General features: G+C 49.4%; 3 protein-coding genes and 1 pseudogene across 5 annotated transcripts; 2 read left to right on the forward strand and 2 right to left on the reverse strand.

The window, feature by feature from the left end:
• Positions 1-527: 527 nt before the first annotated feature.
• Positions 528-4,129, forward strand: LOC140403753 (ferritin, middle subunit-like). The gene is made up of 4 exons (XM_072491915.1): positions 528-695; positions 1,512-1,658; positions 2,794-2,919; positions 3,824-4,129. The coding sequence occupies exons 1-4, from the start codon at positions 594-596 to the stop codon at positions 3,977-3,979; spliced, it is 531 nt and encodes a 176-aa protein (XP_072348016.1). The 5' UTR covers positions 528-593; the 3' UTR covers positions 3,980-4,129.
• An 8,744-nt stretch (positions 4,130-12,873) lies between these two features.
• On the forward strand, positions 12,874-18,518 carry LOC140403754 (ferritin, middle subunit-like). The gene is made up of 4 exons (XM_072491916.1): positions 12,874-13,017; positions 14,050-14,196; positions 14,454-14,579; positions 18,275-18,518. The coding sequence occupies exons 1-4, from the start codon at positions 12,916-12,918 to the stop codon at positions 18,428-18,430; spliced, it is 531 nt and encodes a 176-aa protein (XP_072348017.1). The 5' UTR covers positions 12,874-12,915; the 3' UTR covers positions 18,431-18,518.
• An 8,054-nt stretch (positions 18,519-26,572) lies between these two features.
• On the reverse strand, positions 26,573-58,039 carry tmem150b (transmembrane protein 150B). Of its 3 annotated transcripts, none has more exons than XM_072491917.1 (7): positions 57,937-58,039; positions 44,209-44,283; positions 35,702-35,761; positions 32,272-32,339; positions 30,859-30,986; positions 29,820-29,997; positions 26,573-26,950 (listed from the first exon to the last, which is right to left on the reverse strand). In XM_072491917.1, exons 1-7 carry the CDS (start codon positions 57,984-57,986, stop codon positions 26,766-26,768), a joined length of 744 nt encoding a protein of 247 aa, XP_072348018.1. In that variant the 5' UTR covers positions 57,987-58,039; the 3' UTR covers positions 26,573-26,765. The 3 variants fall into 3 exon arrangements, with proteins under 3 accessions (XP_072348018.1, XP_072348019.1, XP_072348020.1); XM_072491918.1 differs by having other exon boundaries at positions 57,881-58,039; XM_072491919.1 differs by lacking the exon at positions 57,937-58,039 and adding an exon at positions 57,463-57,715.
• Positions 58,040-58,980: 941 nt separating this feature from the next.
• Positions 58,981-61,426, reverse strand: LOC140404133 (DNA-directed RNA polymerases I, II, and III subunit RPABC5 pseudogene; annotated as a pseudogene).
• Between the last annotated feature and the right edge of the window lie 9,213 nt (positions 61,427-70,639).

Raw genomic sequence — 70,639 nt, forward strand, 5'->3', positions numbered from 1 at the left:
TATCCTCAGATCTCCGTATTGGACATCCCACATCACATTGTTTCAGTCGCTGCAAAACGAGCTGGAAAATGTTTTCTTCAAATGATGTCTCAATTTTCCATAAAGCTCCAACACTGTCCTTCAAAAGTGGGAAATAAAGAGTCCCTCAGAGGAGCCAAAGAATGTAACTCTGTGCATCTGCACCAAGCTTGTCTTAATACCATCTCCCTAATGTCAAAGTAAGATTTTGGAGACTATTCTATTGTTATTTATAGGGAGAAATGCTTCCAGAGTGAGGGTCAAAGGTCAATTCTATTATGGCTGCGTTGTCTGTCAATGCAACCTCTGTAACATTCTGATTGGTTCCTGGGCCCCAAATCCTACCCTGTGCTGATTGAAATCCAATTGGGCAAGGCAACTCTTTGATTGGTCAACAAGAGTGCTTGGCTAGCATTGGTGATGTAATTTCCTGCTCAATAAAATTACTTTGTGGTCCTGGAGTATAAATGCAAGTGCTTTGGGTGTGAGCTTTTAAGTATTGTTGGTGTTTGGTCTATATTTGAGACTGTGTGTTTTGGTAAAAGAATTAGGGCAAAGAAATCAACACTCACAAAATGGATTCTCGGGTTTCTCAAAACTATCACCAGGATTGTGAAGCAGCTGTCAACAAGCAGATTAACGTGGAGCTCACTGCCTCCTACCTTTATCTTTCTCTGGTGAGTCTTGTCTCTCTATTTATAATCTGTTGTGGTGAAGTAAATTGTCCCTGTTTCAACCTAACTTGACTTGTTCCTGTTTCATTGAGTACTTTTTAACTGTCCTATTAGTTCATCCTAGTTTTTGTTAGTAATATTATAACGCCGTGGTGAGATGTACGGTGCTGGCTGTGGTAGACAATGCAGAAGTGCTATCAAAGAATGATACGATCTGGGAGAACGTGCAGACTCCGCACAGTGACCCAAGCCGGAATCGAACCTGGGACCCTGGAGCTGTGAAGCAGTTGTGCTATCTACAATGCTACTTATCTTGAGATTTATCTTGGAATAGTCAGTCTGAATGCAACTGGCATCCTTGTCCTTTTTCCCCCCTCCCCTTAACTGCTGCACCTGAGTCAGCATAGTTGGTGGGGAATGGAGTCGCCTGTTGGCCAGGCTGTCTAGGCTAAAGAAATTAGCTTTGGTTGCAATGGTTCAGCTTTTATTTACTCTCCTATCTAATGCCAGTTTTTATAAATCCCACCTGTTGATGCTAAATCAATACAAAATACTTGCGTTTTAAGCACAGTCTGATTTTTATTAGTCTCATTGATCAAAACTACACTTCCTTTGGTATTCTGCTGGTGTTGGCTGTTCCAGTTCTACCTGGCTAATTGTTACAATTGGTAACAGACATTGGGTTACAGACTATTCAATATGCCTGAGGGAGTGTTTTGAATAGTAGTGTGATTAGGAAGCTGGAGGAGGTGTTCAAACCTCAGGCTAGAATTGGGTTCCATGGTGTGGTTAATGAAATTTGGGTTGTTCCCTTTTCAGATGTCCTTCTTTGACCGGGACGATGTTGCCCTCCACAATGTCTCCCGGTTATTCAAACATCAGTCCCAGGAGAAGCAGGAATATGCGGAGAAGCTGATGAAATTCCAGAATCAACGTGGAGGCCGCATACTCCTACAGGATGTGAAGGTTGGACTGGGGAAGGGAGGAATGACTGCTTGATGATGTGGCTTCAATCACATTGACGGGATTTGAGTTTCTAGATCTCTGTCCAGAACAGAACAAAACCACTTCACATATTGCTGTGTTGGGGCTGAGCTGTAACAGAAATGCACCTTTTGTGTACAAGGGTTTTGAATTCTGTCCTGTAATCCTGCAAGAGTATTGGCATGTTCCTGAAGTCCTTCACTCTGAGGGTGTAAATTGTCATATGCGGACACACATAATGATATACAGACAAGCAGCTAATGGACACCGAGAACAGGACGTGGCCAATAAGCAGGCAGGACACTCCGGGGTGGGATCTGAGTATAAAAGACACGAGGCACTCACTCCTCTGTTCCACGGATGTACATCTAGAGAGTCGGTCAAGGGTGTTGTTACAATCTCACGCCCCCTCACACCCCCACCACGTGGCTAAGAGCTAGTCTGGTTCAGTCAGACCGAGTAACCACACTTGAGCTGGCAGCGAGTTGAACTCTGAGAGAACTGTGCTATTAGTTCAATAAACCTGATTGAACTAACTTCAAGGTCTGGAGTATCTTTTTGATCTATGCTGCATCCAGTTGCAGCCTGTGTTATACCAGTGTACCTAACATGACATAAATGATGTGATGCAAGAACCCTGAAATAACTGACTGATTTGTTATGTTGTAGGTGTAACATAAGCGGCTTCCTTGTGGTGCACTTTACAAAGGAAGTTTCAGACGTGGAAATGACTTCTAAGTTTATTAAACTATTTACACTTCTATTACTTGAGTTCAACACTACTGCTAATCCTACTATAGCTACCCAGACTGAATAACCAGTTGCTGCAATCCACATGATGGGCGTAATATTGAATCAACCCTGTGTCTCTACTCACTGACTGTCTCCACTGGAAAGAGGCAGGTCATGTGTGTGGTGTCCTTTATATGGGTTGGTGTAATGCCCCCCTGTGGTCATGTCACCTGTGTATCGTGAGTGTCCATTGGATGTGTCCTATCTAACTGATCTATTGGTTGAGTGTGTGTGATGTTTCTGGTGCTCCCTCTAATGTCTTGCTAGCCTACATGCATTTACATTGATGCTTATCACCACACTGACCTGTCTTTCTTCATTGTAGAAACCAGAGAGGGATGAGTGGGGCAACAGTCTCCAGGCAATGCAGGTTGCCCTGGATCTGGAGAAGAATGTGAACCAGAGTTTGCTGGATCTTCACCAACTCGCCACCACCCAGACTGACCCTCATGTAAGCTTAAGCTTCACTTCATTGTAATTCTGATCACTGCTGAACTTTGGTTGATCATTTGGGAGATGCCACTTGTCCTGAAGCCCCACATTCTTCTATTGTAACCATGGGGGGCCTGGATGTGAAGTGAGCAACATTCCAAACTGCATGTGGCTAAAAGCTGGAGAAATCTTTTTTGGTGGCTCTGGCTCCACTTTTAACACCCACTTGGATGTCAAAGCTTCGAGACTGAAGTCTGCTCAAGACATGGATTTAAAGATATCACAATCTGATCTTTGAGTGGATTGTAAAAGATCCCGAAGCACTATTTTGAAGAGCAGCAATTTCCAGGTCCATATGTGATCCTTGATCAACAGCAGTCATTATCACATTGTTGTCTAGTAGTGAGAGCTCACTTGTACATCACCTATATCACATCAAGGACTACAGTGCAGAAGTATTGGATTGAATGCAAGGTTTTAGGACGTGGCAACGAAGTCTCCTCTTTGCAACTTTTCCTGACCTGCTGAATATCCTAAACCAGTTAACGATCAGTGAAGCTTCAGCAAGAGGAGATTTGGGTGCATGTGGTATCATGCAGTCAACTCACTTCAGCCTCCCTACAAGTGGCATCGTGGTTAGCAGGGACCTGGGTTCGATTCCAACCTTTTGAAATTTGTCTAGTTTGCATGTCTGCCCCATGTCGGTGGTTTCCTCCCACAGTCCAAAGATGTGCGGTGCGGCCAAGATTAATCTTCCCTTAAAATGGTATTTCTGGGATAGGTTGGGGGAGTGGGCCTCAGTAGGTTGTTCCTTCAGTGGCTTGGTTGCTGCAGGCTGGATGGTCTGCTTCTGGATTCTGTATGCAGGAGTAAATTGAAATTGGCTCTTGTTTTGACTGTCTCCATGTTTCTTTCTCCTCCAGCTGTGTGACTTTCTGGAGACTCACTATTTGGACGAGCAGGTCAAGGTCATCAAGCGACTTGGCGACGACATCACCAACCTGAAGCGGCTGGGAGCTCCTGAGAATGGGATGGGAGAGTACCTGTTTGACAAGCTCTCGCTGGAGGACAGCAGTTAGTGTCACATCCAGGATTTAATTTGGAGATAACTTGGCTGCTGTGTGATGTGCGTTTCCAACTCCACCTGGACCATTTGGCTGTCTCCTGGAAGAATAAACTTGATGCAAAGAATTTTGCCCCACAAATTAATAAAAAAAATCTTTCGCTGATCTTGCCTATTGCTCTTTTTTTTTTTTTTTTTTTTTCCTTTGGAAATTGACACCTTAGGTGCTCACAGTAGCTTTTGTGGAGTAATTACCAACCTGGCTTCTCTAATTTCTTCCGAAGGATTGGGAGTTGGTACCTAGCACCTGTTCTGCCATTCGTGATTGTAACCCCAGCAGGTGTTCTTCCCCCCCCCCCCCCCCCCCACCAAACCTTTCATTCCCTTGCACCCAGTCTTAAAAATATTCAAGGGCTCTGCTTGATTGATTTATTGTCACATGTACCAGTGAAAAGTATTTTTCTGCAGCCAAGGAAATGTACGCAGTAGACAAAAGGAATAATCAGTACATCATCAAATAGTGATTGGTCCCAATCTGCGATAATCACCGGTTTGCCCTGGGGCGTAGGGATGGGGGGTTCTGAGTGGGGTGGGGACTGAGAGGATGGGGGGACTTGATTATAGAGGGGAGCTTTCCGAGTATGAGGGGGCTGGAGGAGAAGTTTGCAGTGGTAAGGGGAAACTAATTTAGATATCTGCAGGTGCTGAACTTTCTGCGCAGACAGGTAGCGACCTTCCCTCCTGCCGCTAAGGGGGATTCAGGACTGGGTAATTTCCAGAGGGTGGGTGGGGGAGGGGAGCATCGCTGACATTTATAAGGAACTTATGGGATCAGAGTAGCTGAAGAGCAAGTGAGGAGAGATAGAGGATTGCCTTTGGGCGGATGTGAGGAGAGAGAGGATCACCTTTGGGCGGACGTGTTGAGTAGAGTCAACGCGACCACATGTGCCAGGCTCAGCCTGACTCAATTCCAGGTCGTTCACTGGGCCCACATGGCCGTGGCCCGGATGAGCAGGTTCTTTGGTGTGGAAGACCGGTGTGTGGGAGGATCAGCGAACCATGTCCACATGTTCTGGGCATATCGAAAGCTTAGGGGATTTTGGCAGGGGTTTGCCAAAGGTATTAAAAACAAGCGTGGCATTGAATCCAGAGGTGGCGATTTTCGGGGTGTCGCAAGATCCGGGAATCCAGGAGGAGAAAGAGGCAGACAGTCTGGCCTTTGCTTCCCTGGTAGCCCGGAGACGGATACTACTGGCATGGAGGGTCTCAAAGCCCCTGAAGTCGGAGACCTGGCTATCGGACATGGCTAGCTTTGTGTTCATCAAGTGAAAATCAAGTTCGCCCTGAGAGGGTCACTGTTGGGGTTCGCCCGGAGGTGGCAACCATTCATCGATTTCTTCGTGGAAAATTGATTGTCAGCAGAGAGAGGGGGGGGGGGGGGTGAGGGGGTTAGGTTAGCGTAGATTAGGGGGTTAATTAATGGTGGGACCTGTTGGGGAGGGAGGTGGTATTTGCACTATGTTTGTAGTCTCATGTACATTGCTTAAATTGTTGCTGTTACAATGCCAAAAAGTACCTCAATAAAATGTTTTTTTTTTTAAATAGTGATTGGTTGCAGTGCGGAACAAGGGCCAAACAAAGCAAATGCAAGAGCAGCATAGGGCGACGTGAATAGTGTTCTTGCAGGTGTCATGAGATTGTCACTTTAAGAAATGTTTGTCTGCTCATGTTACTGCAGTGATGTCAGAGTGTGGGTGGAGCTGAGCTCTGGCTCTGCTTTTTAGTTTCACTTTGAGAAAAGCTTGGGGGTGTCTGGTTTCTTTGGGTTTCGTTTCAGTGTTGGAGCTGCAGGCAGCCAGAGAAAGTGTAATGTTGTTCTCTCTGCCATGAAAAGGACTATCTCTTGATCATTTGGTGAATTCAGAGTAATAACTGTTCTCAGTAGTGAATTGAAACCTGATGTGCTTCTGTTAAAAGGTTTTTTTAATGCCTTATGGATGTTAAAGGAAAGCTTAAGGATTGCTTAGTGTTGTAGTCTTTGGGGGTTGTATTTTAATTAATGGTTGCTAAGATGTTCACAATGTTTTAAAAAGGTCAACTTGAGTTCATAGAATAAGCATTGTTTTGCTTTAAAAAATACTTTTCCATTTCTGCTGTACCACACCTGTAGAGTGGGCCGTGTGCTCCCCATACCACAATCTAGTAAAAGCCGTGGGTCAGGTGACCTCCATGATACACTTTGGGGTTCTCTAAACCCTGGCCCATAACACCGGGAACAGATCAGTCTGAGGGAGAGTCGTTGAGGAGTCTTGTAGCTGTGGGGAAGAAGCTGTTCCTATGTCTGGATGTGCGGGTCTTCAGACTGCTGTATCTTCTGCCTGATGGAAGGGTCTGGAAGAAGGCAAAGCCTGGGTGGGAGGGGTCTCTGGAGGCGTGTTCAAGACTCGTGCCCCTCGTGGGGGGGGAGGGGATGGATGGATGACACCACCCATGTCCTGTGTTAACCTGTCTTCTTTGTGTTCCATACTTGTACTGTTTTTTTTCCACGTTTCGTATCAAATGGCTGGGGTGCTGAAGGGGAGGTACAACAGGAGTTAATTTTCAATGGGGAAGTCCACGTGAATCCTGATTCCATGATTCCCGTACCACTCACTGCGCCGAGGTCCCAGGTTCGATCCCGGCTCTGGGTCACGGTCCGTGTGGAGTTTGCACATTCTCCCCGAGTCTGCGTGGGTTTCGCCCCCACAATCCAAAGATGTGCGGGGTAGGTGGATTGGCCATGCTAAATTGCCCCTTAATTGGAAAAAATGAATTGGGTACTCTAAATTTTTTTTTTAAAATTATTCCCGTACCAGCCTCCCCGAACAGGCGCTGGAATGTGGCGACGAGGGGCTTTTCACTGTAACTTCATTTGAAGCCTACTTGTGACAATAAACGATTTTCATTTCATTTGGGGCAGAGTGTGATGTCACCCTGCCAGGAATAAACCCATAGCCAGTTCCCCAGTAGAACCATGATTTTCAAAGTGGTTGTGGCACTCATTCCGTGGTCAACCAAATCCATACTCCACTCCCCGTTTTCCCCTCATTGGCAGGAATGGATTGGTGAGCCATCTTTATGGTACTATTTTTCTGGACACACTGGGCCAGCCACCTCCCGAGCTGAGGGGTAATCAGCCCAAGGTTTCACAACAGCAATGTTCTGGGAACTGAGCGCAAAACCTTTTTCCTTCTAATTGATAATCCACCGAATTAGCATTTATTTCAATGTCACAAATTGTCAAAGAGAACAGGAGAATGGTGGCCTGGACATGACACTGCAACATTATGTAGCCACCTGGGTTGGCCACTTTCCGACCTAAAATGGAGAACCGCAAAGGCTGAAGGGAAATTCAGCCAACACAGGCAAAGACTAGAAAGTGCAGAAATCATGTATATTGAAACCTGCAAAACAACCAGACAGCACTGAAACCAGCGGCCATCTGCATAGTAATGCAGCAGCCATCTACATAGTAATGTGCGATTCCCAGGCACAATGGCAACTGTGAAGGTGAATAAAGCCAAGCCAGACTCCTCGGCGCCAGCAGGAGCCAAGACAAAGGAAGGCCAACGGACACTTAGGGACCGCCCAACAATCAGGGAACAACTCCAGTATTGGAGAAATCGATCCAAGTGATCGGAAAGTAGTCCAATCACTTGGAACCAGGTACGGGGTCCGCCCCAAAGGGCAGGAAGCCCCTGAGGACTCGAAAGTAAAGCCCCCAAGTTCAAATCGATCCTTCTTTGGCAGGGTCACTCAGCAACTTGAACCAACCCTTGACAGTGACCTGCCTCGCTGCCGCCCACCAAGTAAGTCTCAAGTCAACGCTCGCTACGAGATAGGTGCTCCCAGCTACCAGTCCATACCAGCTTTTGAATCCTGCAGACTCAGGACCTGAACGAAAGGCCATTTGTTCCCCTGACCTGGTGGGCCAGTCCGAAGCTAAGAATAGGCCTTTTAGTGATAGGAATAGCCTAGAAAGTAGAGTTTATGCATGAGTAGTGATTTACTGTGTATAATAAATGTGCTTTGATTTGAATCTTACTAATTGGTGTGTTGAGTTATTGATCATTACTTGAACTTGAACCTCATGGCGGTATCATAAAGATACCTGGTGACTCTAGAGCAAAGGTTAAAGAAACAGAGCAAATTACGATTTAAGAGCCAACCAAAAGTTAGCAACAATTATTGGGTAAAACATTTATGCGGGGGATGTGAGACTCGATGACAAAGTCAGCAGTTATTGCCTTTGAGAAGTTTGTGTGTTGAACTGCTGCTGCCTCGAAGCGCTGTATCCCAGCAGGCAAACGGTAGAGTCCCAGGATTTCTACCCAGTGATGATGAAGGAGCGGCAATTTCTGTCAAGTCAGGATGATGTGTGACTCTGAGGGGAGGGCCGGAGGCGGTGGTGTTCCCACGCACCTGCTTCCTTTTTCCTTATAGGTGGTTTGGGCAGTACGGTAGCACAGTGGTTAGCACAATTGCTCCACAGCTCCAGGGTCCCAGGTTCGATTCCTGGCTTGGGTCTGTGCGGAGTTTGCACGTTCTCCCCGTGTGTGCGTGGGTTTCCTCCGGGTGCTCCGGTTTCCGCCCACAGTCCAAAGATGTGCAGGTTAGGTGGATTGGCCTCGCTAAATTGCCCATAGTGTCCAAAATTGCCCTTAGTGTTGGGTGGGGTTACTGGGTTATGGGAATAGGGTGGAGGTGTGGGCTTGAGTAGGATGCTCTTTCAAAGAGACGGTGCCGACCCGATGGGCCGAATGGCCTCCTTCTGCACTGTAAATTCTATGATTCTATGGAATATGTGCTTGTGCTTGGTGGAATTCATGAGTTAGGAAGGGCTATCGGAAATGCCTCTATGAGTTGCTGCAGTGCATCCTGTAGATGAGTCTTGGTGAAGGGAGTGGAACTTTACGCCACTTGACATGCTGTTTTGTCCCCAAGTTAATCCATTAATTTTGAACAACTTCATGCATTCAATAAAGTAGCAGACAGAGGAACAGATTATTATCGTGTGATATTGCACTGCATGCTTTTTGTATATTTGATTGTGGGTTATAAGTGTCAATAGTTGCCCTACCTTTATTGCCCATTCCCAATTACACTTGAGAAGGTGGGGGGTAGCCACCTTTCTGAACCACTGCACAACATCTGGTGGGGGAAGAACCAGGGTGCTGTGGGAGAGGGTGTTCCAGGGCTTTGACTGAGTGATGATATTGTTTAAAGTCATGAAGCTGGGAGACTTAATAATAATAATAATCTTTATTGTCACAAGTAGACTTACATTAACGCTACAATGAAGTTACTGTGAAAAGCCCCTAGTCGACACACTCTGGCGCCTGTTCGGGTACACCGAGGGAGAATTCAGAATGTCCAATTCACCCAACAAGCACGTCTTTTGGGACTTGTGGGAGGAAAGCGAAGCACCCGGAGGAAACCCACGCAGACACGGGGATAACGTGCCGACTCCGCACAGACAGTGACCCAAGCCGGGAATCAAACCCGGGCCCCTGCCGCTTTGAAGGAACAGTGCTCACCACTGTGCTTTCTTCAATGGGAACTTGCAGACTGTGTTGTTCTTGAGCATCTACTGTCCCTTGCCCTCCGAGATAATGGAGGTTATGGGTTTGGAAAGTGCTATTAAAGGATGCTCAGCGTGTTACTGCAGTGCATCTTGTAGATGATGCTCCATCTGGAACTGTAGACTTAATTACCTGCAAAGACTCGCATTCAAAGTATCGTATTGCATCTTTGACTTTGTCTATATATGTGTTTCTGGAACCCACCTCTTCATTCACCTGAGGAAGGAGCAGTGCTCCGAAAGCTAGTGATTCGAAACAAACCTGTGGGACTTTAATCTGGTGTTGTAAGACTTCTTACTATCTTGTAGATGGTACACCTGGCTGCCACTGTGTGACAGGGTTATAGGGAGTGAATGTTTCACATTTTGGATGGGGTGCTTGGATGCACTGACAACAATTGAGTTAGAACGAAGAGACGTTTATTCATTAGCTTAGCAGCTACTTTGTACTTGTACTCTGCCGGGATGGGGAGGGGAGGGGGGGAACTCCCACCATCCCGACACATAGCCTCGCTCCCAACCATGTCATCATGTGACCACTCGGTCTGCCATGCTGATCAAGTCAGCTTCTCCGTCCTGGATGGTGTCCGGTTTCTTGTGTGCCGCACTCATCCAAGCGATTGAAGGGTATTCCATCACTCTCCATGATTTCAGCCTTGTAGACGGTGGACAGACTTTGGGGAGTCAGGAGGTGAGTTACCCACCACAGAAATCATAAACTCCGAGCTGCTCTACTACCCACACTGGTCCTGTTACGGCTCTGGTGAAACATCCAAATTCATAAGTGAATCCAATAAGGTGGGGCTAAACTGTAACTTAGCATTTGAAGCAACTACTGAACAAAAGTAACTCACTTCCACCAAACTATATGTCAAGGAGATGAAGAGATTACAGACCTATATAGATCGGCTAGGAGGATGGGCCAAAGTTTGGCAGATGCAGTTTAAATAAGTATGAGGTTATCTATTTTGGCCAAAAATATAGAAAGGCAAATTGTTATCTAAATGGAAGGCAGATTCAAGATGCACCTGGGCAGAGGGATCTGGGTGAATTGCAGAAAGTCAGAATGCAGGTACAGCCTGTAATTAAAAAGGCAAATGGAATTCTAGCTTTTATTGCAAAAGGACTGGAGTATAAAAGTTGAGAATTGTTGTTGCAATTGTATAGGGTGTTGGTGAGACCACATCTGGAGTATTGTGTCCAGTTTTGGTCTCCATTGGAGGCAGTTCAGGGGAGGTTCTCCACATTGATTCCGGGAATGAAAGGATTGACGTATGAGGAGAGATTAAACAGTTTGGGTTTATACTCGCTGGTTTTGCATTACAAGAGGAGATCTGACCGAGGTATAAAAATACTAAGAGGGATTGATAAAGTAAATGTAGACCAAATGTTCCCCCTTGTAGGCAATCTGGATTGAGAGGTGACAGATATAGGTTGAGGGGGGCGGTAGATTTAGAACTGAGGTGAGGAGGAACTACTTTTCGCAGAAGAGGGTGAATTTGTGGAACTCGCTGTGCCCATAGTGCGGTGGAATCTGAGTCATTAAATGGTCTCAAGAAGCAGATAGATATATTTCTCATTTTTATAAAACGGGGTTGAAGAGATATGGGGAACGGGCAGGGAGGTGGATTTGAGATGAGGAAGTGATCAGCCACGGCGGGGTAGGCTCGAACGGCTGAAATGCCTACCTCTGCTCCCAATTCCTATATACACCCAAGTCTTTGATCATACCTTTTAATTGAGTGGGAATCTTCAATTCTCCAGTTCCTCGTTATCACGTGACATAACGTGACATAACATCTGGGCTGAGGGACAGTTCCTGTGCTGTACACTCACTGCAATTATATCTAAACAGTAGCAGAAAATATCTCATCGGAAATGTTCTTCATAGAATTCCTACAGTGCAGAAGGAGACCATTCGGCCCAACCGAGTCTGCATAGACCCTCTGAAAGGTTACCCAACCTAGGCCCGCTCCCCCCGCTTTAACCTCATAACTCCACCTAGCTGCACATCTTTGGACACTAAGGGCAATTTAGCACGGCCAATCCACCAGACCTGCACATCTTTAGACTGTGGGACGAAACCGCAGCACCCGGAGGAAACCCACGCAGACACGGGGAGAACGTGCAAACTCCACACAGTCACCCAAGGCCGAAAATGAACCCAGGTACCTGGTGCTGTGAGCAGCACTAACCGCCGTGCCTCCCGTGACAGTAGATAGTTGTCCATTAGAGCAATAGAACACTGAATATAGAGATAATACAATGGTGAGCAAGCGACATGCTTCCAGCAACTGATTCTGGGGGGGAATTAAATCTGGAGGCCTGAAGCCTGAGGCCTACCATACAGCGGAGGTGCTCTGCAGCACGTTACAGCATTATTTCTCAAACCGGGCTTCCTGCAACCCAGGGAATCCTCAATGTGATCACAAGAGGTTCAGAAAGGGTTCACACATTCATCATTTGTCAACCTATCATCAGATCCCCAAATTGGATGACCCACATCACATTGTTGCAGTTGCTGAAAACCAGCAGAAAAATGTTTTCTTCAAATGATGTCTCAAGTTTCCAATAGGCTCCAACGTTGATCTTCAAAAGTTAGAAATAAAGAGTCCCTCCGGGGAACCACCGAATGTAGCTTTGCGAGTCTGCGCCAAGCTTACCTTAATGCCGCTGCTCAGTTTCAAAATATTGTTCAGAGTACACTTTTACTGTCATAGAATCCCTACAGTGCAGAATGAGGCCATTCAGCCCATTGAGTCTTCACCGACCCTCCGAAAGAGGACTCTACCTCGGCCCACTCCCTCACCCTATCCATACAATCGCGCGTATTGATCATGGACATTCCAGCTAACCTGCACATCTTTGATCTGTTTGAGGAACCCAGAGGAAACCCATGCAGACACGGAGAGAACATTCAAACCGCACCCAGAGAATCACCCAAGGCCGGAATCGAACCGGGTCCCCGGCGCTGTGAGGCAGCAGTGCTGACCAGTTTGAGATGGAGACATTTTCAGAGTTGGCACTTGTGAAGAGGGTCAAAGGTACAACAGTAATTTCACCGTAATTGATTGTCAATCAATGGAACCTCTCCTTTAACATTCTGATTGGTTCCTGGCTCCCAAATCCTCTCCTGTGCCAATTGGAATCTAATTGGACAAGGCAACTGTTTGATTGATTAACAAGAGTGCTTGGCCATCATTGACAATGTCATTTCCTGCTTAATACAATGAGGCTGTGATCCTGGGGTATAAATCCAAGTCCTAGGGCTGTGAGGTTTTTGGTACCATTGGTATTCGTTGTAAATTTGTGAAACGGAGCCCATAGTCAGGATGGCTTCCCAAGTGTCTCAAAACTATCACCAGGATTGTGAAGCAGCTGTCAACAAGCAGATTAACATGGAGCTCACTGCCTCCTACCTTTATCTTTCTTTGGTAAGTCTTGTCAGTTTAAAATAAAATCTATTGTAAAGTAAACCCGTTTTCCCCTAGTTTGAGTTTTGTTGCTGTCCTAACTACATATCAGATCAATCTAGTTTTGGTATTAATACTCCCAAGAGTGTGATATGATGTCCAGTATTGGTTGGTGTACTCAGTGTGTCTATACACCCAAGCAAAAGTGTACCTGGAGGTGATTGCTCTGAGCTGGGTCCTTCTACCATGGACTCTGGTATTGGATTTGGTACCTAAATATAGTGTTGATGTACTTTTTTTTTGTATCTGCTTAACACCTGCTTATTAGAATCACATGTAAACTAGTTACAGTAGTCACATTATCCCTAGTCACCATTCCAACTCCATTAGAGAGTCAAACACTTGGGAGTAACTAGTATCGGTAGTATCTACATTAGCAGATTCCAAATGTTAACCCCTTACACTGTTATTCTCAGTATGTGACTTGCTGTCCATCACAATAATTACCACAACTGTCTAATTTCAAAAGGCCAGACTGGATCAGGGCAGTCACTTTCTTTGATGAATCGGTTTGTGATTTTTGATAATTTGACAAGCTTTTTATGCTCCCTTTTTTTTCCCTCCCTGATAGCTAGCTTTACGTCCAGATGTTTTCATACTGCTTGAGACTCTAGCACGGTTATGGACCTAGTGACAATTTATTTAATCCTTCATTGCCTAATTGAAACATACTTTTTTAAATTCCCAATTTCATGAGGTGTTATATTGCTGATTTCTCTTGGGGCCAGTTGTCACATTGGCTTAGTATCTACAAGTTTGACTTTTGTGCTGAAATTGGAGTCTTCACTCTCTTACCAAACCTGCACTATTCTGCTGACCTTGGACGATTCATTGGTCCCCTATCTGTCTGATCTTCCCAATTGGAAACCAAGCACGTTGTGTTATGAACTGTTCAATATACCAAAGTAACTTTGTATTGAATGGTTAGTTTGCTGGAAGAGGACTAGAATTGGGGTCAGTGGTGTATTAATGGACTTTGCATTGTTCTTCCAGATGTCTTTCTTTGACCAGGACGATGTTGCTCTCCACAATTTCTCCCAGTTCTTCAAACATCAGTCCCAGGAGAAGCAGGAGCACGCGGAGAACCTGATGAAATTCCAGAATCGACGTGGAGGCCGCATCCTCCTACAGGATGTGAAGGTTGGAATTGAGGGTGGGGTTCATTACCAGAGGGGAAATGTTTATTGACCTAGAGTGTCTGATCATCTCCCTGACACAGTTGAGATGTTGAGCTATTCTGTCATGGTGTGGGAGGGCTGTGCTGTCTAGAGGCACAACTCCAAACACCTTTTGTACGTTAGTCCTGTAACCCTGCACAACGCAAGGAAAGTGACATGAGGGTGAAAACTATGTAATTACCCACACCCTGAAATAACACTTGTCTTTCTCTATTGTAGAAACCAGAGAGGGATGAGTGGGGCAACAGTCTCCAGGCAATGCAGGTTGCCCTGGATCTGGAGAAGAATGTGAACCAGAGTTTGCTGGATCTTCACCAACTTGCCACCACCCAGACGGACCCTCATGTAAGCTTCACTTCATCGTAATTCTGATCACTGGTAGACCTTGTATTGTTTCATTGCCTTTTGACAGGATCAACCAATTGGAGACCCTCCACATTTGCTATGAGCCTGGATGTGAAGTGAACAATATATATTTAATGTAATGGGCAAAAATCTAGATAAAGCCAGAACCTAAATTTCAACATTGCCCTTTTTCCACTGTTGCCCTCATTGCCCTGGTCAATATCTAATTCTTGACCAATAATCTGTCATTTATCACATTGTTACCTGGGGAGTGAGAGCTTGCTGAGCACATTGCTGCTCCATTGACATCCAGTATGTGATTGGTTGCGAGGTGTTTTGTGTGATGACTGTAGAAATTGTTACATTGCAGTAATTTTTTAAACCCTAGATTTAAGACCTACAGACAGTGGGCGAGATTCTCCGACCCCCCCCCCCGGGCCGGGTCGGAGAATCGCCGGGGGCTGGCGTGAATCCCGCCCCCGCCGGTTGCCGAAGTATCTGGCACCGGATAGTCGGCGAGGGCGGGAATCGTGCCGGTTGGCGGGCCCCACCGCGCGTTTCTCCGGCCCAGATGGGCCGAGGTCCTGCCGCTAAAATGCCTGTCCTGCCAGCGTAGATTAAACCACCTACCTTACCGGCGGGACAAGGCGGCGCGGGCTCTGGGGTCCTGGGGGGGGCGCAGGGGCGATCTGGCCCCGGGGGGTGCCCCCACGGTGGCCTGGCCCGCGATCGGGGCCCACAGATCCGCGGGCGGGCCTGTGCCGTGGGGCCACTCTTTCTTCCGCCTTCGCCACGGTCTTCACTATGGCGGAGGCGGAAGTGACTCCCTCCACTGCGCATGCGCGGGATTGCCATCAGCGGCCGCTAACACTCCCGCGCATGCGCCGCCCGGAGATGTCATTTCTGCGCCAGCTGGCGGGGCACCAAAGGCCTTCTCCGCCAGCTGGCGGAAATTCATCCGGCGCCGACCTAGCCCCTTGAGGTTGGGGCTCAGCCCCCAAAGATGCGGAGCAGTCCGCACCTTTGGGGCGGCGCGATGCCCGACTGATTTGCGCCGTTTTGGGCGCCAGTCGGCAGACATCGCGCCGTTTCCGGAGAATTTTGCCCCTCATGTCTGCTAAAAGTTGTTAAGGATTCATATTATTATTTGTTTACAAATAGATGGCTAATGGACATTTTTTTATTCTGGAGAACCCTGGGATGTGGATAATTTGAGGGACGGTGGTTAGTCACGGGACATCTTAGTGGGAGGAAACTGAAGTAAGGGAGCCAGCTCTGTGCAATTTGCAATAGTCTGACCAGACCGGGCTCCACAAAAGGTTCTCTGCACAGGAAGCCAGTAAACCTCAACTAGTGGTCTTTGGGTTGAATGGATTGAATTTGTTTATTGTCACGTGTAATGAGGTACAGTATTTTTTCGGTGAGCAGCTCAAACACCTCATTTAGTACATAAAAATAAAAGATGCCCTATTATGCAACACCAGGTTCTCCAACCGGAAACCATGGCTCAATCGCGAGATTGACTCCCTACTGAAGGACCGATCTGAGGCGTTCAAGGCAGACGACCCTGACCTATACAAGAAATCCAGGTACGACCTCCACAAAGCCATCTGAGATGCCAAGAGAATATCAAACCAAGCTAGAGTCACAGACAGACTCTCGGCAGTTGTGGCAAGGACTAAACAACATAACTGGCTACAAAGCGAAGCAGAACAGTATCTCTGGCAGCAGCGCACCCCTCCCCGATGAACTCTATGCTGGTTCAAGCAGGTAACCAACAATCCGCTGGAGAGTGCCCCAGCAGCCCATAATTCACCCATACCCACCATCACAGCTTCCGAAGTCCGATTGGCCTTCCTGAAAGGGAAGGCGACGGGCCCAGGCGGGATCCCTGGTCGTGCACTCAAAGCCTGCGTGGACCAGCTGGCAGAGGTATTCGCGGACATCTTTAACCTGTCCCTACTCCACTCCGAGGTCTCCTCCTGCTTCAAGAAGACCATCATACCGGTACCAAAGAAGAACCAGGCAACGTGCCTCTGACTACCGACCAGTGGCCCTGACTTCAGTCGTAATGACTTGCTTGAGGTGAAGCGCATCACCTCCTTACGCTCCGAATGCCTTGCTCCACTGCAATTTGCATACCGTTGCAACCGGTCCACATCAGACACCCTTTCCCTGGCCCTACACATCCCTAGAGCATCTCAAACAAGGACTCCTATTTATTGACTACAGCTCCGCCTTCAACACCATAATCCCAGCCAAGCTCCTATCAAAGCTCCAAAACCTAGGACTTGGCTCCCCACTCTGCAACTGGATCCTCTGTTTTCTGACCAACAGACCGCAATCAGTAAGAATGAACAACAACTCCTCCACACTACTCCTCAACACCGGCGCCCCGCAAGGCTGCATACTTAGCCCCTACTCTACTCCCTGTACACACACGTCTGCATGGCAAAACTTGGTTCCAACTCATCTACAGGTTTGCTGATGATACGACCATAGTGGGCCGGATCTCGAATAACGATGAGTCCGAATACAGGAGGGAGATGAGAACCTAGTGGAGTGGTGTAGCGACAACAATCTCTCCCTCAATGCCAGCAAAACTAAAGAGCTGGTCATTGACTTCAGGAAGCAAAGTACTGTACACGCCCCTGTCAGCATCAACGGGGCCGAGGTGGAGATGGTTAGCAGTTTCAAATTCCTAGGGGTGCACATCTCCCAAAATCTGTCCTGGTCCACCCACATCGACGCTACCACCAAGAAAGCACAACAGCGCCTATACTTCCTCACTAAACTAAGGAAATTCGGCATGTCCACATTGGCCCTTACCAACTTTTACAGATGCACCATAGAAAGCATCCTATCGGGCTGCATTACAGCCTGGTAGAGTCAAAGTTGTGAAAACCGCCCAGTCCATCACACAAACCTGCCTCCCATCCATTGACTCCATCTACACCTCCTGCTGCCTGGGGAAAGCGGGCAGCATAATCAAAGATCCCTCCCACCTGGCTTACTCACTCTTCCAACTTCTTCCATCGGGCAGGAGATACAGAAGTCTGAGAACACGCACGAACAGACTCAAACAGCTTCTTCCCCACTGTCACCAGACTCCTAAATGACCCTCTTATGGACTGACCTCATTAACACTACACCCTGTATGCTTCTTCCGATGCCAGTGCTTATGTAGTTACATTGTATATGTTGTGTTGCCCTATTATGTATTTTCTTTTATTCCCTTTTCTTCTCCTGTACTTAATGATCTGTTGAGCACTGTACCTCTGTACAAGTGACAATAAACAAATCCAATCCTAGAAGGGTTAGTTATGAAGATTAGTACAGTCATAAGAGATGTAAAAAGAGGATCTGTTTGGGAGAGCACTCCGTTGCCACACTCCAGTGTCATCTTGAACTACATTGATTTGTTTAAAGTTGCAAGTATGAGTTTTCTAAAACAATTACTATGCTAATTAATTCAGTGTTTTTATTTTTTAAAAAAATTTAAAAAATGACCAATAGGAATCTTCCAAGTATTCTTGCTCAGTTTTGCAAATTGTTGGTTTCTGGGATCCTAACATTTGGGGCATGAAATCGAGCATCTTTCCTGACCTGCAGAATATCTCAAACTGATTTAATATTGCTGATGCGGTGTGGCATCCAACTTCCTATTTTTGACTCAATATTTCTTTCTCTTCCAGCTGTGTGACTTTCTGGAGACTCACTATTTGGACGAGCAGGTCAAGGCCATCAAGCGACTTGGCGACTACATCACCAACCTGAAGCGGCTGGGAGCTCCTGAGAATGGGATGGGAGAGTACCTGTTTGACAAGCTCTCGCTGGAGGACAGCAGTTAGTGTCACATCCAGGATTGATTTGTAGATGAGTTGGCTGCTGTGATGTGCATTTCCAACTGAGGAATTAAATTCAACATCATTCTCACAACGAATACTTGCTGGGTTTTTTGAGCTAATGGTAGCTTGGAAGTCCAATTAGTTAATGCCTACTGCCTGGCTTCATTGGGTCCAGAGTCAATGTTGCAGGCTCCCAGTGCAACTCTGTCCTGCCTGTAGACCATAAAGTCCCAATCCCAGATGACAACGGACTGGTTTAAATTGAGGATCACCATACTTCAGGAGAGGGCCAACGTTGAGAAGGTGGGCCTTTATGAATATCACCTCTGGCTCTTTCCTGCTGAGGCAGGAAAACCAGGAATGGCGATAGTGGTGTCAGGTTGTTGCTTGACTAGGCTATGAGACCGCTTTCCTAACTTTGTCACAAGCCCCCAGATGTTAGTAGGAAGGACTTTGAAGGGTTGACTGGGCTTGGGTTGCCATTTCTGGTGCCTAGATCAATGCCAGGTGGTCCATCTAGTTTCATTCCTTGTGTTGTCGGAGCAGTGAATACAACGGAATGGTTTGCTAAGGAATTTAGTCCACCACATTAGGCCAGACCAGGTAAGCATGGCAGGTTTCCTTCCCTGAAGGACATTTTAGTGAAGTAGATCGTAGTCATCATTGGACTTTTAATGCCAGAGTTTAAATTGCACCTGTTGTGGGATTCAAACTCTAGTCCCCAGATCATTACGCTGGGTCTCTAGATTACTCATTTCTTGTCCAGTGACAATACACTATGCCACTGCCTCTATATAACTGTCTCAAAGTTAAATGTTTTTATTATTGCTTAAACATTTATTTTAAAATCATCTGGACATCTTTCTCTGGATTTTAAACTAATCCTGAATTTATAACAACTGCACTCATTTTTGCAATTTGGTAAGTTTCCCTTAACTTGGCATATACCATCAGACATATCCTCATGCTTCCAACTACATCATACCCACTCCAGTTGAGAAGATTAAGGAATGAGGGTTGCGAGTGTACCCAGTTTACCACATAAAATCCATGTTTCAGGTGTGGCCTTTCACCCGATTGGTGATTAGCATTGTGAAGGGTTCCAAAGTTGACAATTGCAATTCTACTTTTCCTTTAAGGTAAATCCAGAATGAAGGGTTCCATGTCTAAAATTAACCCACTTTTCAAAACCTTTTTTAGGTGTTCTATTTGCACAGGTTGCCATCCTCTTGCGTTTAGTCATTTTCTGTATGTTGCAAATAACTTGCAATATTCTCCAGTTAATTAAAATAAATGGGCTACTGACCAGAATCTAGACCCGAGAGATCCTCCAACTTTCTCCATTAACAATAATTGAGTCTGTAGTGGTGCAAAATTTATTTGGGTGGGATTCTCTGTCCCACTGCACCCGTTTTCCAATGTGGTGCACCTCCACCTGCAACAGGATCCTCCTTCCTGACAGCTGGCCAATCCCATTGTGAGAACCCACACGCTGTTGGAAAATCTGTGGATGTGAGTGTTGTCAGGTAAGGGGACTATCCAGCTCATTATCTCTTTCCCTCGCGCGCACCCAACCCCCAGGCCTACATGGACCATTACTCTCATCTCCTGAAGCCCTAACTCGATTGGGGCCCAACCCACCACTAGCACCAGAACCTTCCCCACCCAAGGCTCAATATGGCCACTCTCACCAGAAGTCTCGACCCCAACCTGAACTCTCTCTCCGACTCCAACTAAATCCTACCCATTTAATCCTACCTGGTTTACGGCAGCTTGTGACTTGTACTGTGTGAAGGTGGGTGTGTCTTACTTGTGTTTGGCTCGACGTCTCTTCGATGCTAAGCCCTGGGGGCTGTTGCCCAGATCTCATCTGCCTGAGTCGGAAAGGGAGGTAAGATTGGAACAACTGGATTTTCAGAGAATCCCTACAGTGCTGAAGGAGGCCATCGAGACTGCACCAACCCTCCTGAAAGAGTACCCCCGCCTAACCTGCACATCATCGGATACCACTAAAGGGCAATTTAGCATAGCCAATCCATCTAACCGGCACAGGAGGAAACTGGAGCACTCCGAAATGCCACGCAGACACTGGGAGAACTGGATAAGAGCTTTCAAACCAGGTTGGCAATCCGATGTCAATTACCCATCCATTGGAAGCTACTTTAAAAAAGCATTTTTTAAAATCTAAATGAGTACCCAATTCATTTTTTCCAATTAAGGGGCAGTTTAGCGTGACCAATCCACTTATCCTGCATTTATCTTTTGGGTTGTGGGGGCGAAACCCACACAAACGCGGAGAGAATGTGCAAACTCCACACGGACAGTGACCCAGAGCTGGGATCGAACCTGGGACCTTGGCACCTTGAGGCAACCATGCTAACCACTTGCATCACCGTGTTGCCCTAAAAAAGCAATTTTATTAATGGTAGTATTACAGATTACATGCTGTGCCATGGTGAACGGTGGGCTCACCAACTCTCCAGGATTTTCTCTTGGACCAAATGCAGGCAGTAAATCCCGGTCAATTTATGTTTTTAAAAATACATTTTTCTTTGAAAGCTTTCATTTAGTTACAAAAACTATTGGAGATGTGGGCGAGATCCTTGGAAGAATCTATTGGCTTTCCAATTGGTGTGGGGAATGGGAGGACTAGATGGATGGTCACTTCAGATGTGGGGGACTGGGGACAGTCCGAGGTGAAAGGTCATGCAATGAATCCTCCCAGAACTTGCCAGTAAGTTTGACAACTTGTTTTGTCGGTTTATTCCAGAGGATGATTGGTGTGTCACCCTGTGCTCGTGAGGTGGGTTAGGACTTTTCAAACCTTTGACTTGGGGGGTGGGGGGGATTTTATTTTGTGGCATAATCATTTCTTCCCCGAGATGCTGTAAAGATGTAGGTGCCATGGGCTACTGCAATGGTGTTGGGTTGGTAAGTGTGAATGATTTTAACCTTGGCAATGACATCCCAACCACAGTCTTGCTACTGGAGATGGCTGAAGATGAAGACTATGCTCTCCCTTCCCCGGTGTGATCCTGTCGAGCACAGCCTGCTATCAGATTGGTTGTCCCAATGCTGCAATAGAAGAGGGACTTGGGGAATTGTTAGAGTGGGAAGGGGCCCCAGTGAAGAGGAGTTGGGAGGGAAGCTGGAAACTGAACTATGGGGAAAAAGCCTTAAAAGGGTAAATTCATCCTCGTCCTGTGCTGGGCTCCGCTTGGTTCAGTTCAAGGTAGTCCACAGGGCCCACGTAACGGTAGTCCGGATGAGTAGGTTCTTCAAGGAGGTGGAGGACGGTGTGGGGGTAGCCTCATGTTTTGGGCATGTCTGAAACTGAGGGGATTCTGGCAGGGATTTGCGGACGTTATGTCAGAAGTCCTGGAAGGTAGGGTAACTCAGAGTCCAGAATCAGCAATATTTGGGGTATCGGAAGATCCTGGGGCAAAGGGGGGGGGGGGGAGGAGGTGGCCCGGAGACGGATCTTGCTGAGATGGAGGGACTCTGAGCCCCCGAAATCAGGAGTGTGGGTCAGCGATTTATGGTAGAGTTTTTCTCAGTCTGGAGAAAATCAAAGTTTGCTTTAAGAGGATCAATACAGGGATTTGCCTGGAGTTGGCAGCCGTTCATCGATTTCTTGAACAAAAACTGAATGTCAGCAGTAGAGGAGAGGGGGGGAGGGAGAGAGAAAGAGGAAAATAGGAGGCATGGTTGTGGTGATATACATCACTAAGTACACAAAGGGTTAATGTACATACACTACACCTAGCTAGACACCAGAGGGAACACCAGAGACATGACACACAGGCAGTCAACCAATAGGTCAGTAACATAGGACACGACCAATGGGCATTCACGATACACACAGAGGTGACACTACCACAGGAGGGCATTACACCAACCCATATAAAAGGACACCACACACCTGCTCAGTCTCTTTCCAGTGGAGACTCTCAGTGAGTACAGACACAGGGTTGATTGAACATCACTCCCACCACGTGGATTGTAGTAGACTGGTTAGTCAGTTTGAGTAGCTATCGCAGGATTAACAGTAGCGTCGCATCCAAGTAGGAGAATTGTTAATAGTTGAATAAACGTGGTTAATAGTTGAATAAACGTGTTGAAGCTATCTCCAAGTCTGAACCTTCCTTTGTCTGAGTGCACATCAAGGAAGCCGCTTGTGCTACAACAAGAGCGTAACAAAACAATGGTAATGTTAAATAAGGACAGGGAATTTAGTATACAGGTAATTGGGGATAGGGCGGGAGAAGTGGCGTATGTGGTCTATTGTTTGTTGTTATTTTAGGGGGTATTTTGTGCGTCGACCCGCGCGGTTGTTTTAGAAATGTCTATGTTAAATTGTGAAAACTACAAATGCTTCAATAAAATATTTCTTTAAAAACAGAAGAGGGACTTGGATGCCTTTGTGTGTGAATCACAAGAACATTAGCTTGAAGTACAGAAAGTAATTAAGAAGGTAAATGGAATGCTAGCCTTTGTAAGGGGGGGATGGAGTTTAGAGGGCACCGTTTTAAAACGAGGGGTCGCCTTTACGGGATAGAGATGAAGAGAAATGTTTTCTCTGGGAGGGTTGAGAGAGTTTGAAACTCTACCTCAGGAGGAAGCGGAATCGCTGAATATTTGTAAGGCCGAGATAGATAGATTCTTGGTAGGCGAGGGAATGAAAGTTGTCGGGGATAAATGTGGAATTTGAAACACAAACTGGTCAGCTGTGGTCTTGTCGAATGGCAGACAGGCTCTAAGGCTGAATCCTTTCAATCGAATGCTCGTGTGATCATCTCTCAACAGAAGATGGGACCGAACTTGAAGAGAATAAAAATAAATGTAGGATTGTGCTGAAAGAGCCGGGCAGCAGAGCGAACTGGGATGTCCCTCAAAAGCTAGCATGGTTCCCCCATGGGCTGAATGGCCTCCTCCTGCACTGCATTCCTCTATGAAGGGCTGCATTCTCATAGATTATCATAGAATTTACAGTGCAGAAGGAGGCCGTTCAACCCATAAGAGTCTGCACCGGCTCTTGGAAAGAGCACCCTTACCAAGGTCAACACCTCCACCCTATCCCCATAACCCAGTAACCCCACCCAACACTAAGGGCAATTTTAGACACTAAGGGCAATTTATCATGGCCAATCCACCTAACCTGCACATCTTTGGACTGTGGGGGGAAACCGGAGCACCCGGAGGAAACCCACGCAGACACGGGGAGAACGTGCAGACTCCGCACAGACAATGACCCAAGCCGGAATCGAACCTGGGTCCCTGGCACTGTGAAGCAATTGTGCTAGCCACAAGGCTACCGTGCTGCATTCTGCTCAAAGCGGACTGACCAGCCCTTCACCGATTCAAATTCACCCATAGAATCCCGAGAAGGAGGTCATTGAGCCCATCGAGTCTGCACCGACCCTCCAAAAGAGCCTCCAAGCTCGGCCCACCTCCCCCACCCCAAACCTGCCCATCTTTGGACAATTAAGGGGAAATTTTTAGCGTGGCCCATTCACCGAACAAGCACTTATTTCGGGACTTGTGGGAGGAAACCGGAGCATCCGGAGGAAACCCACGCTGACGACTCCACACAGACAGTGACCCGAGGCCAGGAATCGAACCCAGGACCCTGGCGCTGTGAGGCAGCAGTGCTGATCGCAGTGCTGCCCATGTCTGTGAATGTACAAATCAGGCAGCTTCCGCTGTTCAACGGAATTCAATACAGGCCATCAGACAATATAAGTTAAATAAATACAATGATCAAGCTGTTTTCCAGTTGGTTTTCTTTAAAAATATACCCATCTTGCCTTTGTTTTAGAACCTTGTATGTAATACAATTATACACAAAGTGTGCCTCTCTGAGGGAATGTGATCTTTGGCTAAGTACGAGATTGTTTTCTCCTGATGGCCTCTGTTACTTGGCATTGTGGATTAACCTGTGGATAGGATGGGGTGGCGGGCTGACGATGACTCCTGTACAGTTTTATGCCTCAGTCACATGACCACTCCATGTCTTCAGCAGTCACGGTCCTAACAACCGTCACTCATAATTGTCCTCCATACACCCATTCGTACTGCTAAACATCAATAAGCAGAGTGTGTTGATAACAATCAGAGAATTGCATTGGAGACATTGAGAGGAGACATTGAACTTTGACGTTAAGGAGCTGAGGTAGCGAGGACAAGGCCGGCGGACCCAGCTCAGTGACGGTATTGCCGTTCATCCATCTTCCTCTCATCGAGCCCTCGCTTAATAAACCCTCCGATGTGCTGTATCTCCACACATAGTCCAGTTTTGCACGGCTGAGGTGCAATGTTTCAGACGTGATGTTGACACGCGCGGTCCCTTCACGCTGTTTTGAATAAGGGCAAGGGGGGGAAGAGTCGTCCAACACCTCCCCCCACCGCCCCCCCCACCCCCAACTCGGTCCCCTTGCCAAACTTTATCCCTCAGCCAACAAGACAATGAAACAGATGATCTGGTCACTATCGCATTGCTGTTAGTGGGAGCTGGCTGTGGACACACTGGGCGGGATTCTGTGATCCTGAGGCTAAGTGTTGACGCAGTCGCGTTTCTCGACCAGCGTCAACACGGCCTCAGGATCAGCAATTCTGACCCCTACAGGGGGGCCAGCACGGCACTGGAGCGGTTCACGCAGCTCCAGCTGCTGATCCCGGCGTCAACTGGGCGCCGCGGGATCCGCGCATGCGCAGTGGCACCCTTCAACGCGCCGGCCCCGACGCAACATGGCGCAGGGCTACAGCGGCCGGCGCGGAAGAAAGGAGGCCGGCCTGGCGATCGGTGGGCCCAGATCGCGGGCCAGACCACATCGGAGGCCCCCCCCCCACCGGGTCGGACCCCCCCCCTTCCCCTCCGACAGGCCACCCCACGACCCTGCCACGCCGCGTTCCCGCCGGCTGAGAGCAGATGTGGACGGCGCCGGCGGGACTCGGGTTTTTCACGACAGCCGCTCCGCCCCCGACCGGCGGCGCGCCAACCACGCCGGCGCCAACGGCGCCGATTTGCGGAGAATCGCGTGCCGGCGTCGGGGCAGCGTGGCACGATTCGGGCGGGTTGGGGAATTGCCTGGCCCTGGGCTGACAGAATCCCGCCCACTGACTGCCGTTTATCCATCGCCCCCATGTTCGCTAACCCACAGTGGCTCCTGTCGCAATTTTAAAACGCTCGTGTTAGCTTTGAACGGCGTCACCCCTCCCAATCCCCTCCAGCCCTACAACCCTCTGCGCTCCTCCAAATCATAGAATCGCTACAGTGCAGGAGGAGGCCATTCGGCCCATCGAGTCCGCACCGACCCTCTGAAAGAGCACCCTACCCAATCCATTCATCTTTTGGACACTTAAGGGGCAATTTTGGCACTGCCAATCCACCTAACCGGCACATCTTTGGACTGTGGGAGAAAAACGGAGCACCCGGAGGAAACCCACGCAGACACGGGGGAACAGATAGTCACCCGAGGACGGAATTGAATCCGGGTCCCTGGTGCTGTGAGGGAGCAGTGCTAACCACTGTGCCACCGTGCCGCCCAAAATCTGGCATATTGCTCATTCCTGAGTTTTATCTTGCCAGCATTGGTGTCTGTGCCTTGAATGGCCTATTCCCTAAGCTCAAAGCAACCACGTCTCTAAACCTCTCTCGCTCTCTCTATCGTCCCTTCCTCCTTTGGACTCTGTTTAAAGCTTACCTCTTCATTCTAAATATTCATCAAGTTGCCCTAACATCTCCTTACGTGGCCCGTGGAGCACCGTGGACTGTTCCCCCCATTATCCAAGTGCTATGCGGATATAGGTTGTTGTTGCCATACTTCCTAACATTTCAAAAGTAATTCATTGATTGTAAAACACTTTGGGGACACCCTGAGATTAGAGCAAGGTGCTATAGAAATGCATTTGTAATGTCTATTGCTGTTGATCCAGCACCCTGACATGGTCAGGCACAGTGACGATCACACTCCCAGTCAGTCTGCCACAATAATCTGATGAGTTGACAACCGGAACTGGGGAAGGTCATTCATCCCCTCCAGTTTGTTCCTAACTTCGGTGGATGTTGGTGAATGTCACCTTAAACACCTCACAGAGATGCACAGATCAAACAAGGTGGATTAAAAACAAGCAGAACAATGTTAATTTCCTTTCCCCAATTTTGAGGTAGGCCGATGCTTTGCATTCGTTCATACAATACAAAGCTTGCATTTCTATAGCACCTTTTGAGGCAGCAAAACGTCCCACGCCGCACCCCAGGAGCAGCGAAGGTCGGGCCCCGTAAAACGTTGCATTTCTGTGAGGAATTGATGGGCGTCGCCTTCCCATGTCGCTCCTGCTACAACTCCAACGTGGTGGTCGAGTTTTGGATTCTGCTCTTCTCCTGAATCACGTGGAAATAATGGCCGTGGATGTGCCGGAAATCCACAGCGAACAGGCCGAAGAGGAGGAGCAGGACCATCGCGGCGACCCACTCGCATATCGCCGCCGCCGTTCTCTTATTCAAACTGTGCAGCAGCACCACTGTCGGAAGGGTCAAGGAAACAGCGTCTAAGGGTGGAGTCGTCGATTCATGGGGTTTTACAGCACAAAATGAGGCCCTTCTGCCCATCTTGTCTGCGCCAACCATCGACCACCTATCTACTCTAATCCCTTTATCCAGCACTTGGTCCGCAGCCTTGTACACGACAGGGTTTCAAATGCTCATCTAAATGCTTCTTAAATGTTGTGAGGGTTCCCGCCTCTACCGCCCTTTCAGGCAGCGAGTTCCAGATTCCCATTACCCACTGGGTGAAAAGGTTTTTTCCTCAAATCCCCTCTAGATATATTGTCCCATACCTTTAAATCTATGCCCCTTGGTTATTAACCCCTCTAGGTTTCTTCCTATCTATATTCCTTGTAATTTTGTACACCTCAATCAGGTCCCCTCTCAGCCTTCTCTGCTCCAGGGAAAACAGCCCCAGCCTATCCAGGCCCCTCTCCATAGCTGAAACGCTCCAGCCCAGGCAACATCCTGGTGAATCCCCTCTGCACCCTCTCTAGGGCAATCGTTTCCTTCCTATAGTGTGGCGACTATGTTGTTCTCTGCTCTGCTTGATCTGGATGGCTCGGATGCGTAGTGCTGAACAAAGACCAACAAGCTTTGTTAACGAACAAAACTATACATTTATTTACACTACTTACTATGGTTTGTTAAAGTATTAAACTATGCTATGTCCAACTGCAGAACTCTCAAGTACACAACTGCTCTCTGTCTCATGCCTCCCCATCTTCTCTAACCTTCATCTGCTTGTCTGTATCTTCTTCTGAGCCACAAGGCTTAGCCTCATCCCTTATATACTCATAGGGCTCGCTCCCTCTAATGGCTGTCTGTATACACTTCATTAACCTTGCATTGCCTTCATGCATGATATTACCACAGCGACCAGAACTCATAGGACTAGCTCCCTCTAGTGGCTGTCTGTATACACTTCATTAACCCTTGCATTGCCTTCATGCATGATATTACCACAGCGACCAGAACTGCACACAGTGCTCTAGCTGTGGCCTAACCAGCGTTTTATACAGCTCCTTCGCAACCTCCCTGCTCTTATATTTTATGCCTCGGCTAATAAAGGCAAGTGATGGTTTGGTTCCAGGTTACCATGTACGAGAAGAAGGATTTTTTCCCCTGATTTGTCTTACGCACGAACATATGAATTAGGAGCAAGAGGAGACCATTCGGCCTCTCGAGCCTGCTATCCCATTCAATAAGTCCGTGGGCTGATCTGATTGTAACCTCAACCCCACATTCCTGCCTTAAAAATATTTCAAGACTCCTGCATTTGAGGAAGAAAGTTCCAGAGACTCAGGACCTTCGGAAAGAGAAAAATGCTCCCCATTTCTGTCTTAAATGGGCAACCCCTTATTTTTAAACAGTGACCCTCTAGTTCTCGATTCTCCCGCAAGAGGAAACATCCTCTGCGCATCCACCCTGTCAATACCCGTCAGGATCTTGACACTTTCAATCAAGTCGCCTCTTACTCTTCTAAATTCTAGTGGGTACAAACCTAACTTGTTCAACCTTCTTATAGTCTCATAATTTGTTTTGAAGTGACTATTCCACGAATGGGGGCGGCACAGTGGTTAGCGCTGCTGCCTCACGGCACCTTGGACCCGGGTTTGATCCCGGCCCCGGGTCACTGTCCGTGTGGAGTTTCCACATTCTCCCCGTGTCTGTGTGGGTCTCACCCCCACAACCCAAAGATGTGCAGGGTAGGTGGATTGGCCACTAAATTGCCCCCTTAATCGGAAACAAAAAAGAATTGGATACTCTAAATTTTTAAAGAATATTCCCCGAATGCTGGGCCACCTCCAGTATCCATCCTAATCGGCTGGCTTTCCAATGTGAGAAAGAATTCTGGTTGATTTTACCCCCCCCCCCATACTGTCCCTCGAGTGCTGAGGCCCAGAGGGCAATCAAAGAGTCCGTGCTCCGTCCCCCACCTAAAAGCAGTTAACACAACACCGTGTAGAACCTGAGGCCTTCTTATCTTCAAGGCCTAGCATCAGGGTCAAGTTACCAACGAAAGCTCAGGGGCAGCCAGGAATGTCAATTTGATCAGGCTCCTGAGAAGAAATGTCTTTCTGACTCACTGAGAATGGGACCTTCACTAAATCGCAGGACAGCACAGAAAAGGAGGCCATTCGGCCCATCATAACTGCACTGCTTCTCCGAAGGAGCAACGCAACCAGTCCCATTCCTCGTCACCCTGCACATTCCACCATTTTCAGATAATCCAGCTCCCTCTCAAAAGCCTCGATTGAACCTCTCTACTCTGAGGCAGCGCAATACAGATCCTGACCGCCCATTGTGTGAAAACGGTTCACCTCCTGTTTCCATTGCTTCTTTCACCAATTACCTTGAAACTGTGGCCCTCCTTCTCAATCCTTCCAGCAACGTGATACAGTTTCTCCCCATCTGCTCTGTCCCGAATCCTCACGATTTTGAACACCTCTATCCCATCTCCTCCCAACCTGCTGGTCTCCAAAGAGAACAGCCCCAACTTCTCCAATCTACCCATCTCAACCGAATTTCCTCAGAGCCCCGGAACCATTCTCTCCTCCATCCCTGCTTATCCTGGGTCAGATTTGAATGAGCGTGACCCAGTCACATAGTTTTCACACTCATGGATAATGGGCGGGGTTCCATGGTTCCCCCTAGCGCGTGCCACTCGACGGAGCGACGTCCGCTGGCGACCGGATTTTCCGCTCCCGCTGCTGGTCAATGGGATTTCCCATTGAAGCCCCCCCCCTCCCCCACACCCCCCGGGAAACCCACAGGCGGGGCACGCTACCGGCGGGAAAACGGAATTGCTGTCAATCGACATATTGCCTCACGGCTAAAGGATACCCAGGCATAGGCAGACTGTGCACACAAGGCTGCAGATGATCCGAACTGGGCCAATCCACTTCCCGCCATGCCTTGGTTGTATCTTGTAGGTGAGTGCCGCCTGCAGCCAAAAATAGACGTTCCCGATAAAGAATGCGAGAAAGGCCCCCACCAGGTGCACATGAATCTGGTTGACGGTCTGTGGAGAAAATAAACGGAGGGGTTAGCCAAGCTGGCAGAGTTTGCGTTCCTTGCTCGCCTCCCCCTGACTGGGTTGAATTATTTGAAGTAACATGATGCGTCCAGCCAATAATGAGCTGCGTTGTCACTTAATAGGACAGGACTTGGGATTCGCTGAAAAGAAAAGAGACATATGATGGTGTCAAAGTTTTTCAACTTGCACTCATCAGATGTAAGAATGCCAAATTTCAAAGGGAACAACAATTTATACAGCCTGAGAAAAATATGCTAATCGTTTGGCAAGTTAGCTCCGATTGGTTGAGGCACTGCCATGGAGAATGCATTGCATTTTTAAAACAAATTAAACAAAAGCTTGGGGGACAATAGTTCCTGGGTGCAATCAGAGCCCACCCCTCCAGTGTTACGTCCAGGGACCCGCCCCTTACTTATTTGTGCACCAGGTGACACTTGGGGACAGCGGCTTCAAACCTCCCCCGACTGTTTTTTTTCCGCCAGTTGCGGCACCCTGCCAAGAAATGAGGAAATTACGCCCATTGAAACCGTAATCCAGCAAGAAACGGACCATTCGGCCTAAACCATTCTCCCACCGAATTTAACTCCCCACTTCTTTTTTTTAAATTTTTCTAATTAAGGGACAATTTATCGAGGCCAATCCACCTACCCAGCACATCTTTGGGTTGTGGGGGTGAGACCCACGCAGACACGGGAAGAATGTGCAAACTCCACACGGGCGGTGACCCGGGGCCGAGATCAAACCCTATCCTCGGCACCGTGAGGCAGCCGTGCCAACCGCTGGGTCACCCTGCCGCCCCACCTCCCCGCTTCTGACGCTGAGCAAGAGCCTAACATGACGAGTTACCTGAAAATTCCCCACCATTGAGCCTCCGACTGCACACAAACACCCGGCCACCAGACTGACGATGTTTAGGGCCGACTGGTGTCCATAGTCTATCACTTGCTGGTACCTGATGACGCAAACCCAAGTAACTGCAAAGAACGAGAAAGAGCGCCTTTAAAAAACATTCTAATCATACTTTGGCTTCAGAAGATTCTTCCAAATTCCCGATTGTTGGATTTTGTGGTAACCATAGAATATCGTGTAATCCCTACAGTGCAGAAGAAGGCCATTCGGCCCATTGGGTCTGCACCGACGCGCTGAAAGAGCATCCTACCCAGGGCCAGTCTCCCACCCTATTCCTGTAACCCCACTTAACCTGCACATCTTTGGACTGTGGGAGGAAACCAGGTCACCCGGAGGAAACGCACGGAGACACGGGGAGGACGTGCAGACTCCGCAGTCAGTGACCCATGGTCGGAATCGAATCCGAGTCCCTGCCGCTGTGAGGCAGCAGTGCTAACCACCTTGCATGGCTGTGCCGTATCCCGCAAAGGAATGCCGTGTATCGTAGGAGACAGCGTACTCAGAGAAACAAGAGTCTTCTAGGCTTTGCCGCCAGCCGCTGGTGATCATTGGATTGAGAACGGGAAACACCCCCCCTTTTGCAACCCTCCAGGATTAACCTGAGGTCTCCAGGAATAGAAGATCAACCTCGATAAGCAAACCCTGTAGACAGATCATCGGGGGGGGGGGGGGGGGAGTATAATGTGACTGTGAGTTACAAAAAATATTGGACATTGGAAAAATTACTTTTTGACCAGCAGTCAAATACCATCCAATTGGGGCAGCACGGTGGCGCAGTGGTTAGCACTGCTGCCTCCCGGCGCCGAGGACCCGGGTTCGATCCCATCTCCATGTCACTCTCTGTGTGGAGTTTGCACATTCTTCTCGTGTCTGTGCGGGTCTCACCCCCAGAACCCAAAGATGTGCAAGGCAGGTGAATTGGCCATGTTAAATTGGCCCTTAATTGGAAAATGTTGAATCAAAAGTACCGTCCGATCAGGGAATGATGTCTTATCGATTTCCGAATCCGTTCAGGAAAGCAGAGTGGGGCAGCGGGAGGCATGTCAGGTGACCCAAAGCAGGGGGCTGGGACGGTTGGAGACAGGTGGTCACGTGATGAAACCTCCAGGAGTATGTTCAAGCAGAGTTGGCAACCCTGGCCAGGCCACTTTATCGTTGGGTAACCTGGCACCGACGAGCGATCGATCTCGCGCTCTTTTCTGACACTGCGTAGTGGCGTTGGTTTCACACCAAGCAGGCGATTCACTCGATAAACCTCAGGGGCAATAACTTTGCACCTCCCTGAGGTCCGGTTGAAATAGTTCTTTCGAAAGGAAACCGAATTGAAGATGGCATCCGAGGCCTACTCACCCAGAAAAGATCCGACGTTCATTACTTGGGCGAAAATGCAGCTCTGGGGAGGTTCTGCGCCACAGACACTGAGGGGGGGAATCAGAAAGTCAAAGGTCAAGCGTTTCTCACTCAACGAGCGAACGGTAATTTGGGGCGGGATTTCTGGCCCTTACCCGCAGGCGGAACCTTCGGTCCCGCCAAACATGTGCAGAAACAGGGCATTTGACCTAACAGATCACTGCCAGAGATTATTCCGTGCTTATCTCCTACAACCCTGCTTCGTCTAATCCTATCCCGCGTATCAATCCAGTCAGTGCTCCCTCATGTGTTCTATTCGGCTCCCCCTGCTTTCTGCTCTTCATCTCAGCTACACCCTCGGGCAGCGACTTCCATGTTCTCCAGTAAAGACGTTTCTCCTGAATTCTCTACTGGGTTCATTGGCGACTATCTCACATTTATGCCCCTCAATTTTGGACACGCCTGCGGAAATAAACCTCTCTGTGGGCGGAATTATGTGGCTCCCGTCAGGGGGCGAGCCGTGCAGAAGTCCTCTGACTTCAGCGGGGCTGCAAAATAGCCAGAGTCGTGTAGCACAGAAAAGGCCCTTCGGCCCATCGCGTCTGTGCCGGTCAAAAACAACCACCTAACTATTCTCACCCCATTTTCCAGCACTTCGCCCATAGCCTTGTCGGCTCTGGGAACAGCTTCTTCCCCACGGCTACAAGACTCCTCAACGGCTCCCCCTCGGACTGCTCTGTTCCCTGTAAGAACACTATTCACGACGCCCTATGCTGCTCTTGCTCATGTATTTGCTTTGTTTGGCCCCTTGTTTGGCCCCTTGTTCCGCACTGTAACCAATCACCGTTTGCCAATGTACCATTTGTCAATGTTCTCTGTTGATTATTCTTGTGTCTACTATGTACGTACTGTGTACGTTCCCTCGGCCGCAGAAAAATACTTATCACTGTACTTCGATACATGTGACAAATCAAATCAAGTGCACATCTAAATACGTCTTAAATGTTCTGAGGGTCTCTGCTTTCACCACCCTTTCAGGCAGCGAGTTCCAGACTCCCGCCCCCCTCTGGGTGAAAGATTTTTCCTCACACCCCATCTAATCCTCCTGCCCCTTACCTTAAATCTATGCCCCCTGGTCATTGATCCCTCCACCAAGGGTAAAAATTTCTTCCTGTTTATTTTATCTATGCCCCTCATAATTTTATACATCTCAAAATCATGCTGTAAAATTCCACCCCATGTCGATCCAATTGATCCCCTTCATATTTTAGTGATCACTATCAGGTCAGCCTTCTCTTTTCTAGACCCAACCTGTTCAGTCTTTCCTGATGGTTGTGGATGCCTACAGTGCAGAAGGAGGCCATTCAGCCCTTCGAGTCTACAGCCCTCCACCACCGACGCACAGTGGCGACCAAGTGTACCATCTACAAGATGCACTGCAGCAACTCACCAAGGTTCCTTCGACAGAACCTTCCTAACCCACGACCACTACCACCTAGAAGGGCAAGAGCAGCAGATTCCTGGGAGCCCCACCACTTGTTCCCCTCCAAGTCACTCACCACCCCGACTTGGAAATATATCAGCCGTTCCTTCACTGTTGCTGGGTCAAAATCCCGGAACTCCCTCCCTAACAACACAGTGGGCGTACCTACCCCACAAGGACTGCAGCGGTTCAAGATGGCAACTCACCACCACGTTCTGAAGGGCAACTAGGGATGGGCAACAAATACTGGGCCTAACCAGCGATGCCCACATCCCGTAAATGAATTTTTATAAAGGGCAAATCAAATATATATAAAATGTACAACAAAACAGTGAGACACAGTGCTGTCGACACCCTCAGTGTAATAATAACACTCTTTATTGTCACAAGTAGGCTTACATTAACACTGCAATTAAGTTACTGTGAAAAGCCCCTAGTCGCCACACTCCGGCACCTGTTCGGGTACACAGAGGGAGAATTCAGAATGTCCAATTCTGTCCAACAAGCACAAATTTTGGGACTTGTGGGAGGAAACTGGAGCACCCGGAAGAAACCCACGCAGACACGGGGAGAACGTACAGACTCCGCCCAGTCAGTGACCCAAGCCGGGAATCGAACCCAGGACCATGGCGCTGTGAAGCAACAGTGCTAACCACTGTGCTACCGTGCCGCCCACATGTTGAGACTTACGATTTGCGACATGGTGGAAATGGATTTGGCTGCACCTGGAATTGTTTCGAAGGAGAGTCTTCAGGCGAGGAGGGGAGGAAAGCGGGGGCGAGAGGATTGGATTGGATTGGATTTGTTTATTGTCCCGTGTACCGAAGTACAGTGAAAAGTATTTTTCTGCGAGCAGCTCAACAGATCATTAAATACATGGGAAGAAAAGGGAAGAAAAGAAAATACATAATAGGGCAACACAACATATACAATGTAACTACATAAGCACTGGCATCGGGTGAAGCATACAGGGTGTAGTGTTAATGAGGTCAGTCCATAAGAGGGTCATTTAGGAGTCTGGTGACAGTGGGGAAGAAGCTGTTTTTGAGTCTGTTCGTCCGTGTTCTCAGACTTCTGTATCTCCTGCCCGATGGAAGAAGTTGGAAGAGTGAGTAAGCCGGGTGGGAGGGATCTTTGATTATGCTGCCCGCTTTCCCCAGGCAGCGGGAGGTGTAGATGGAGTCAATGGATGGGAGGCAGGTTTGTGTGATGGACTGGGCGGTGTTCACGGCTCTCTGAAGTTTTTGCGGTCCTGGGCCTAGCAGTTGCCATACCAGGCTGTGATGCAGCCCGATAGGATGCTTTCTATGGTGCATCTGTAAAAGTTGGGAAGGGTTAATGTGGACATGCCAAATTTCCTTAGTTTCCTGAGGAAGTATAAGTGCTGTTGTGCTTTCTTGGTGGTAGCGTCGATGTGGGTGGATCAGGACAGATTTTTGGAGATGTGCACCCCTAGGAATTTGAAACTGCTAACCATCTCCACCTCGACCCCGTTGATGCTGACAGGGGTGTGTACAGTACTTTGCTTCCTGAAGTCAATGACCAGCTCTTTAGTTTTGCTGGCATTGAGGGAGAGATTGTTGTCACTACACCACTCCACTAGGTTCTCTATCTCTCGCCTGTATTCTGACTCGTCGTTATTCGAGGTCTGGCCCACTATGGTCGTATCGTCAGCAAACATGTAGATGGAATTGGGACCAAGTTTTGCCAGCAGTCGTGTGTGTACAGGGAGTAGAGTAGGGGGCTAAGTACGCAGCCTTGCGGGGCCCTGGTGTTGAGGACTATTGTGGAGGAGGTACGATCCCGTACGGTTTTAAAGCTTTAAATTGGAACACCATTGGTTGTGCCCAGCCGGGATATCAGGAAGCAACGGGGCAGTCATGTCTGACAACACCCTACATCCCAACACTATTAACTGCGGGAAATAATGCAATATTCCGAAATTACCTGATGTAGGGGAATTGCACTGTGATGTTCACAGACCCATTTACCACCGCCATTTCGAACCTGCGGAAAATTTACAAAGAAAAGTAAGTTCGGTGTAGAATGGATTGGGTTGACACAAACGCGGAACCACATAAAACAACATGAAAAATGAACCAGGCAAGAGGGGGTTAAACTGTGAACTGATGTTTGATAGAATTGCTGACTTTAAATGGTTATTGAACTTCACAACGACATAATCGCGGACCAGGCGAAAGGTGTCAGCAAAAGAGTCACAAAGGTCCGAAGGTTGACGACAGTTAAACTCTTGTGAAAGGTAAATATTCAGGCACATCGGAATAAATGGAAATGCCGGCCTTCCAAAACGGAGGGCAAAAAAAATTTAGCTTGAACAGAGAAACCTGCATTTATTTTGCACCCTTCCCGATCACGAGGAATCCCAGAGTTTGAAAGAAGGAAAGGTGGGCAATTAATTTACGCCATATGTTTGTGCTCGAGAACGGGCCTTGAACCAGCCACTTTGTGCTTCAGAGGCAAAGGTTAGTGGAGGTGCAGGATAGTAGTAATCTAACAGCAGCCCGGATTCTCAGAGGACAAGACATAGAACATAGAACAATACAGCATAGAACAGGCCCTTCGGCCCTCGATGTTGTGCCGAGCCTTGTCCGAAACCAAGATCAAGCTATCCCACTCCCTGTCATTCTGGTGTGCTCTATGAGCCTATCCAATAACCGCTTGAAAATTCCTAAAGTGTCCGACTCCACTATCACAGCAGGCAGTCCATTCCACACCCTAACCACTCTCTGAGTAAAGAACCTACCTCGGACATCCCTCCTATATCTCCCACCCTGAATCTCATATTTATGTCCCCTTGTAACAGCTACATCCACCCGAGGAAATAGTCTCTGAACGTCCACTCTATCCCCCTCATCAACTTATAAACCTCTATTAAGTCACCTCTCATCCTCCTCCGTTCCAAAGAGAAAAGCCCGAGCTCCCTCAACCTTTCCTCATAAGACGTATCCTGCAAACCAGGCAGCATCCTGGTAAATCTCCTTTGCACCATTTCCAATGCTTCCACATCCTTCCTATAGTGAGGTGACCAGAACTGCACACAATACTCCAAATGTGGTCTCACCAGGGTCATGTACAGTTGCAGCATAACCCCACGGCTCTTAAACTCAAGCCCCCTGTAATAAACGCTAACACACGATACGCCTTCTTCACGGCTCTATCCACATGAGTGGCAACCTTCAGAGATCTGTGGACATGAACCCCAAGATCTCTCTGTTCCTCCACATTCCTCAGAACCCTGCCGTTGACTCTGTAATCCGCATTCAAATTTTTTCTACCAAAATGAATCACCTCGCACTTATCAGGGTGCAACTCCATCTGCCATTTTTTGGCCCAGCTCTGCATCCTATCAATGTTTCTTTGCAGCCTACAACAGCCCTCCACCTCATCCACTACTCCCCCAACCTTGGTGTCATCAGCAAATTTACTGGAAGATGGAATACAATGTTAACAAATGTGAGGTTGGACCTGTATAGACAGGACGGTTTGCACCTGAACCAGAGGGACACCAATATCCTGGGAGGGAAATTTGCTACGGCTCTTCGGGGGGGGGTTTAAACAATTTGTCAGGGGGATGGGAAAACGAGCTGTAGTCCAGAAGCCAGTACTGAGAGTAGTGAGGTACTGAGGAGGGTATCAAGGTCGCAGGAGTGTACCGGCAGACAGAAAGGTGGGTTAAAGTGTGTCTACTTCAATGCAAGGAGCATCTGGAATAAGTTAGGTGAACTTGGAGCGTGGATTGATACTTGGGAATACCATGTTGTGGCCATTACGGAGACATGGTTAGAACAGGGACAGGAATGGTTGTTGGAAGTTCCGGGGTATAGATGTTTCAGTCAGAGTAGGGAAGATGGTAAAAGAGGTGGAGGAGTAGCATTGTTAATCAATGATATTTTAACGGCTGCAGAAAGGCAGTTTGAAGGGGATCTGCCTACTGAGGTAATATGGGCCGAAGTTAGAAATAGGAAAGGAGCACGCAGTAACAGGAGAGGAGTTCTCCGCTTTCAGAGGGGAAAGAATTGTTAGGGGCTTCAAACTGCAAAGGGGAGATTTGCGTTATGGAACAAAAGTCATCACTTTGAGTTGCATTTGGATTTGCACACCATAAGAGCATAAGACGTAGGAGCAGAAGTAGGCCACTCGGCCCATCGAGTCTGCTCCGCCATTCAATGAGATCATGGCTGATCTCATATAATCCTCAACTCCACTTTCCCACCTTATCCCCATAACCCTCGATTCCCTCACTGATTACAAATCTGTCTCTCTCAGCCATGAACATACTTAACGAGCCAGCCTCTACAGCTCTCTGCGGTAAGAATTCCACAGATTCACAACCCGCTGAGAGAAGAAATTCCTCCTCATCTCTGTCTTTAATAAGGGCGTCATGGTGGCGCAGTGGTTAGCATTGCTGCTTCACGGCGCTGAGGGCCTACGTTCGATCCCGGCCCCAGGTCACTGTCTGTGTGGAATTTGCACATTCTCCCCGTATCTGTGTGGCTTTCACCCCCACAACCCAAGGATGTGCAGGGTAGGAGGATTGGCCACGCTAAATTGCCCCTTAATTGGAAAAAAAATAACTGGGTAGTCTAAATTTTTTTTAAAATCTCAAATGTCTTAAATGGACGAACCCTTACTCTGAGATTATGCCCTCTGGTCCTAAACTCTCCCACAAAGGGAAACAACCTCTCAGCATCGACCCTGTCAAGTCCCTGAGAATCCTATGGGAAAATGTTCGCGCCGTCGTGAACGCCATCGCATTTCACGACGACGCGAAACGGGCACGAGGACGACGGATTCTGTCCCCCACAGGGGGCCAGCACGGCACTGGAGTGGTTCACGCCGCTCCAGCCTCCCTTCCCGGCGCCAAATGGGCATCGCGCCAACACGCGCATGCGCAGTTGGGCCGCGCCAACCTGCGCATGCGCGGGGGACTTCTTCAGCGTGCCGGCCCCTAGGCAACGTGGGGTGGGGGTTCAGGGGCCAGCCGCGCAACAAAGTAGGCCCGGGGGGGGGGAGAGGCCGGCCCGCCAATCGGTGGGCCCCGATCGCGGGCCTGACCCCATCGGAGGCCCCTCCCGGTGAAGGAGCGTTTTCCCCGCCCCACAGGCTGCCCCCCCGACCCATCGCGCAGAGTTCTCGCCGGCAGTGACCAGGGGTGAACGGCGCCGGCAGGACTCTGTCGTATCCGCGCGGCCACTCGGCCCATCCGGGCCGGAGAATCGGCGGCCCCGCCGAATCCAGCGGCCCGCGGCCGGCACCACGTCAAACACGCCGGCGCAAATGGCGGCAATTCTCCACACCTCGGAGAATCGCCCGTCGGCATCGGGGCGCGGTTGCGGCATTTCTCCGGCCCGGCGCGGGGCTCGGAGAATCGCGCCCGATATGTCTCAATAAGGTCGCCCCTCATTCTTCTAAACTCCAATGAGTACAGACCCAACCTACCCAACCCCTCCTCATAAGAAAATCCCAGCACAGCCCAGAAACACACAGCTTGGAGATCGGAGAATCCCGTCCATAATCTTCCTGGTTTATGACACGCCATTACCTCAACAACCTTTGATAATTTGAGGCAGGCACGTGGTCAATGATATCTCAGATGTTAACAGTATTCCTGTGGGTATCTGTTTTGACTTTGATCCTTTGGTGTGACTTACATTGGGTAACACAGAACCAGCTAAATCCAGCACCTCCATAAAGTCAGAAGCAATATGAATTTCAAGATTTCCACATCGTGCTTTATAAAATTCTTAACATAGCGAATCACACCTAGAGCTAAGTGCAGTGTGGCAGCAAACGTGCACACTCAGAATCAGAATGTCCATTCGGCCCATTTCAACTCACCACGCCTGTATGCCAGCCCCCTCAGTACAGTATCCACCTTGAATGGAACCTACTTGCCTCGCCTTCCTTGTACCTCGCAGATTGCACCAGATATCATTGAATCATAGAATCGTAGAAACTAATGACCTTCTGGGAACTGGAATCATAGAATCCCTACAGTGAAGAAGGAGGTCATTCGGCCCATTGAGTCTGCACCGACCCTTGGAAAGAGCAACCTACCTAGGCCTATGACCCCACCCAGGGCAGCTCGGTAGCATTGTGGATAGCACAATTGCTTCACAGCTCCAGGGTCCCAGGTTTGATTCCAGCTTGGATCACTGTCTGTGCGGAGTCTACACATCCTCCCCGTGTGTGCGTGGGTTTCCTCCGGGTGCTCCGGTTTCCTCCCACAGTCCAAAGATGTGCAGGTTAGGTGGATTGGCCATGATAAATTGCCCTTAGTGTCCAAAATTGCCCTTAGTGTTGGGTGGGGTTACTGGGTTATGGGGATAGGGTGGAGGTGTTGACCTTGGGTATGGTGCTCTTTCCAAGAGCTGGTGCAGACTCGATGGGCTGAATAGCCTCCTTCTGCACTGGAAATTCTATGATAATCCCCGTAACCCGTTAACCACACTTAACTTTTTGGACAGTAAGGGGCAATTTAGCATGACCAATCAACCTAACCGGCACATCTTTGGACTGTGGGAGGAAACCGGAGCACCCGGAGGAAACCCACGCAGACACAGGGAGAAAGTGCGAACTGCACACAGGCCGGAATCAAACCCAGGTCCCTGGCGCTGTGAGGCAGCAGTGTTAACCACTGTGCCACCGTGCCGCCCCATGTCTCCCTCTTTAAGAAAAGCATCTCTTCTTAGTATTTGATCTAAAATTATTTCTCACTTATTTAAACGTAAGCTCCCCAATCTTACCTCATAGTTACATTCGATCCCAAGAAAGCCCTGTCCCCATTGGTAGCACTTTGGCCTCACGAGGTTCTGACTTCATGACGCACTCCAGCTCTTGAGCAAAGGCCAGCGCGGCACTGAGGGAGTGCTGCACTGTCGGGAGTGCTAGTCTTTTGAGTGAGTCATTAAACCGAAGCTCTATGTGCCTATTTGGGTGGACATAAAAGATCCCCCGGCGCCATAATGAAGAAGACCTGGGAGATCGCTCCATAATTCAGCCCTCAATCATCACCATGAAAACAGGTTATTGGGTCATTATCACGTTGCCCTTTGTTTACGGGATATGGGCGTGGCTGAGTGGGCCAGCATTTATTGTCCACCCATAGTTTCCCTTGCGAAGGTAGTGGTGAGCCGCCTTCTTGAGCCGCTGCAGTCCATGTAGGTACACCCACAGTGCTGTTAGGGAGGGAGTTCCAGGATTTTGACCCAGCGACAGTGAAGGAATGGCCAATATGTTTCCAAGTCAGGGTTGTGAGTGACCTGGAGGAGAACCTCCAGGTGGTGGGGTTCCCAGGTTGAGGGACCGAAGCAGGAAGAGAGGTGACTTGATAGAGGTGTACAAGGTGATGAGAGGCATGGATAGAGTGGATAGCCAGAGACTTTTCCCCAGGGCGGAAATGGCTGTCACGAGGGGACATAATTTTAAGGTGATTGGAGGAAGGTACAGGGGAGGTGTCAGAGGTCGGTTCTTTACACAGAGAGTGGTGGGTGTGTGGAATGCACTGTCAGCAGAGGTGGTGGAGTCAGAGTCATTAGGGACATTTAAATAAGTCTTGGACAGGCACATGGACAGCAGTAAATTGAAGGGGTGTAGGTTAGGTTGATCTTAGATTAAAATAAATGGTCAGCACAACATCGCCGGCCGAAGGGCCTGTACTGTGCTGTACTGTTCTATGTGTTATGGGAGAGGTGTTTTCAGAACCCCAAAATGGATCATGGAGTTCAACCAACCTCCCCCTTTAATGTATTGTTGCTTTTCCGAGCACACGGCTTGTTCTCCAGGTGTGATGCAGCAATCATGGACAAATGGGTTTTAAACACAAACAATGTTTATTCTATGAACCAACTTAACCCTTTTAAATAAACATTGGGGGCGCAATTCTCCAGTCCCGCGCCGGTTGGGAGAATCGCCTGGGCCGTCAAAATTTCCGGGGACGCCGGTCCGACGCCCTCCCGCGACTCTCCCAAGCGGCGGGAACGGCCCGGTCGAGTTTCGCGGGCCGCAGGCCGGAGACACCCAAAATGGCGATTCTCCGGCACCCCCGCTATTCTGAGGCCCGGATGGGCCGTGCGGCCAGGCCAAAACGGCGGGTTCCTCCCGGCGCCGTCCACACCTGGTCGCTGCAGTCATGGGCGGTGCGTGAACGCTGGGGGGGGCGGCCTGTGGGGGGGCGAGGGGGGATCCTGCACCGGGCTTCACCTGGAATGTGGGTGGCCCGCGATCGATGCCCACCGATCGTCGGGCCGTCCTGTCTGAAGGAGGACCTCCTTCCTTCCGCGGCCCCGCAAGATCCGTCCCCCAACTTCTTGTGGGGCGTATTTAGAGAGGACGGCAACCACGCATGCGCGGGTTGGTGCCGGCCAACCCGCGCATGCGCGGATGACGCCCGTTATGCGGCGCCGGCCGCATCATCTATGCAGCGCCGCTTTTATGCAGGCGACAAGGCCTGGCGCGTGTAGATGACGTGGCCCCGATCCTGGCCCATTGTCAGGGCCTGAATCGGTCGGGACCGGGGCCGTTCCGCGCTGTCGTGAACCTCGACGGTGTTCACGACGGCGCGGCCACTTCGGCGTGGGAGTGGAGAATCCCGGATCTCTTAACACCCCTTACTTCAAAGATAACCCCGAAAATAATACAATACTAAATAATCCTTCAGTTATTCCTTTCAACATCCAAGAGACTTAACATCTTTAAACAGAAACACATCAGGTTAAAGGCATTACTTTTATGAGTTTAAATCACCCAAATGATCCAGAGATAGTCTTTCATGGCAGAGATCACAGCAGATCCAGCTCACTGCAAACACAGACACACACCCAAGCTCTTTTCAAACTGAAACTAAAAACTGCAAAATGGCTGATCTAAAGCCCAGCTCCACCCACACTCTGACATCACTGCATTTCTTAAAGGTACATTGCTTTAACATCCATTTCTTAAAGGCACTCTCACATGACATATGTATCTGCCGCTCTTGTCCTTCTAGATGGCAGCGGTCGTGGGTTTGGAAGGTGTTGCCTAACAAAATAGGCCAGTCAGACCCTCGAGCCTGCCCGGCCCCACAACTAGATCATGGTTGGCCTTCTACCTCAATGCCATTTTCCCCACACTGTCCCCTCTTAGCACGAGTATCTAGAAATCTATCCATCTCTGTTTCAAATGTTCCTCATGACCGAGAATCAGCCTCCCTGGGGTAAAGAATTGCAAAGATTCACTCCTCTCTGAGCGAGGCAATTCCTGCTCATCTCAGTCCTAAATGGCCTATCCTTACTCTGAGACTGTGTCGCCCCTCCTCCGCCCCCAGATTATAGAATCCATCCCAGCCAAAGGAAATATCGGCCAAAATCTCCCGCCCTCTTTCGTGGCTGGGACCGGCGCCACTGAGAGTGAATGGAGTTTTGGCTGGAACGCCAAATTCTCCGTTCTCGCTCGCGACGGGTCCCGCCGCAGGCGGAACAGAAGAACCTCGCCCATCCTTTCTAAATCAACCCTGTCCAGACCTTTAAAAATGTTGTAACTTTTAGCAACACCAGACTCCTCGTCCTAAACCTCTCTGCCTCTTTGTCCCCTTATCGTAAACTGTCAGAAATAAATGGCTTTACCCAATCCTTTACTTACCCATCCTATTGTCTCTCTTCTATGTCCCAGTTTCTGTGAAGCGCCTTTTAGGATTTTCTTCCATTAAGGATGCTATTTAAATGCAAGTTGCTGTTAGTAGAACATGGAGGATGATGGGAAGGGATTTGGCCTTTTGTAGATTGACACGGTGGCCCAGTGGATAACACTGCTGCCTCACAGGGACCCGGTTTCAATTCCGGGTCACTGTCTGTGTGGAGTTTGCACGTTCTCCTCGTGTCTGCTTGGGTTTACTCCGGGTGCTCCGGTTTCCTCCCACAGCCCAAAGATGTTTAGGTTAGGTGGATTGGCCACACTAAATTGCCCTTAGTGTCCAAGGGTTAGGTGGGGTCGCGGGGGAGGGTGCTGTTTTAGGGGGTGCATACTCGATGGGCCGAATGGTTGCCTTCTGCACTGTAGGGGTTCTATGGATCCTAGAAGAGGAATGAATCAGAAAAGTTCCTACAGATAGTATTTGGCCTCAGCATGTGAGCAAACATTGGCAAGGGGCATATTTACTGCCCATCCCTCCTTGCAAGGGAATGCATTAAGACTCGAGCTCAAAATGTGGGGAAATGTTGGCCAGTCTCAAGGTAAAGGTGACTGGTTCCCAGAAGGCCGTTAGAGAACGACTTGGGCTGTCGAAGCAATGCAACGGCTGGCATGGTTGTTTTCCGTGTACACAGCGAGCGAATTGGGAAGGGGATAGATTGTGAATCGTGCTCCGATCATTCGTCTGGCCCGGAGTCGTGAGTGAATCTGGCCGGATTGTCGTGTGACGCCCGTAAACATGGCGCTCTTGCCCGCGGCATACTTACACGGCCCAAGAGCCTCCCGCCGCAGTGACTGCCAGAAGAATGGGGAGTAAACTCCATGCCCACATCCTTGACGGTCTGGAACGGAGTGAAAACAAATAGTTAGTTACTCTGAAACACGACATTACCCGACCGCAGAACCTGCCTCAAGCAGTCACCTCTGATCGCCAGTGTCTGCTCGTCGATAAGCTCTCGACTGGAATTCGAGATCTCTCCAGATTTTAACCCAAAACGGACCCAATGCTTAAAAGAAGTTTATTTGTCCGCTGATCGCTGCGCGTTTTGCGGACAGATTGAGGTTGTTAAGGTTCCTGTGCCATATAAACCTGCCTTCTATTCAATTTAAGCCATGGAAAGCGATCAAAACAGGCGGGATTCTCCGGCTCCCCCAGCAGCGCGTTTCTTGGCAGCGGGATTCTCTCTTCCCGCCGTTTGTCAATGGGGCGGGAACGGATAATCCCAACAGCCGGAGATTCCCGGCCAATATACAAAGTCCTTAAGGAGCTCGACAGGGTAGATGCTGAGAAAATGTCTTCAAGTCTAATTGGTCATGTTCATGTTTATCTGGCGTATGTTGTTGTCCCTCTATTTTGTTTTAATTTAGAGTACCCAATTCATTTTTTTCCAATGAAGGGGCAATTTAGCGTGGCCTGCACATCTTGGGGTTGTGGGGGCGAAACCCATGCAAACACGGGGAGATGGCACCAACTCCACACGGACAGTGACCCAGAACCGGGATCGAACCTGGGACCTCGGTGCCGTGAGGCAGCAGCACTAACCGCTGCGCCACCGTTGTTGTCCCTTTAGACAGGCTCTCTTCCTATAGAATAGCATCGGGTGGGCGGGGGAAGTTTATTTATTCATTTACAGGAAAAGGTGCGCCGCAGGTTAGGCCAGCGACAGTGGAAGAATCTGTCAAGCCATTTGGGGCATTGATCGCTTGGCATTCCTCTGCCAGTATCCTGTCATTCTCCTTCTCTCCTGAAGGCGTTGCCTCTTAAATGAAAATACGGTTCCCGGGGATTCGTTCAGTAACTTTGCACACTTGCCCGATGTTCAAATGTTTGGAATTCGTGGTGAACCTGGCCAGGTGAGGCCATAAAAACACACAAAAGACAAAGCTGGAGTGGCCCTTCAAGGATGCCCCACCGTTGATGGCTGATTTTCTACCTGAACTCCACTTCCCACACTTTCCCTAAATGTCCAAATAAAAAATCTATCGACGTCTGGTTTGAATGTACACGATGACAAACCGCCCTCTGAGGTAGAGACCTGCAGTCCTTTCAGTGAAGAAATTTCTCCTCATCTCAGTCCAAAATGGCCGACTCCCTTTATTCTGAACTGTCGACCCCAGTTTCTGGATTCCCCTCCCAGGAAGAACCTTTTCTCAGCATCTACTCTGTCAAGCTCCTCGAGAATTTCATCTGTCCTACCTCTTGTTTCGCAAAATTCCAAGTAATACGGGCCTGGGTCTACTCAATCTCTCCTCGCCGGAAAATCCTCTCAGGCCGCAATGCAGCCTGTGGCGTTCCCGCTGGGTAAGGAGACTCTGCGCGAATATTGCATCCACTAGGCCTTCAACGGCAATCCATTGCTAGGGTTGGGTACTAGCCCTCAAGGGCTGCACTGATGGTTTAGCCAGTAGCCGTCCCACCTTGTGCACCAAACCAATGAGAAGGCCGCAGTTTTAAATGGACTCAGTTGAAGGGGCAACCACCTCACCACTGATTAGGGTGATGGGGAGGGGTGGGCGGAGCGGTGGTGGACTTGGGCACCCGTGCGAAGCCCTACAAAGCTGAATAGTTCGACACTATCATGCACTGAAGAGAATCTGCGCCTTCTTGGCAGGAGTTGGGAGGGGAAGAAGTACAATTCAACAGCACCTCTTACTCCCGCGATCGCCCTTTCTTTCATGAAATCGGTTCAGAAGCAAACTCACATATACATTCCCTGCTCACTGAACATGTTTCTGCGGTTTTCAAGCAGTTAAGTTTGTATAAGTAAGTCATAATTTTAATGTTTTTCATTCCCTGCCCTTTCCCATTAACTCCCACATAGCTTGTATTCTGTACACCGCCAAGAATCAGCCAAGAAGACGTCTATATCAATGTGGATCTCTGCAGGAGTTCAGAGTCAGGATATTAACTATTTATAATCATTAAATATTTATTTGACCAAAGTTTCTATATTTATTCTTTGGCATAGCTCAGTTAACCTCTCTCCATCGCTTTTTCCAACAGGTTCTTTTCTATTTGTGGCTGGACTTTAATCTCTACAAGCAGAGATTCTTCTCTGCACAAGAGCTTGCATCAATATTTCTCCCCCTTATTAGAATTACTCTGTCTAGTTGCGACATATTTTTGTTCTATATTTCTTACTGCAAAACACCGGTGCTACCCACAATGATATTTTTCCCCATTTTACATCCAACAACAGAAATGAACGCACCACCTGATCAGTGCTCACAGGCTAAGATGACTTGGTCAGGAGCAGCACGGTGGTGCAGTGGCTAGCACCGCTGCCTCACGGCGCTGAGGTCCCAGGTTCGATCCCGGCTCTGGGTCACTGTCCGTGTGGAGTTTGCACATTCTCCCCGCTTTTGCGTGGGTTTCACCCCCACAACCCAATAGATGTGCAGGGTAGGTGGATTGGCCACGCTAAATTGCCCCTTCATTGGAAAAAAAAAATAATTGGGTACTCTAAATTTAAAAAAAATAGATTACTTGGTCAGATTTATTGGCCAGTGTAATATTATAGAGAAGTAAAACAATTGCTTATTTATTCTTTCATGGATGTGGCTGTCACTGTCATTAGTGTCCCAACCCGAATTACCCTTGAACTGACTGGTTTGCCAGGCAATTTAAGAGGGCAGTCAAGAGTCATTGGGCGGGGTTTACCAACCGCCCCACCGCGTGTCAACGGGATTTCCCGTTGTCGTTATCCCTTGTCGCCGGGAAACCCATGTGCCAGCGTGGGACCGGAATTTTCCCGAGGCGTGAACAGCCGGCAAATCCCGCCCAGTGCTGTGGGCCTGGAGTGACATGGTTAGGCCAGGGCAAGTGAGGATGGCGGATTTCCTTCTCCCGAGGGCATTAGTGAACCAGATGGGGTCGTTTCCCGGCGGCTTGGGGTGACTTCAATGGGAAACACCATTGACAGATGAGGGACATAGATAAGCTGCAGAGCTGGGCTGAGAAGTGGCAAATGGAGTTTAATGCAGAAAAGTGTGAGGTGATTCATTTTGGAAGCAGTAACAGGAATACAGAGTACTGGGCTAATGGTAAGATTCTTGGTAGTATGGATGAGCAGAGAGATCTCGGTGTCCATGTACATAATCCCTGAAAGTTGCCACTCAGGTTGAGAGGGTTGTTAAGAAGGCGTATGGTGTGTTAGCTTTTATTGTTAGAGGGATTGAGTTTCGGAGCCATGAGGTCATGTTGCAGCTGTACAAAACTCTGGTGCGGCCGCATTTGGAGTATTGCGTGCAGTTCTGGTCGCCGCATTATAGGAAGGATGTGGAAGCATTGGAAAGGGTGCAGAGGAGATTTACCAGAATGTTGCCTGGTATGGAGGGAAGATCTTATGAGGAAAGGCTGAGGGACTTGAGGCTGTTTTCGTCAGAGAGAAGAAGGTTAAGAGGTAACTTATAGAGGCATATAAGATGATCAGAGGATTAGATAGGGTGGACAGTGAGAGTCTTTTTCCTCGGATGGTGATGGCTAGCATGAGGGGGACATAGCTTTAAATTGAGGGGAGATAGATATAGGACAGATGTCAGAGGTAAGTTCTTTACTCAGAGAGTAGTAAGGACGTGGAATGCCCTGCCTGCAACAGTAGTGGACTCGTCAACACTAAGGGCATTCAAATGGTCATTGGATAGACATATGGATGATAAGGGAATAGTGTAGATGGGCTTTAGATTGGTTTCACAGGTCGGCGCAACATCGAGGGCCGAAGGGCCTGTACGGTGCTGAAATGTTCAATTGTTTTTAATGACAGTAATTAATAATTTCACATCACCATTATGAGGGACTAATATTTAATTCCAGATTTTTTTATTCATTTAATGTAAATTCCACCAGCTCCCAAGGTGGTATTTGAACCCGTGACCCCAGAGAATTAGCCTGGGCCTTTGGATTACTTGGCTAATGATATTACCACTGCGCCGCCCTCCCCATAGAGCGAGGGCTACATAAACAGACAGCATCACACAGCATGTGAACAAGCCTGTTTTTTTAGAAAATGTAACAAAAGAGAGTCTGAAACACTTTGCTTTCACTAGGTTATAGGCAAATATTTAGGTTGGTAATAAAGAGAAGACTGTATGTTGCCTTGCCTATCATTCCATAATGTGGCGATGCCGGCGTTGGACTGGGGTGAGCACAGTAAGAAGTCTTACAACACCAGGTTAAAGTGCCAGGTCTCGCAGGGAAACGGTGTCCTGCCTGCCGTCGGGGTGCTCGACGTAGGCGTATTGAGGGTTTGCGTGTAATAATTGGACCCTCTCGACCAGTGGATCTGTCTTATGGCTCCTCACGTGCCTCCGGAGTAGAACTGGTCCCAGAGTCGTCAGCCAACGTGGAAGCGAGACCCCAGAGGTGGACTTCCTGGGGAAGACTAATAAACGGTTGTGAGGGGTCTCATTCGTGGCCGTACAGAGGAGCGACCTAATGGAGTTTAGGGCATCGGGTAGGACCTCCTGCCAGCGGGCGATTGGGAGACTTCTTGACTGTAGGGCTAGAAGGACAGCCTTCCAAACTGTTGCGTTCTCCCTCTCCATCTGCCCGTTTCCCCACGGGTTATAGCTGGTCGTTCTACTCGAGGCGATGCCCTTGTTGAGCAGATACTGACGCAGCTCATCGCTCATGAACGATGTACCCCGGTCGCTGTGGATATAAGCGGGGAAACCAAACAGTGTGAAGATGCTGTGCAGTGCCTTGATTACGGAGGCCGAGGTCATATCTGGGCAGGGGACAGCGAATGGGAAGCGGGCGAACTTGTCGTGACAGTGAGGAAGTAGGTGTTGTGGTTGGTGGACGGGAGGGGCCCTTTGAAGTCCACGCTTAGTCGCTCAAAAGGGCCCCGAGGCCTTCACGAGTCGAGCCTTGTCTGGTCGATCGAAGTGCGGTTTGCACTCCGCACAGATCTGGCAAGCCTTGGTCATGGCCTTGACCTCCTCGGTGGAGTAAGGTAGGTTGCGGGACTTGATGAAATGAGCAAGCCGGGTGACCCCTGGGTGGCAGAGGTCATCGTGGATGGCCCGCAGATGGTCTTTCTGCACGTGGTACACGTGCCACGGGACAGGGCATCTGGGGACTCGTTGAGCTTCCCCGGACGATATGTAATATTGTACGTGTAGGGGGAGAGTTCGATCCTCCATCTCAGAATTTTATCATTCTTTATTTTCTCCCGTTGTGCGTTATCGAACATAAAGGCGACCGACCGTTGGTCGGTGACGAGGGCGAACCTCCTACCGGCTAGGTAGTGCCTCCAGTGCCGCACAGCCTCCACTATGGCTTGTGCCTCCTTCTCGACTGCAGAATGTCGAATTTCCGAGGCGGTGAGGGTTCGGGAGAAGAACGCTACTGGTCTGCCCGCCTGGTTGAGGGTAGCAGCCAGGGCGACATCTGATGCGTCGCTTTCTACCTGGAAGGGAATGGTTTCATCCACCGCGTGCATGGCGGCCTTGATGATATTGGCCCTGATACGACTGAAGGCCGACTGAGCCTCAGCCGTCAGGGGAAAAAATGTGGTCTTAATGAGTGGACGGGCTTTGTCCGCATATCTGGGGACCCACTGGGCATAATAGGAAAAGAGCCCCAGGCACCGTTTGAGTGCCTTGAGGCTACGGGGGAGGGAGAGTTCCTTAAGGGGGCGCATGTGGTCGGGGTCTGGCCCTAGGACCCTGTTTTCCACGATGTAGCCGAGGATGGCTAGCCGGGTTGTGTGGAACACGCATTTCTCTTTATTGTATGTCAGATTGAGGGCCCGGGCGGTCTGGAGGAACTTCCTCAGGTTTTCATCATGGTCCTGCTGGTCATGGCCGCAGGTGGTTACGTTGTCCAAGTACAGGTATGTAGCCCGTAAGCCGTACTGGTCCACCATTTGATCCATTGCCCTTTGGAAAACGGAGACTCCGTTTGTGACACCAAAAGGGACCTTGAGGAAGTGGAAGAACCGACCGGCTGCTTCGAAGGCTGTATAGGGGCGGTCCTCTGGACGGATAGGGAGTTGATGATAGGCCGATTTTAGGTCGACCGTGGAGAATACGCGATTATGGGCGATTTGGTTCACCATTTCTGCTATGCGGGGAAGTGGGTACGCATCAAGTTGCGTAAAGCGGTTTATGATCTGGCTATAGTCCACCACCATACGTTGTTTTCCCCCGGAGCGGACTACCAGTACTTGTGCCCTCCAAGGGCTGTTGCTAGCCTCTATGACCCCTTCTTTTAGTATCCGCTGAACCTTTGACTTGATGAAAGTCATGTCTTGGGCACTGTACCGCCGACTCGTGGTGGCGACGGGCTTACAGTCGGGGGTGAGGTTCGCGAAGAGGGGGGGGTGGTGCAACTTTGAGTGTCGCCAGGCTACATACCGTGGGCAGGGGCAGGGGTCCGCTGAACTTCAGGGTCAGGCTTCGGTGGCTGCACTGAAAGTCCAGACCGAGCAGCAGGGAGGCGCAGAGGTGAGGGAGAACATAAAGTTTAAAACGGGCGTATTTGGCGCCTTGGATAGCGAGGTTTGTGACACAATACCCCGTGATTTGGACCGAATGAGACCCAGATGCGAGGGCGATAGTTTGGGAGGCGGGATAGGTGCGCAGGGAGCAGCGTCTTACCGTGTCGGGATGGATAAAACTCTCCATACTCCCGGAGTCAAAAAGGCTCAAAAAGGGGGTGTCGCGGCCATTGATTTGAACCTGCATCATTGAGTTTCGCAGGTGCTTCGGCCGAGATTGATCGAGCGTGATCACTCCTAGTTGCTGGGCAGTCAGAGTCCTCGGTTGAATCGGACTCGCAAAATGGCCGCCGCCGTCGGACGCACGTTTTGAGATTTGAAGATGGCCGCCGCCAAGATGGCCACCCCCATGACTCGCACGAGGCCGATGACGCGTCGGAAGTAGGCATGTCCGGCCGCCGTGCGGCCGCGTTGCGGGGCCTGTGGTCCCGGGAGTTTGATTTCTGGGCCCGATGAGGCTTTTGTTTCTGGCCTTTGGGCCCAGCCAGGCAGACCTTCGCGAAGTGCCCCTTCTTTCCGCATTCGCCGCAGATAGCGGAGCGGGCCGGGCAACGCTGGCGTGAGTGCTGGCCTTGCCCACAGAAATAGCATTGGGGGCCCCCGGTGTGAGCGGGTCGCCGCGCGGCGCAGGCCTGAAGCGTGGCCGAGTCTGGAAGGGATCGAGAGGGGTTTGCAAGGTCCGCGGAGTACGTGCGGAGATTATGGTGGGCCGCTTCCAGGGAAGAGGCGAGCGTTACCGTGCCTTGGAGGTCCTTAGCTCCGTCTTCTAGGAGCCGCTGCCGGATGTACGTGGATCGGATACCGGACACGAAAGCATCACGATTATGTAAGTTCATGTGGACATCTGCCGTCACCTCTTTATGGTCGCAGTTCCTGGCGAGCGCAGTGAGTCTCTCCAAGTATTCATCTAGCGTTTCCCCGGAGCACAGGCGGCAGGTTGAGAGCAAATGTCTGGCGTGTACCTCGTTTATCGGCTTTACGAAGCGTAGGATTTCGACCGCCGTTTTGTACGTCGTAGCTTTCTCGATCACGGAGGACAGTCAGTGGCCCACCCGGGATGTAGTAAGCTCAGCTTGCGAGGTCCGGCAACTTCAGTCTCTGAGGAATTCAGATAGGCCTCAAAGCACCTGAGCCAGTATTTAAAAATTTCAGTGGCTTTCGCCGACCGAGCGTCCAAATTGAGCTTCTCCGGCTTTAGACCGCTGTCCATCTTGATGTAGTCTGGTTATTAAATTGAGATACCCTCAATTACGACTGAGGAGAGGAGTTTGATAATACAAAATAACCAGAAAATCAGACAGCTGCCGAGAAGTGTGCTCACTGCACGCTGCCTGCTGAACGTAACCTTATATACAGCTTCCTGGGGGCAGAGCTGGAGGCGGAGTCCCCCAGGGTTCCAAACCCGGTCTTAAAGGGGCCTACCCATTAAGGGTACATATTGTGGTGGTATGTATTAGGGGTATTAAGGTACTCTGTGATGCCGAGAGGCTATTGGTGGATAGACACTGGGTCCCGTTTGGATCAGCCGCCTGCTGGCTCCACCCAGTAATGCGGAGTATAAGAGCCCGTGTTCTCCCAGCAGCCGCATTCTGTAACTGTGCTGCTGGGGTACAAGTCTGCGTAATAAAGCCATCGTTCGACTCCTTCTCATCTCGTGAGTGATTGATTGTGCGACAATTTATTACGCAAACTTTTAAGGACATGGAGCTCCGATTCATTTTGGAGTGTCTGCGGATCAGCCCCCATGCGGCAAACGCAGCGGCCACTTTTAAACATTGGTTAGCGTGTTTTCAGGGATACCTCCGAACGGCCCCCGGCATACTGACAGAAGAACAGAAAATGCAGGTCCTGCATGCCAGGGTGAGCCCTGAAATCTACACGCTCATAGAGGACGCGGACGATTTCCCGGCGGCGGTCGGCATGCTGATAGGAATCTACGTTCGGCCCGTCAACCAGGTCTACACTTGTCACCAGCTCGCGACGAGACAGCAAATCCCCGGGGAATCGCTGGACGAATTCTACAGTGCGCTGTTAATACTGGGGAGAAACTGCAACTGCCCATCGGTTTCGGCTAACGAACACACAGAGCTGCTGGTTCGAGATGCGTTCGTGCAGGTATGCTTCCATCCCAAATTCGCCAGAGATTGCTGGAAAGAGACACACTAGGCCTCAAAGAGGCACGGGCCCTCGCGGCCTTGTTTGGTGTGGCATCGCAGAACGCCCGTGCCTACTCCCCCGACTGGGCGGCAGCTCCTTGGGCACCGTGGACCCCCGCCGCGACCGAACCCCCGGGACCCCCCGCCCCCCCCCCCCCCGCAGGCCTGCGCTGCCAGAGCGGCAGATCACCCGGGGGGGCCCTGCTGCTACTTTTGTGGGCAGGGGAAACACCCCCGAATGCGCTGCCCGGCCCGCTCGGCCCTCTGTGAAGGGTGCGGCAAAAGGGGGCACTTTTTAGCAGTGTGCCAGGCCCGGGGGGTAGCCGCAATCTCCGGGGGAGAACCCCAAACTCAACCCCCCCAGCGATCCATGTGCGGCCAATGGGCGCCGCCATCTTGGGTCCCGGACTCAATGCGGGAGGGATGGGCGCCGCCATTTTGTGCTCCCCGGCAACGTGCGATCCATGGGCAGCGCCATCTTGTCCACCCCCGACCATGTGCGACCAGTGGATGCCGCCATCTTGGCTGACGGCTAAGGACCCCGGGATGGACGGCCCAATGGGTCCTGAAGAAAACGCACCGATGCAGCAACTACGACTGGCTTCTGTGACCCTGAACCAGTCGCGGCCCCCAACGCTCCAAACAGCAACAACGACAGTATTTATAAACGGATACGAAATGCCCTGCCTGATCGACTCTGGGAGCACGGAGAGTTTTATACACCGCGATACGGTAAGACGCTGTTCCCTTCCGATCCACCCGAGTAATCAAAAAAAAATGCTGGCGGCAGGGTCCCATTCGGTAGAAATATAAGGGTTCTGCATCGCGAACCTCACGGTGCAGGGGAGGGAGTTCAAAAGCTACCGGCTTTACGTCCTTCCCCACCTCTGTGCTGCCACACTCCTGGGATTGGATTTTCAGTGTAATCTCCAGAGTTTAACGTTTAAATTCGGCGGCCCTATACCCTCACTCACTACCTGCAGCCTTGCGACCCTCAAGGTCGATCCGCCTTCCCTGTTCGCGAACCTCACCCCGGATTGCAATCCAGTCGCCACTAGGAGCAGACGGTACAGCGCACAGGACCGATCTTTTATCCGGTCAGAAGTCCAGCGGCTGCTGAGGGAAGGCATAATTCAGGCCAGCAATAGTCCCTGGAGAGCTCAGGTGGTAGTTGTAAAGACCGGGGAGAAGCAGAGGATGGTCGTAGACTATAGTCAAACCATCAATAGGTACAAGCAGCTGGATGCATACCCTCTCCCCCACATATCCGACATGGTCAATCGGATTGCACAGTGCGAGGTCTTTTCCACGGTGGACCTTAAGTCCGCCTACCACCAGCTCCCCATCCGCCCGAGCGACCGAAAATACACTGCTTTCAAAGCAGATGGGCGGCTCTATCATTTTTTAAGGGTTCCATTCGGCGTCACTAACGGGGTCTCGGTCTTCCAACGGGTGATGAGTCGAATGGTTGACCGGTACGGTTTGCGGGCCACGTTCCCGTACCTTGACAACGTCACCATCTGCGGCCACGACCAGCAGGACCACAACGCCAACCCCCGCAAATTCCTCCAGACCGCGAACGCCCTGAATCTCACATACAACAGGGAGAAATGCATGTTTTGCACCGACCGTCTAGCCATCCTCGGCTACGTAGTGCGAAATGCAGTTATAGGCCCAGACCCGGAACGCATGCGCCCCCTCATAGAGTTCCCCCTCCCCCACTGCTCCAAGGCCCTGAAACGCTGCCTGGGCTTTTTCTCTTATGACGCCCAGTGGGTCCACAACTACGCGGCCAAGGCCCGTCCGCTAATCCAGTCCACGGTTTTTCCCCTGTCGATAGAGGCCCGCCAGGCGTTCAGCCGCATCAAAGCGAATATCACAAAGGCCACGATACACACAATCGACGAGTCCCTCCCCTTCCAAGTCGAGAGCGACGCGTCCGACATAGCTCTGGCGGCCACCCTCAACCAAGCGGGCAGACCCATGGCTTTTTTTCACGCACCCTCCACGCTTCAGAAATCCGCCACTCCTCAGTGGAAAAGGAGGCCCAGGCCATAGTGGAAGCTGTGCGGCATTGGAGGCATTACCTGGCCGGTAGGAGACACTCGCCTCATTGATCAACGTTCGGTTTCCTTCATGTTCGATAATGCACAGCGGGGCAAGATCAAGAACGACAAGATCTTGCGGTGGAGGATCAAACTCTCCACCTATAACTATGAGATCTTGTATCGTCCCGGAAAGCTGAACGAGCTTTCCGTTGCCCTATCCCGCGGCACATGTGCCAATGCGCAAGTGGACCGTCTCCGAACCCTCCACGAGGACCTCTGCCACCCGGGGGTCACTCGGTTCGATCACTTCGTAAAGACCCGCAACCTGCCCTACTACATCGAGGAGGTCAGGACAGCCACCAGGAACTGCCAGATCTGCGCAGAGTGCAAGCCGTATTTCTACCAGCCAGATAAAGCGCACCTGATAAAGGCTTCCCGTCCCTTTGAACGCCTCAGTCTAGACTTCAAAGGCCCCCTCCCCTCCACCGATCGCAACACGTACTTCCTGAACGTGATTGACGAATACTCCCGGTTCCCATTCGCCATCCCCTGCCCCGACATGACCGCGGCCACGGTCATTAAAGCCCTCTGCACCATCTTTACACTGTTCGGTTTCCCCGCCTACATACATAGCGATAGGGGGTCCTCCTTCATGAGCGACAAACTGCGTCAATTCCCGCTCAGCAAGGGCATCGCCTCGAGCAGGACGACCAGTCACAACCCCCGGGGGAACGGTCAGGTAGAGAGGGAGAACGGAACGGTCTGGAAGATCGTCCTACTGGCCCTACGGTCCAGAGGTCTCCCTGTTTCCCGCTGGCAGGAAGTCCTCCCGGACGCCCTCCACTCCATCCGGTCACTGCTGTGTACAACAACGAATCAAACACCTCACGAACGCCTCCTTGTCTTCCCTAGGAAGTCCTCCTCCGGAACGTCACTTCCGACCTGCCTGGCAGCCCCGGGACCCATCCTGCTCCGAAAGCATGTGCGGACGCACAAATCGGACCCGTTGGTCGAGAGGGTTCATCTCCTCCACGCAAACCCTCAATACGCCTACGTGGCGTACCCCGACGGCCGACAGGACACGGTCTCCCTGCAGGACCTGGCACCCGCCGGAGCTCCCCACACCCCCCCAACTCCAGTGACCCCCTCTGGAGCCACACACCCCCCCCCCCCCCCCCCCCCCGCAACACCAATCACTCCCTCTTTTTAACAATGGGTGAATGTGGTGGTATGTATTAGGGGTATTAAGGTACCCTGTGATGCAAGAGGCTATTGGTGGATAGACACTGGGTCACAATTGGATCAGCTGCCTGCTGGCTCCACCCAGTAAGGCAGAGTATAAGAGCCCAGGTTCTCCCAGCAGCCGCATTCTGTAACTGTGCTGCTGGGGAACAAGTCTGCGTAATAAAGCCATCGTTCGACTCCTTTTCATCTCGTCTCGTGAGTGATTGATTGTGCTACACATATGTATACAGATATCATTCACCACACTCCCACAGTCCAAAGACGTGCAGGTTAGGTGGATTGGCCGTGCTAAACTGCTCCTTAGTGTCCAAAGATATGCAGTTTGGACAAGGTTACGGGGATAGGGTGAGGAAGTGGGTCTAGGTAGGGGTGCTATTTCAGAGAGTCGGTGCAGACTCGATTGGCCTCCTTCTGCTCTGTAAGGATTCTATGAATCATCTTAAAACCCCTTCTGGTGAGGGTGGCACGGTGGTGCAGTGGTTAGCACTGCTGCCTCACGGCACCGAGGACCTGGGTTCGATCCCGGCCCCGGGTCACTGTGCGCGTGGAGTTTGCACATTCTTCCCGTGTCTGCATGGGTCTCACCCCCACAACCCAAAGATGTGCAGGGTAAGTGGATAGGCCATGATACATTGCCCCTCAATTGGAAAATGGAAAAAAACAATCTGGTTAACTAATGTCCTTTAGGGAAGGAAATCTGCCGTCCTTACCCAGTCTGGCCTACATGTGACTCCAGACCCGCAGCAATGTGGTTGGTTCTCAGATGCCCGCTGAAACGTCCGGACAAGCCCCTCAGTTCAAGGGCAATCAGGGAATGGGCTGGTCTTGCCAGCGATGCCCATGCCCGCCAAAGAAAACAAACGTCTTGCCGTAATTAATTTATATTTTGATCTTGCTTTGCAATTACATTCAGCTCACAAAGGGTTAACTCCCACAATTATGAAATGAAGCAATGAACAGAATCACGCGCACACAAGATACTTAGAACAATTTTTAGGTCAGATAATGAACGCTATGTATTTTTCTTTCAAAAAAAGATGTCGCTCCTTTGCATGGATTATTTGACCTACCAGAATTCTGCCCCGCTGACAACTTTGTGGAGGAATATTCCAATGCCGCACTCAGGTGATTAAAGGTTTGTATTATAGTTCAGCATGTTCAGCTGTGTGGGGCTTCGTCGGAAAGGCTGACCCGGTCTGGTCTAGGCGTGGAATCAGGACCTCGGAATCCCGGCTGATGGCTTTCCGGGTTCTTCAGTCTTCTTACCCTCTCTCCCTAATGCGGGGAACGCTGCAGCAATCCTACAACCACTCCAGCTGTGGCTAGTTTACAGACCAGGAACTGAACCTGGGTTCTGCGACTCTTAGCCAACTAGTGTTTTCCAGAAAGGGGGGGGGGAGGGCTTTGGATTTATTTTTTAAATCCAATTTCCTGTTTAATTTGCCGTTTATACATATTTATATATAGTTACAAACGCAGCTCACTCACCTCTTTCCAAGTGATAAAGTGAAAGTAATAGAACCAATCCCTTGTGTGTACTTTACCTCCACATGTGGAGAGAGAGAGTTTCCATTTGGAAAGCCTTGAACTTCATTCAGAGAGAGTTACCGTGTGTGCTCAGTAATAAGGCTACGGAGTATATAATTTTGCCCTGAGGGGAAAAAAAAATCAAAGTTAACAGGGTTAGCTTGAATCGTGGATTCAAATATATCAATTTCCCTTTTTTTCCCGATTAAAATGCTACCAACCTCCATAGATTACGCAGCCAGGATTTTAGGGTCATTTATCGGGACTCAATCTCCTATCGCTGCTATATCAACACTGTAAGCCCAGTAAGACGGAATTGTTATGGGTCATGGTTCATCCAGGACACGCAAAGATAAAGGTTGAACCAAATTTATTTTAGCTCGAAAGAGAAGCCGCACCCAGGGCGAACATTAGTGTCCCAGCCCGGGGCTAACAGGAACTCCCAGTCGGGGTCTAGGATGGAATTTAAAAGGCTTGATAATTGCTGCCTCGCGGCGCCGAAGTCCCAGGTTCGATCCCGGCTCTGGGTCACTGTCCGTGTGGAGTTTGCACATTCTCCCTGTGTCTGCGTGGGTCTCACCCCCACAACCCAAAGATGTGCAGGGTAGGTGGATTGGCCATGCTAAATTGCCCCTTAATTGGAAAAAACGAATCAGGTACTCTAAATTTATTTTAAAGAAGGCTCGATAATGAGTCCCGGCTGGAAGGGCCTCTGCCCGTTACCATGGGAACCCGTACTCCATGAGCCCCTCAGGAAGATCGAGGGATCCCTTATGATCCCCGTAAGGGGTTATCACAGTGCAGAAGGAGGCCGCTCGGCCCTTTGCATCTGCACCGGCTCTCCAAGCGAGCATCATGGCCTAGTGCCCTTCCCCAGCCTCCTTAACCAGTCAAATCCCCTTTTTATTCACAGGATAGACCGCAAAATGGAAAAGTGTTCTCTTCATCCAGTCCTAAAAGTGTGAATTACACAGCAGAAAACTCCAAGCCACACGCAAGTGTCCAGCCAGCAAACCAGGCAGGGTCGACTAACAGTTTCCATCAGCATGGTCCAAAAATGATCACTTCGCCAGAGGCGGGTAGTCCAAGGGTTTTTCGATCAGATCCCCGCGATCCAGCAGCACCGTCTGCAGCAACGTTTCAGGGCAGCGTATCAGGTGCATCGCCCTCTGTGTACTCCGCCAGCCCAAGGTAAGCCTCCCACATGTTACCCAAAACCTTGCCGCAAGTGAAGCGCCGGACCGGGATAATCAACCTGTGCTGGCCGGGAGGGTGAAGGATTTTAACATCCCCCCCCCTGCATATCGTTCCTATTCAAATAATCATCCAACGCCCTCTCGAACGCCTCGACTGAACCTGCCTCCCCCACACTTCCAGGCAGCGCATTCCCAGACACCAACCACTCCAAATGACATACTCTGCAGGGTTTTCCGTCGGCAGCGCACAAAACCCCGCGGGTTTTCCCGACGGGACAGAGGATCCCACTGCCGGCGGGGGGCACACCGTGCCGGAAAACATGACTGGCGGGATGGAGAATGCCACCCACTGTGTTTAAACATAAGGGGACTGAGAATGTGGAATTTAATGTCCATGGAGTGATTAGCATAGATGTGTTTAAAGGGAAGGTAACTAGGAACATGGGAAGGAAAGGAATAGAATGTTATGCTGATGGGGTTAGATGAAGAGGAGTTGGGAGGAGGCGCACGCGGAGCATAAACGGCAGCATGGACTCGATGGGCTGAATGGCCTGTTTAATTGATGTCAATTCGATAGCCGAGATTTTACGGACCTTCCCGCTGGCGAGATCTTCCGGTCATGCCGATGGCAACCACCCCTCCACCCCACCGCCGCAGGTTCCCCGGTGATGGTGGGTGTTAGTAACGGGAAAAGCAGTTCACCCCCCCCCCCCATGCGAGGAGCGTTCAGCCCACATCCGCCTGGGGGAGAACGGCGAGGCGGTCTGAAAATCCGGGGAGAGTCAGGAAACGCTATTCTCTCCGGAGGAACGCGGTTCCCCGGTTTTTCCCCGCCCCCCCCTCGTCACGTGGTTCCCGCCCACAGAGGAGGGGGGCTCATTTGAATGTATTTGAATAGATTTGAATATGATTACCCAGCCCTCTGCAATCTCATCCTTAATAATAGACTCTGAAATCTTACCAAAGTCAGGCTAACCGGCCTATAATTTCCCATCTTCTGCTTCCCTCCCTTCTCAAACAGGGATGTTACATTAGCCATTTTAGCCATTGCTCTGGGACATAGAATGACATCCTCTGACATAAACTGCTTCAATATCTGCGGAGTCACAAATGGTGCTGAACACTGTGTAATCATCAGTGAGCATCCCCACTTCTACCCTTATGATGGAAGGGAGGGCATTGATGAAGCAGCTGAAGATGGTTGGGCCTAGGACACTACCCTGAGGAACTCCTGCTGTGGAGCCCTGGAGGTGAGTTGATTGACCTACAACAACCACATCCATTAAATTCCACCCAACATTAGCAACATCAAGCACAATTCTGACAACATCAGGTTTAAATCATTTTGCAAATGTTAGCCTAGCTCTAACTTGACTAAATTGACCATCAGGCTTTGCATTTTGAGCCCACAGTGCCATTCAGTACTTCAGTCTTCATATCTCTTATCTCAATGTTACATGTTACCACCATGGGACAGACTCCATACGCACAGGGTTACACCACAACCAGTCTACATTGATTAATATATAAAAAAGGAAACGGTTGCATGGTCAACAAGCAATTGCACATGAAAAAGATTTTAGAACATTGGATTACACCCAGAGGGCTGTGGAAGCTCAATCATCGAGGATAGGAATCAACGGTTATGATGATAAGGTGGAAAAGTGGAGTTGAGTGTTATCACATCAGATCAGTCAGGATCTCATTGAATGGCAGAGCAGACTCGATGGGCCGAATGGCCTACTTCTGGTCCTATGTTATCCGGCCGTATATTCAAGTCAGAAATCGCTAGATTTCCAGAGACTAATGACATTGAGGAACATGGAGATAGTGAGGGAAAGTGGTGTTGAGGCGGAGGGTCCACTTAAATCGTGGAACAGGCCCGATGGGCTGGCCTCCTCCTGCTCCCATGTTCCTACAAGACGGAAGGAAGGGGGGGGGGGGTTAGAAACTATTTGACTCACTCTTCCCCAACCTCAGGCCAGCCTTCGTGTCGAGCGCAGCCAACTTGTTGAGTCAGCGTCAGTTTTGCGTTGAACCTTAAATCCAGAAGGAAGCACTTTGGAAGAAAAAAAAAGGCACTGAGGGGGAAAAGGTGGGAATAAATCAATATTTAAAAAGAAAATGAGCTGGTGCATACCTGTGGAAGTCCGCGGTGAAGGGATAAACTCCCTTGACAGGACTGGAAGAAGCCTCTCCAGTCTGTGAACAACCCCGTGATAAAGAATCTTTTCAGCACTCTTTCTGTATGTAAATAAACACCAACATCCTGCTTGGCCCCAAAGCAAACCAAGCTTAATGCCAAGGACATGTTGAACATTAAAAGCACTCACTGTTAAGATACTGTTTGATAAGCATAGGTGCAAGGGGAGGGGGGGGTTACAGAATATCCACACGTTGCCAGGATTCATTCAGCTGCTTTGGCATTTTATATAAGATCTGAATTTGCTAGGGTGTTCTAACATTGAATCATTAATAACACTCAAGAGATTATCGGGAGAAAATGGTGAATGGCTGAAAATCTAAAATTGAAATGAAGTTACTAGTACTTCAGGCGGCAGATATCATAAAGAGGGAGTGGGGTTTTCCGGTCCCCCAGCTGTGTGTTCCTCGCCGGCGCTCCCTCCCAGACAGCGGGATTCTCCGTTCTCGCCACCTGCCAATGGGATTTCCCATTGTGGCCAACCCCCAGCAGCCGGGAAACCCGAGGGGATGGGAGCGCTGCCGGCGTAACGGAGAATCCCACCGGCGGAGAAACCCGCTGCCTGTTCTTGTAAATCTGCATCCAATGCCGATTGAACACAGATGGAGAAAGATTAGTTGGATTGGATTGGATTGGATTGTTTATTGTCACGTGTACCGAGGTACAGTGAAAAGTATTTTTCTGCGAGCAGCTCAAAAAATCATTAAGTACATGAGAAGAAAAGGGAATAAAAGAAAATACATAATAGGGCAACACAACATATACAATATAACTACATAAGCACTGGCATCGGATGAAGCATACAGGGTGTAGTGTTAATGAAATCAGTCCATAAGAGGGTCATTTAGGAGTCTGTGGGGGAGAAGCTGTTTTTGAGTCTGTTCGTGCGTGTTCTCAGACTTCTGTATCTCCTGCCCGATGGAAGAAGTTGGAAGAGTGAGTAAGCTGGGTGGGAGGGATCTTTGATTATACTGCCCGCTTTCCCCAGGCAGCGGGAGATGGAGTCAATGGATGGGAGGCAGGTTCATGTGATGGACTGGGCGGTGTTCACGACTCTCTGAAGTTTCTTGCGGTCCTGGGCCGAGCAGTTGCCATACCAGGCTGTGATGCAGCCTGATAGGATGCTTTCTATGGTGCATCTGTAAAAGTTGGTAAGAGTCAATATAGACATGTCGCTCTTACAAACTCAAAAACAACTATCTGACTTGATTAAAAATTGAACTGTCTAGTTTAAGTAGACCCAATGGACGGGATTATCCATCCGTGCCCGCCCAGCGACGGGAGAATCCCACCTGAGTTCAATGGACTTTTACATTGTCCGCGTCTCACCTGTGGCGATCTTGCGGTGGGCGGGGTGGAAGAATGTGAATCCATCAGGGTGTGGATCCATCAGGGTGCGAATCTGTCAGGGTTTGAATCCATCAGGGTGTGAATCCATCAGGGTTTGAATCCGTCAGGGTGTGAATGAATCCATCAGGGAATGAATCCGTCAGGGTATGAATCCGTCAAGGTGAGAATCCGTCAGGGTGTGAATCCATCAGAGTGTGAATTAGTCAAGGTTTGAATGAATCCGTCAGAGTGTGAATCCGTCAGGGTGTGAATCCACCAGGGTGTGAATCTGTCAGAGTGTGAATCCATCAGGGTGTGATTCTGTCAGGGTGTGAATCCATCAGGGTGTGAATCCGTCAGGGTGTGAATGAATCCATCAGGGAATGAATCCGTCAGGGTATGAATCCGTCAAGGTGTGAATCTGTCAGGGTGTGAATCCGTCAGGGTATGAATCCGTCAGGGTATGAATCCGTCAGGGTGTGAATCCGTCAGGCTGTGACTCTGTCAGGGTGTGATTCCGTCAGAGTATGAATCCATCAGAGTATGAATCCGTCAGGGTATGAATCCATCAGGGTATGAATCCGTCAGGGTATGAATCCATCAGGGTGTGAATCCGTCAGAGTATGAATCCGTCAGGGTGTGAATCCGTCAGGGTGTGAATCCGTCAAGGTGTGAATCCGTCAGGGTGTGAATCAATCAGAGTGTGAATTCGTCAGGGTGTGAATCCATCAGGGTGTGAATCTGTCAGGGTGTGAATCCATCAGGGTGTGAATCCGTCAGGGTATGAATCCATCAGGGTATGAATCCGTCAGGGTATGAATCCGTCAGGGTATGAATCCGTCAGGGTGTGAATCCGTCAGAGTATGAATCCGTCAGGGTGTGAATCCGTCAGGGTGTGACTCCGTCAGGCTGTGACTCTGTCAGGGTGTGAATCCATCAGGGTATGAATCCATCAGGGTATGAATCCGTCAGGGTATGAATCCGTCAGGGTGTGAATCCGTCAGGGTGTGACTCCGTCAGGGTATGAATCCGTCAAGGTGTGAATCCGTCAGAGTGTGAATCCGTCAGGGTGTGAATCCGACAGGGTGTGAATCGAGAAATTACTATTTCCCTATTTCCACTGTGGGCCTGTTCTTGTATTGTAAAGTGCTCACTCTGGGTCAGAAGGTTGTGGGTTCAAGTCCTGGGACATGGCCCGAGCTCCTAATCTACCCCAACACTGCATGGGTTGTGCTGAGGGAGCGCTGAAAAGCCAGAGGTGCCGTTTGTTTTTAATGACATCTTTAATCAAGACCCTGTTTCAGATGCCTAACTAGTGACAATGATGCATCATCGTCTATGTCATCTATTGGCATATCAAATCTGTTAACCCTTTATACTGCACCTCCCCCTCACCCACCATCAAGTACGCTATCCTCCTTTTTAACAACATACCATAATGTAAGCATCTCAAAGTGGCTGCCAATGTGGATATTCCTGTTTTTTCGCTTGGTTTGTCGGGCTTTCTGATGGGTGAGGTCCCTGCCCTTGGGCCTACCCAATCTGCGGAGCCATGCGAAGCCTCGGAGTTTCCTCGAATGATAGCCCGCTTAAATGCTCAAAGTCCGGCTTGCCTCGACACTGGACTGCTTGTTCCGAAGTAAGATCTTTGGTCTGCAGAAGTAGGCTTACATTAACACTGCAATGAATCGCAACGCCGAGGTCCCAGTTCGAACCCGGCTCTGGGTCACTCCCCGTGTGAAGTTTGCACCTTCTCCTCGTGTTTGCGTGGGTTTCACCCCCACAGCCCAAAAGACCTGCAGGGTAGGTGGATTGGCCATACTAAATTGCCCCTTAATAGGAAAAAATTAATTGGGTACTCTAAATTCATTTTTAAAAGCACTGCAATGAAGTTACTGTGAAAATCCCCTCGTCGCCACACTCCGGCGCCTGTTCGGGTACACAAAGGGAGAATTCAGAATGTCCAATTCACCTAACAAGCACGTCTTTCTGGACTTGTGGGAGGAAACTGGAGCACCCGGAGGAGACCCACGCAGACATGGGGAGAACGTGCAGACTCCACAAGAGTAGAAGGATGGGTGAGTAAATTTGCAGATGACACTAAAGTCGGTGGAGTTGTGGATAGTGCGGAAGGATGTTACAAGTTACAGAGGGACATAGATAAGCTGCAGAGCTGGGCTGAGAGGTGGCAAATGGAGTTTCATGCAGAAAAGTGTGAGGTGATTCATTTTGGAAGGAATAACAGGAAGACAGAGTACTGGGCTAATGGTAAGATTCTTGGTAGTGTGGATGAGCAGAGAGATCTCGGTGTCCATGTACATAGATCCCTGAAAGTTGCCACCCAGGTTGATAGGGTTGTTAAGAAGGCGTACGGTGTGTTAGCTTTTATTGGTAGAGGGATTGAGTTTCGGAGCCATGAGGTCATGTTGCAGCTGTACAAAACTCTGGTGCGGCCGCATTTGGAGTATTGCGTGCAATTCTGGTCGCCGCATTATAGGAAGGATGTGGAAGCATTGGAAAGGGTGCAGAGGAGATTTACCAGAATGTTGCCTGGTATGGAGGGAAGATCTTATGAGGGAAGGCTGAGTGACCTGAGGCTGTTTTCGTTAGAGAGAAGAAGGTTAAGAGGTGACCTAATTGAGGCATACAAGATGATCAGAGGTTTAGATAGGGTGGACAGTGAGAGCCTTTTTCCTCGGATGGTGATGTCTAGCACGAGGTGACATAGCTTTAAATTGAGGGGAGATAGATATAGGACAGATGTCAGAGGTAAGTTCTTTACTCAGAGAGTTGTAAGGGCGTGGAATGCCCTGCCTGCAACAGTAGTGGACTTGCCAACACTAAGGGCAGTAAAATGGTCATTGGATGGACATATGGACGATAAGGGAATAGTGTAGAAGGGCTTTAGAGTGGTTTCACAGGTCTGCGCAACATCGAAGGTCGAAGGGCCTGTACTGCGCTGTAATGTTCTATGTTCTATGTTCCATGTTCCACAAAGACAGTGACCCAAGCCGGGAATCGAACCGGGGTCCCTGGCGCTGTGAAGCAACAGTGCTAACCACTGTGCTACCATGCCGTCCATATTCTGCCTCATATTCCATTCTACTAATCAGAAACGTTCGAATCACTCCAGTCCCAAAGGTCTTCGCACAAAAATGTGCATTTGGAGCGATTGTTGACGAATTAGTTAGTGATCGGTTGGTAGGGGGCCTAGAAAACGATGTACTCCGAAAATAGCTACTGAAACAGAAGGACCCGACTTCACGGTCTGCTTTAGAAAGGTGCGTTTTAAACGAGCAGTCCGAGAGATCGAACAGAGGATTCAGGTGGGAAACAGCTTGGTGAAGGGGGGGAATCAGGGGTATGTGCAGTACAGGGGGGGATGTCTGCATCAACTGCAGCCGTCAGCAGCCTCTGTGCATAATTGATGGACAACTTGAAACATCGCGTGACGATTTCCAGCAGGAAACGACACCATTTCGGCAGGACACGGAAGTATTTTCAGTTCAGGGGTGTCCTGTATCAGCCGCAGCAGCCAGCACCCTCTGAACAGGGCAGGGTGTTTCACCTTCGGGGAAAAAGTGTAATCAGAGTAGGAAGTGGAATCGCTTTGCCAAATACTGCAGATCCAAAAGATAGCAGTCCGTCTCTCTCTCTCTCCTGTGCCAGCTGTATGCCTGCCAATTCTCAGGGACAGGCGTGTAACTAGGATCAGTGAGTTACAGCTGTCGTGTTCTTTGTGTTGCTAAATTCTGGATGGTTGGCGTACTGTTCACAAAAACCACAAAATAGTTATAACTTGAACAAAGCTATAAATTTATTAACACTACTAATTTGGATTCGACACGTACTCCTAAATAATATACAGTTGACAATAAACATATAATCTACATTTGTCTACTACTAATCTCTACACTATAACATTAACTATGATCTGCTCTCACTGACACTATCTACTAACACAAGCAAGACTATTTAGGGTGTTAGATGTAAAATGCGGATTTTGACAAATTCCAATGGATCTGGCATCTTCAAGGTTTTTTTAAAATTTAGAGTACCCAATTCTTTTACCAATTAAGGGGCAATTTAGCATGGCCAATCCCCCAACCCTGCACATCTTTGGGTTGTGGGGGTGAAACCCACACAAACGCAGGAAGAATGTGCAAACTCCACACGGACAGTGACCCGGGACCGGGATCGAACCTGAGACCTTGGTGCCATGAGGCAGCAGTGCTAACCACTGTGCTACCACGCCACCCATGGCATCTTCAAGATTGACCACATTCATGCCCCCGCTGGGCAGATACCCCATTATTTCTGTAGCTGAATAGGATAAGCGTCTTCATTGTGTCCTAAACAAAATTAGGGATCTCAATTTGAAGCGCGACCCTGCAGAGTGCCAATTCTGGGTCAATCAGGTGCAGTATGTGGGCCGCCTGGTTGTGCAAAACCTGATCCAGAGAAGACTGCGCCAAAGGCCACGTGGACATCACTGGTAAGCGCGCTTTACAGCGTTTCTTGGTCATGATAACTACCTCGCAAAAATTCATTCCTCGCAATAGTGAAATAACTGGACCACTTTGTCAACTCCTGCAGCAGGACATCGAACGGTGTTGGCAAGAACATCACACACTGTCGTTCCCTGGTCTCAAACGATCATTGGCATCTCCACCAGCTTTACAATACTTCGAGCTCCTGTCCTAATCTCAGCAGCTGTGTCACAGAACGGGCTTGGTGCAACATGCATACAAAATGATGGACCAATAGCTTTTGCCTCGAGGGCGCTCACTGACACAGAACCTCGGTCTGCGCAAATCAAAAAAGAGCTCCTTGCCCTGGTTTTTGCGTGCCAAAGGTGCCATAGCTTCACCTGTGATCATCTGGCAACCATCAGCCGACTCATAACCATCCTGAAGAAACTTCTTTACGCTGCATCTGTGCGGCTACCATGTTGTAAGGTGTCTTCTGGGGACAATGGCGCACCCCCAGGAACAGACTGCAGGCCCCACGTTGCTGATCAAACAGACCAAAAGCAATGGTTGTAAATACCAACAATGGGGAACTTCCCCCCCAAGTATCTCCAACTCCCCACACACAACTCCTATCCTTGTGATATAGAGAGGGAAAAATAGCCCAGCTTAATTGCTATGGGCAGCACGGTAGCACAATGGGTAGCACTGTTGCTTCACAGCTCCAGGGTCCCAGGTTCGATTCCCGGCTCGGGTCACTGTCTGTGCGGAGTCTGCACATTCTCCCTGTGTCTGCGTGGGTTTCCTCCGGGTGCTCCGGTTTCCTCCCACAAGTCCTGAAAGACGTGCTGTTAGGTGAATTGAACATTCTGAATTCCCCCTCTGTGTACTCGAACAGGCGCCGGAATGTGGGGACAAGGGGATGTTCACAGTAACTTCATTGCAGTGTTAATGTAAGTCTACTTGTGACAATAAAGATTACTTTACTTTACTTTATGCTCACTGTCATAGGACAGTCCACCTGCATCTGTTGGTGTCTACACATATACCAGACGCTTGAGCAGGTCCAGCACGCGGTATCGGGACCTTGTCACATCTTAAACTGCCTGGACTTACAAAGTAATTCTGTTGTTTTACTTTTGTCATTTTGTAATTCATTTTTCAGGGATGTGGGTGTCGCTGGCCGGGCCCAGCATTTGCTGCCCATCAGTAATTGTCTTTGAGAAGGTGGTGGTGAGCTGCTTTCTTGAACCGCTGCAGTCCTCGTGGTGTAGGTACACCCAATCTGCTGTTAGGGAGGGAGTTCCAGGATTTTGACCCATCGACAGTGAGACAGTGAAGGAGCGGCCGATATATTTCCAAGTCAGGATGGTGAGTGACCCGGAGGGGATCCTCCAGGTGGTGGGGTCCTCATGTGTCTGCTGCCCTTGTCCTTCTAGATGGGAATGGTCGTGGGTTTGGAACGTGCTACCTAATGGGCTTTGGTGAGTTCCTGCAGTGATAGTACACACGGCTGTTGCTGTGTGTCGGTGTGTTCTTATCCTGAAAGCAGGGGGAGGAATGCACATAGTGGACAGACAACAGACTACGCACCAGTTGCAAGAGCCAAGGTTGGAGTTTTATTATTCAGGTGCACACCAATGGGCACACGGCAGCAGCTAAGAGCAGCCAAATTGGTGTTTCATTATTTGTACAGACTGCTGTACGCTTCTGCAAATTCGTTATTCTGCTTTCACATACATAGTTGTACATAGTTCTGTGCATATATTCTGACATTTCCTATCGTCAGGGGCCCACACTAAATGGGGAGCATGTAGACCGGGTCGTCACATGACTACGTGGTGACGCGGTCACGTGGAGCATCACAAGGTGGAGCTTGGCGGAATTCCCTGGGACCCCGGGCAGAGTGGGTGGGTCAATGAGAGTTCGTATGATTAGTTGATAAATCGCCCGTTTGCCCAAAGTCCCTTGTGCAGTCGTTGGTGTAACGGAGCACTCAGAACCACAACTTTATTTCCGTGTTTTCTAGCTGGGCCTTTACACATATTCAGCCGGCTCCCTGCTGTAAACCAGGTTAAAACCCGCTTTGTTCATATTCATGTTGACCCACCACTCCCTCTGCTGTCCTTTCTGCATATTTCTCTTCTGAATGTACCTGGTTTTATCCTTTTTTGTTAGTCCAGAACGCAAGACCTTAAAAGGTTTCCTATACTGAAATCCACACTTTTGCCTCTTTATTGAATCTATTAATACTCCTCTGTAATTTTATGCTTCCAATGCCGCCTATCTCTTTAAGGTGTGTTCATAATTGATTTGTTTAACCATAGAATTCCTGCAGTGCAGAAGGAGGCCATTCGGTTCATCGAATCTGCCCCAACCCTCTGAAACGACCCCCAACCAACCTGGGCCCACTCCCCTGTCCTAACCTCGTAACACCATAACCCACTGACCATAACCCCACCTAACCTACACCAAGAGCCAATTTAGCATGGTCATTCCACTTAACCTGTACATCTTTGGACTGTGGGAGCAAACCAGAGCACCCGGAGGAAACTCTCGCAAACACGGGGAGAAAGTGCAAACTCCACACAGTCACCCGAGGCCGGAATTGAACCAGTGCTAACCACTGTGCCACCGTGCCGCTGTAGCTAGATTGTAAATGTAAGTTCATAATAATATGATAGAATTCTTCATCATGGTGGAAGCGAGGTTGTTGATTCTAAAACTAGGGCCCTGAATCTAATTAAAGGTAACTATGATGGTATGAGGTATGAGCTGGCTATGATGGACTGGGAAACATTACTGAAAGGAAGGACAGTGATCAGGCAATGGCAAGCATTCAAGGAACGAATAGGTCAACTCCAAAAGTTGTCTATTCCTATTTGCCACAAGAAGTAGAAAGGGAACTGTGGCCAAACCATAGTTTATAAGGAAAATTAGAGATAGTATTAGATTCAAAGAAGACGTATTCAAGCTAGCAAGAAAAAGCAATAGACCTGAGGATTGGGAACAGTTTAAAATTCAGCAAAGGCAGACCAAGGGATTGATTAAGAAGAGGAAAATTTGAAAGTAAGCTAGCGGGGAATGTTAAAACTGACTGTAAAAGTTTCTATAGGTATGCAAAAAGGAAAAGATTGATAAAAATTAATGTAGGCCCCTTACAGTCAGAAACGGTAGAGAGGTGGAGAGAAAACAAGGAACTATAGACCAGTGAGCCTAACATCGGTAGTAGGGAAGTTGCTAGAGTCCATTATCAAGGATTTCATAGCACAGAAAGCAGTGGTATAGTCAAAGTCAGCATTAATTTACAAAAGCAAAATCATGCTTGTCAAATCTACTGGAAACCTTTGAAGATGTAAGTAGGAGAGTTGACTAGGGAGACTCAGTAGATGTGGTTTATTTAGACTTTCAGAAGGCTTTCGACAAGGTCTCACGTGGAAGATCACTATGTAAAGTTAAAGTACATGGGAATGCGGGTCGTGTCTTGAGATGGATAGAAAGCTGGTTAGCAGATAGGAAGCAA

This window comes from Scyliorhinus torazame, chromosome 29 (assembly GCF_047496885.1).
Source record: "Scyliorhinus torazame isolate Kashiwa2021f chromosome 29, sScyTor2.1, whole genome shotgun sequence".
In the NCBI taxonomy this organism is placed as follows: domain Eukaryota; kingdom Metazoa; phylum Chordata; class Chondrichthyes; order Carcharhiniformes; family Scyliorhinidae; genus Scyliorhinus; species Scyliorhinus torazame.

Bases quoted from the DNA above. Each gene is read 5' to 3' on its own strand.
- LOC140403753 (XM_072491915.1), top strand. From the start codon at position 594: ATGGATTCTCGGGTTTCTCAAAACTATCACCAGGATTGTGAAGCAGCT. The intron at 1,659-2,793 runs GTTGGACTGGGG...TCTTCATTGTAG, and splicing joins TACTCCTACAGGATGTGAAG to AAACCAGAGAGGGATGAGTG. The intron at 2,920-3,823 runs GTAAGCTTAAGC...TTTCTCCTCCAG, and splicing joins CCACCCAGACTGACCCTCAT to CTGTGTGACTTTCTGGAGAC.
- LOC140403754 (XM_072491916.1), top strand. From the start codon at position 12,916: ATGGCTTCCCAAGTGTCTCAAAACTATCACCAGGATTGTGAAGCAGCT. The intron at 14,197-14,453 runs GTTGGAATTGAG...TCTCTATTGTAG, and splicing joins TCCTCCTACAGGATGTGAAG to AAACCAGAGAGGGATGAGTG. The intron at 14,580-18,274 runs GTAAGCTTCACT...TTTCTCTTCCAG, and splicing joins CCACCCAGACGGACCCTCAT to CTGTGTGACTTTCTGGAGAC.
- tmem150b (XM_072491917.1), bottom strand. From the start codon at position 57,986: ATGAAGTTCAAGGCTTTCCAAATGGAAACTCTCTCTCTCCACATGTGG. The intron at 35,762-44,208 runs GTAAGTATGCCG...AATTTTCCGCAG, and splicing joins GCGGGAGGCTCTTGGGCCGT to GTTCGAAATGGCGGTGGTAA. The intron at 29,998-30,858 runs GTAACTCGTCAT...TTTTCTCCACAG, and splicing joins CAATGGTGGGGAATTTTCAG to ACCGTCAACCAGATTCATGT.